Raw genomic sequence first — 72,089 nt, forward strand, 5'->3', positions numbered from 1 at the left:
TGAACTGACACGATAATTATAGGACATATATTCCTGTACCAGGAATAAGAAAATAATCATATGTTCTACATAGGAAAATAATTGAGAACCAGTTAGTAAACAATCAGGTGATTTGCCATAGCTGAGACCTTAAAGAACAAGATGCAAGTATCTTGATGGAAAATACAAAAGGGCAAATTGATTAAACTATTGATACTGAGATCTTGGATTTTGTGGCACTATTGACATCTAAATTTCATTCTACATGTACAGAAATAATAGAGTCACACTGGAAGACAATTAAAAGATTGACAGAAAAAAACCAGGTCTTTGCCTAAGATAACTTAATACCTACTTTCAGAGTCCAGTCAGGAATTTTGACATTCTAAACAAGCAAGAAGCAGGTCCTAAAATCAGAAGAATTTTTACTGGGCAATGAGTCAGAAGGAGAGGGAAGGAGGGAGTGGCAGAGGGAGGGAAGGAGGGAATGCATTCTGAGTATTGTAAATTCTTCCTCACTGGAGAGTTCCTGACTTTGACCTTGGGTTTCCAATTCCATTCAACTTTATAAATAGCCAAGACAAGTGGTTTGTTTTGAAGCTTTGGCAAGCTGGTCAACGGGAGGAGGATAACAAAAGGGAAAATATAGAGTAATAAGTAAGGAGGAACTTAAAATGTCTACACTCTTTAAAAGAATTGGATTATTTTCTTACACGTTTTTTTTCTTTTTGAGGTATAATCATTGTTTTGAAACTCGGAGTCATGTACCTTCTGGTGTTTACGTCAAAGTTTAGCAAATCCAGTAGCAATTAATGTCCTGTTTACTTTGTGTTGAAGAGTTATTTCTTTAAAAGCTTTATTATTTTTAGAGATGTTTGAGGTTTACAACAAAATTGAAAGAGGAATATAGAGATTTCCCATATACTCTCTGTCCCCACACATGCTCAGCCTCCCCCATTATCATAAACATCACTCACCAAAATGGTACATATATATTTTAATGAGTTTTCCCTTTTTCAGAATGTCATGTAGTTGGAGTCATACAGTCTGTAGCCTTTCCAGATTAGCTTGTTAGTCATATGCTTGTAAGTTTCCTCCATGTCTTTTCATAGCCTGATAGTTTATTTCTTTTTAGTGCTAAAAACATTTCATTGTCTGAATACATCACAGATTGTTTATTCATTAACCTACCGAAGGATATCTTTGTTGCTTCCAAGTTTTGGCAATATTGAATAAAGCTGCTATAAACATCCTCATGCAGGTTTATATGTGGACATAAGTTTTCAGCTTCTTTGGGTAAATATCAAGGTGTGTGACTGCTGGATTAGGTGGTAAAAGTATGTTTAGTTTTCCATGAAACCATCAAATTGTCAGCCAAAGTAACTGTACCATTTTTTATTTCATCTGGCAATGTATGAGAGTTCCTGTTGCTCCAAATCATCCTCAGCATTTGGTGTCGTCAGTGTTCCAGAGTTTGACCATTCTAACAGGTGTGTAGTGGTATTTTTTGTTACCTTAATTTGAATTTTCTAGTGCCATAAAATAAAACATGTTTTCATATGTTTATTTGCCATCTGTCTATCTTCTTTGATAAAATATCTAGTAACGTCTTTGCCTAATTTTTTTATTGCTTTTGTTAATTTTCTTATTGCTAAGTTATAAGGATTTTTTTGTATATTTTGGTTAACAATCCTTTATCAGTCATACCTTTTGCTAATATTTTCTCACAGTCTATGATTTTTCTTCTAATTCTCTTAATATTGTTCTTCACAAAGAAGAAGTTCTTAATTTTAATAAAGCCCAGCTTGTAATTTTTTTTCTTTCATGGATCTTGTCCTTGATGTTGTATATAAATAGGAATCACCATACACAGTGCCACCTAGGTTTTTTGATATGTAACTTCTAGAAGTTCTTTAAGTTTGTGTTTTATATTCAGGTTTATGATTCATTTTAAATTTATTTTTTATTTTTTAAAATACATTTTATTGATGATGTTAATACAGTTGTCCTAATGTTTCCTCCATTTACCCCCCTCTGCCCAGTACCCCCATTCCCTCCAGCAATTCCCTCCTTTAGTTCATGTCCATGGGTCATGCATATAAGTTCTTCGGCTACTCTACTTCCTACGCTGTTCTTAATATCCCCTGTCTATTTTGTACCTACCAATTTGTACTTCTTAATACCTGCACCTTTTTACCATTCCTCCTTTCCCCCTCCCAGCTGATAACCCTCCAAATGATCCCCATACCTATGATTCTGTTCCTATTCTGCTTGTCTGTTTAGTTTGTTTTCTAGGTTTAGTTGTTGGTAGTTGTGCACTTGCTGCCATTTTAATGTTCATAGTTTTCATCTTCTTTTTCTTAAATAAGTCCCTTTTACATTTCATATAGTAATGGCTTGGTGATGATGAACTCCTTTAGCTTTACCTTGTCTGGGAAGCACTTTATCTGCCCTTCCATTCTAATAGACAGCTCTTCTGGATAGAATAATCTTGGTCGTAGGTCCTTGCTTTTCATTACACTTAATACTTCTTGCCAGTCCCTTCTAGCCTATAGAATATGTTTTGACAAATCACTGACAGTCTTATAGGAACTCCTTTGTAGGTAACTGTTTTTCTCTTGCTTCTTTTAAGATTTTCTCTTTTTCTTTAATCATTGGTATTTTAATTATGATGTGTCTTTGTGTAATTCTCTTTGGGTCCAACTTATTTGGAACTCCATGTGCTTCTTGGACTTGTATGTCTATTTACTTTGCCAAATTAGGGAAATTTACTTTAATTATTTTTTCAAATAACTTTTCAATTTCTTGCTTTCTTCTTCTGTGAAAAGTGAGGGTTCTGTGTCCATATTTATTTATTTTTTGCATGTATATGTCCAGTTGTTTCAGCACCACTTACTGAAGAGCCTATCTTTGCTTCATTGTGTTGCCTTCACTCCCTTGCCAAAGATCATTTGACTATATTTATGAGTCTATTTATGACCTTTCTGTTCTATTCCATTAATCTATTTTTCTATTATTTCATCAATACCACACTGTATTAATAATTGTAACTTTACATTAGAACTTCAACTTTGTTTTCCTTCAATATTGTGTTGTCTATGATAGGCGTTTTGTCTCTCCAAATAAACTTAAAAATAAGTTTTTTGTCTAAATAATTTTCATAAAAATATTTATCTGAGTATATGGTTATTTATGCTGTGCAATGTCTTCAAGTATCTGATTACCTTTTACTAGAACAGTATATTTGTACAGTAATAAAAATTCTATTTGAGTGATCAATAATTCAAAAACTTTTACTAATTCTGAGAAGTCTTACTTTTTAGTTACCTGTAAGTGAAAACTCTCTTTAAATCAATAGCAAGGAATACTAGAAGATAAACCTATATTCCATTTCCCCCATGTCATTATCAAGAGGAACTAATAGTAGGTAATGTTTACTGAGTGACAATTGTGTCCAAGAAGTATAATTATTTAATACTAACAACAACCCAGTGAATTTGGTATTTTCAATTCCCAAATAAAGCTGAGGAAATTGAGGCTTAGAGAGGATTAATGACCTCACCAAAGTCACAAAGGTAGTAAGTAGAAAAGAAAAGCATGAAACTCTTTAGTGTCATTGTGAATTCCAGAACTGGTTAGAGAGTCAAGAAAGCTCAGGTCAAAGTAGGTGGCTCCACATTCTTGGAACTGTATCTGGCATCACTATTCATCAACACTGACAAGCCTTTCAAGTAATCTAGCTCTGATGTAAATTGTTCATGACAAAAGAGTCTCTCTTGGGAGGTTCTCAGATACCAGTGTCTCATTTATGTGATCTGTGAGCTGAATCATGGTTACAGAAATCCTGACAATGTCGCCCCACAACTTTGAAGCTGGGAGAGAAAGCAGGGTCCGATCTTGGACTTTAGAAATTATGACAGTTTTCCACTTTGTTAGGATCAAGACTGGCAGAGGCTCTGGAAAGTAGTCCTTTGGGGACATGACAGGGACAATTCTCTAGGGAAAAATGGAATATTACTTAATAATCTGCTGAATGATACTCCAGAGGGTAGAACTTCCTTGGGAGAAGTTTCTGAGTTAAGATATCTCTGCAGCCTTGCATTTCAGTGAGTTTCTTGCCTTTGTATGTAGTAGGAATGACCACTTGTCTAGGATATTGAAAAAATGTTTCAGTCTAGTCTAAATGGCACCATTTGTCATCTAGGATCCCATTCAGTTCTAGGTGGAAGAGAATTTCGAGCAATGAAAAAACACTGCTTTTTTCTTCACCATTTTGATTTCCATAAGTTCTCTTCCTGGTAGTCAGGTCCTCCTTGGAATTGTAGTACAAAGATGTAACAAAGCAGGGCATTCCATCTTTTATGCTACACCTGTGTCACCTCACAATAAGTATCTTAAAACAAAAATGTAATACTATATCTTATACAAAAAATGTGGAAAAACCAGAGATAAATAATTGCTACAGTTCTTTATTAAGAATCTATGAAATAAACTATTTGAGAGTGTTAAAGAAAAAGAAGAAAAGTTAATTTCTATATAATCAAAAAGTTATTGAACATCTGCTCTGGGCCAGACACAATTCTAGAAACCAAAATAAAGCAATGGACCAAACAGACAAAATTCTTCACTTTGATGGAGCTTACAATCCATTGGAGAAATGAAAGATAAGCACATAAACAAATAAGCATATAATATATAAGTTGGTAATAAGAATTATGAATACAAAGTATGTAAAGGGTTAGAGGGTGATGAGGGGCTGGGTTATATGTTATTTTATTTAGGTTGGTCAAAAAGGCTTTTGGACAAAGGAACAAGTGAACAAAAACCTGGGAACAATGAGGGACTAAACCATGTCGGGGAGGAGCTATCTAATCAGATGGTAAGGCAAATGCAAATGTCCTGAGTTGGGAGTATGCTTTTTGTATCTGAGGAATAGCATAGAGGTCATTGTGGTTAGCAAAGAATGACCAGGGAAAGGTCATAATATCAGAGAATTAATCAGGGGTCATATGACATATAGGGCCTTGTAGGTAACGGATCCAGGTATGAGATTTGAATTTTATTCTGAGTAAAATGTAAAAGCTTATGTTTTTAAGAAGAAAGTGACATGATAGAAATTGGGTTTTAAAATTATCATGCTGCAGTCTGGCAATTAATCTATGAATGCACAAGAATTGAAACCTAGTGACTAATGAGAAGGTCCAATAAAATATCCATAATTAAATGAGAGACCATGTGACTTGGAGTAAGATGATGAGAAGTATTTAGATTTGAGATAACTTTTGAACTACAGTTGAAAGAATCTGATAATTGGATGTACTGTTTGAGAGAAAGAAGGTAGCCAAGGATATTGCCAAGACTAGCCCAGAGCACTGAAGAAACAGAATTACAGTTAAACTGAAAAAAGAGAAATCTTCACAGGGTTTTTTCCCCACTTTGGTATTAAGAACTAGTTTTGCATTTGTCTAGTTTGAGATTTCTTTTACACATACTATTAGAGATGTTGAGTAAGTAGCTGTATACCAAGTCTGGAGTTCTTGGGACAGACTGAGCCTTGAGTTTTAAATTTGGCATGGTTTTTAGATGGGTTCCAGTTGAAAGGAAATTAAAAGCAAATCTTGAAGAAGGAACCAAGTGAGGGTGGTTTCCTGTCAGAAGTTATTCCAGTAAGGCATTTTTCAGCTAAGGAAGACTTTTAACTGAAAACACTACCCTCTAAGCTACTTACAGGCTCAAACCATATCTCATCGTTTTTATATAACTAATTTGCTGTGTCAAAAAGAATGTTGCTAGTATTAGGTTAGTGTTCAGAGCATACCATATATAGTTTATGTGCATTTAAATCATAATTTTGTTTGAAAAAAAGCTGATTGGTATAAAAAGTAAATGTTTTAATAGTTAAATACATGTACTACAAAAATTTCAATATAGGATGTAAATTAATTCAATATTTTTTACTTTCTGGATCATGCTTGCTTTTAATTTACTTTTTTAGAAAAGAGAATTTAAAAAGCCATTAATAAGAACAATAAGTTTCAATAAACCCAGTTGAAATTGGACAAATAAATAAGGTTCTTCAAGAGATAAAAAATGCCATTTTCATATAAATTATATATTTAATGAACATAACTCTTATCTCTTAATTAAAAAGAACTAATATCATCTGAAGAACAACATTCTTTAAGGTTATTTTGTCCCAACAACCAAGTAACTGGTTCTTACAGATTCAGGCTTTATTTACATTGTTCCTATCATATTAATTAGTTTAATATAAACCATAAAATACAACAAAATTAAAACAATTTAATTTTTACAAGCAATTTTTATTGCTTATAAAATTGGATTAAATATTTTTTCCAAAATATCTCTAAAACTTAATAAAAAAGTAATAAATATGAGGATTTAAATAAAGCGTATCACAAATTTTATGTTTTCTCCAGTAAAATCAAATATGATGTAAATACTGCACTTTTGAAGTTTTATTTTAATCATTTTCTAATAAATATTAAAAACTGAAATCCAGTTGAAGTGATTATCTCAGACCTTGAAAACTAGAAAAGCTTAAAAGTCTCCCCTATAAACTTTTGCAATGCTATAAGCAAGGCACATTCATGTTCGTATTTAAAGAACAGAAGTTTTAAAATACCCACTTTGTGCCAGGAACTGCTCTAGACATTTTCTTATTATTCTGACAGCCCCAAGAATGAGCTTATGGGGGTTGTCACGTCCACACTAGTGAACAGAAATAGTGCTTGGGGTACATTCATCAGGACTCAGGGAATTAAAAGATTTATGACGTGCAATAAGTCAGGAGGAAAAGGCATGAATCTTACAAGTTTCTGAGGAAAAACAAGTCTTTTATAAAAGGAATTTTCCTTTCCCTAGCAAATCTATAGCTTAAATTTGACTGAGAGGATTAACCCTGTTATTTTCTTTAGAGGATTTTTTTTCTCTTTTTTTCTGACTGGGGCTCCTGCACAGTGAGGTAGCAGTTTAAATTTTAAAAGATTAAATAACACAAGAGACTTCATCTCAACCTACTTAATTTCCTAGGATTCCTGGCCCTAATATTAGGTTGTTTTGTAAATGCACAGCAACCTGAGGTCATGGGAGGGTTTGAATCTATGTGTGCAGCCAGCTAAGCAATAGAGTGGGGAAAACAGACAAACCAACCAACAAACCAGAATTTGGTATCAGAAGATTCACTCTTAAATCTTAGCTCCATCATTAATTTTGATCAAGAGTTTGATCAAAACTCTTCCTTTTTCCAGATTTCAGTTTACATATTTCTATATGAAAAGATTGATAATTACATTAGTGAGGACTCAGAAATTCAAGTTAAAGTGAATTTTAAAAGCAAGAAATTTGTTGTTGCCCATAGCTGAAAAGTCCAGAGTCAGAACTAGCTCTAAGCATGGCTGGATCCAGGAGCTCGAATTTTTTTTATCAGGCTCTGTTCCTCTTCATCCCACAGCTGTGCTTTCCTTATAGAGTTAGCATTATTATTATTATTATTATTATTATTATTATTATTATTATTATTTTGGCTCTAGGCTTTTATCTCTTCATTTAGCAACTTCTAGAGAGAATTTTCTGTTTTTTTAAATATAAAATTATCTCATTTATTTAAATATTGAATATAATTTTATAATATACAGTAATTATAACATAAGAATTTTCTTATTGTTGGACATTTGTAAGTGTTTAGTTTCCAGTTTGAGAATTATAAGATAAGAAAGTTTTCTCCCTATACCTTATTAGTCCCAGAAATTATACATCTAAAATTATTATTGCTCCTTTTGGTTATTATTGTTGGTGGTGATCATTATTTCATTAAGATCTTTTGTCCTTAGTCATTGCTTTCACTACTTTTAAATTTATAATGTAGTTTTCTTCTAGCTTCTCAAATTGACTGCTAGCTAGTTTATTTTTATGTATTTTATTGTTGTTTAGGAACAAATGTTAACACAGATGGAACTGGAGAATATTATGTTAAGTAAAATAAGCCAGTTGGTGAAAGACAGAAACCATATGATCTCTACCTATAAGAGGAATCTAATGAACAAAATAAACTAACAAACAAAATAGAACCACAGGCATGGAAACATGGAACAGACTGGCAGTGACCAGAAAGGAGGAGGGAGGGGATAAGGGTGGGAAGAAGGGGAAGGAACTAGACAAAGAACATGTGTAAGTGACCCAAGGACATGGACAACAGTGTGGGGCTGACTGGAAATGGGGGGTGGGATGGACAGAGGAGGACAAAGGGGGGAAAATTGTAACAACTATAATAGAATACCAATTTTAAAAAGAAAGAAAGAAAGGAAAAAACTAAAATTAAAATATTAAACTATTTAGCAAATAAATGTCAAATACATCAGTGGAGCAAAATAGAACATCTGTTTAAATAGACTGACAATATATTTAAAACTTGTGGGACATGGCAAAGAATCTAATCATTGTACATGTTTTAGCATTTGTTCCTAAACATCAATAAAAGAAACAAAAATAAACTAGCTAGCAATCAACATGAGAAGCCAGAAAAATATTTTTTTTTCTTAATAATTATAATAGAAGAATAGAGTCTTCATGGCCCAACTTGGCTCATATACTCTTCATTAAATGAATCACTGTTTACTAGTTTATTAACTTATTTACTAATTATTTAAACTTGACTATGAGATAGGTACTGATTTAGGTATCTTTGATACAGTGATAAACTGACATAAAGAATGTATATAAATAACTAAATCCCCAGCTTTTAGAGAGCATTTAATCAGTGAGAAAATCCAGCAATACACTAACACAGGAAGAAATATATTTTCTTTTTCTATTTTCTTCATGTTATTAGAAAAAATAAAAATACAGCAGGACAAGGGAATAAAAAAATGATAAGGTCCTATTTTATATAGGGTGATCAGACAAGTCTTTTTTGGTAGAGTGATATTTGCGATTTTTCTGGGCCAAAAGAGATGCTGGGAGAAAAACAACACATTCAAGAAATTCGTGGGTATCACCGGAAAAGCAAGGAGACCAGAGTGGTTGGACAGGATTATTTAGGGGGACAGTGGTAAGGTATGGAGATGGGAAAGTAGCTAGTGTCATTTTTATTTTAAATTTGTTGGAGGCAGGTTTAGAACAGTAGAGACACAGAAGAATTATGTCTTCAAAGGATCACTACTGTTACTGTTGGAAGAATAAATAGACTGTAGAACACAGGACTAGAAGCACGGGATCTGTTGGGAAATTATTTCACTGGGCTAAGTACTAGATGGTTGTGGTTTGGATTATAGTAGCTGGTGGAGTGAAATGGTCAGACAGTAGGTTCTCGATCATCCTTGGATGATTCCTTTTCTACTAGACTTCTCAGAATTTTGGATGCTATTAACTGCTCTCTGCCTCTGGGTTCCCCATAGCACTTAATACCAATATTTTCTTTATTGTTACAAATATAGCACCATTACAGTAAACACTTGCATTACTTTCTCAAGGTTATATATAGCTATTTAACATTACTGGGTCACACTGAATGGATAAATTTTACCAGATATTTTGAATTGGCTCTGTAACAGTTTACTTTTATGCTTATAAATAAAGATGAGAACCCATTTTTTTCATATCTTAGCCAATCCTTGGTATTTTTGGATTTTAAGGTTTTTAACCAACCTGAAGAATAGAAAATTGATTGTTTTTCATTGATTATTAGTGGTCATTCAAGGTTTTCCTCACAAACCTAATTTGTTTCCTAACCTAATTTGATGTCCATTTAAATTTTTCTCAGAATTTGTTTCTGAGATCCCTATGTGTAGCCCTCTGGGTTGTTCACTGAAAAGCCTCTATGGGGCATTGTTCATATAGACCACAATGAAAAATGGTGCTACCGGGGTGCTGCAAAAAGGTGTCTCTGAGGCACAGACTGTCTTACCCACCTGTCTGTTTGGATCAGGATTTAGTATATAGTAAGCCCTAAATAAATGTTGACATGAAAGGTGGTAGTTTTATTGATATTTCAGTAATATTGTTTTGCTTCCAGTATCTCATGGAAAAATAAAATATAAAATGACTTCACTAGACATTATTTTTATTATATCTACCTTTTCAGTTTTATTATTTTTTGAAAGTCAGGAAATGTGCTTTTCTGGGTGATGTATTATGACCTCTGGCTTCTTAATTCTGTAACGTGGAATTTCAATGCTGAGTCCATATGAAGTTTGTCTGAAAAACTCCAGTCATTGTTAATATAATCAGAACGGTTATGCTATCACCTATTACAGGAGACTAATGAACAACACAAACAAACAAGCAAAACTGAATCAGAGGGCATAAGCCTATGATCTCATAACCTGAGTGATTGTCTATATGTATAGACCTCACTTAATCCTGTCTGCATCGCTGCCTCCTGAGACTCAATGGTTTGGCTGAACTAAGTGTCTGGGTTGGTAAAGAATGGGGTGGTCTGTGGGCTTCACTTTAAAACTGGTTTCTCTTTTCTATCCTAATGGCTTGGACAGAAAGGGCTCAGAGGTTTGAGAGGGGGAAAACCTAAAATATTCCTCTCAGCCCAAACTAAGTATAGTGGGCAAAAGGGTTTTGGACAAGTGTGATGTGCCTTGCACACCTTCCTCCAAAGAAGCGCTTTTTTTTCCCTGATATGAGACATGGAAAAATTAATACCTGCCTTTTGTCATCTAGTGGTTATGGATTGAATGATGCCTTTTAATCCTGTTGCCAAATCTGTTGCCCCCAGAATACAACAAGGATGCCAGCCTGTTAAACGAAGCACGCCATTGTCCAGGGACAGCCAACTGACCCGGAGTCTGCAAGATCCTTCCCCATGTGGTAAGGCTACCCTCCCCTCCACACCCCCACTCTTATTAGGGAATTCTGGACCCAAGGGTAGGTAGGACGACAACCATGTCCAGCTTGAATCAGCTATAGGAGCATGAGACCTTCACCCATTGTCCTTTATAAGATTATAAAGGGTCTTAAGTCTGAGACAAAGGGGTTGCTATTTTTATTGTTATTAAAAAATATTATAATTAATTAATTAATTAAAGAATAATATAGGAAGGGTGAAGCCGGAGGGCTGGTATGCACTACCCATGGGGATGGACTGAGGGTAGTGGAGTTGCTGGGGGAGGGGGGTGTTGGGAAGAGGGGAGCAAGGGGGAAAAGTTGTAACTATTGTAACAATATAGTCAATAAAATATACTTAAAAAAATATATATATATATATATAACCAGAACAGTTTGAGACATTGATGTAACCTGGCAGCCAAGGAGAGTGGACTGGAATGCACATGTATGAACAATGACAACTTCACTGTACTAATCAGTGAAAGCAATAGATGCTATTGAGTGAGCATGTGTACTGTGTGGCTATTGCATTCAAAATGAGCAAGTAGAGCAACAAATCTGCATCAAATTTTGTGTTAAGCTTGAACATCCTCCATGGAAACTATTCAGATGATTCAGAAGGTTGTAGCTATGGGCAACTGGTGATTGGCAGCTTCATCACGACAACACACTGCTCATGCATCACGTCTCATGCAGGTTTTTGGTGAAACATCAAGTCATCCAGGTGACTCAGCACTCGCTACAGCCCAGATTTGGCGCCCTGTGACTTCTGGCTTTTACCAAAACTAAAATTATCTTTGAAAGGGAATAGACTTCAGACCATCAATGAGATTCAGAAAAAAATATGACAAGACAGCTGGTGGCATTTGGGAGAACTGTGTGAGGTCCCAAGGTGTCTACTTTGAAGGAGACTGAAGCATCATTGTCCTATGTACAATGTTTATTGTTTTTTCTTCAATAAATGTCTCTTTTTCATATTTCATGGCTGGATACCTTCTGGAAAGACCTCGTATATTATAGTGGAAGACATGCATTGAGGTAGGTTGATATTTAAAACCAGGGGAAGTACCCTGTGCATTTGAAATTGCCAAGATAAAGGCTTTTTCTTTTAACACAACATATTATTCTTCTGAACCCTCATCTCTTATATTTGTGCAGTATTTTTGGTTTGCAAAGGATACACACATATTATGTCATTTGGCTTCCATCAAAACCCTGTGAGTTAAGTTGAACACATATTATTACCGAGCCTGAGAGATATTTGTAAGTTGGTCAAGGCCACAGCCAATGAGGCAAACCAAATCTAATTTTAATGGGCAGTAATGTGACCATTTATAAAACTAAATATCCATGCTTCATTTGCTGCTGAATGCAACCATGGGAAACTGTTCTATCCAATGAGACATAAACAGGGAAGTTGGCTGAGGATTTGTTTCATATCATATTTATTTTTTCTGTCATAGACATCAGCATTCCATCTCTTGTAATTCTCTGTTCTGGAGCCCTGCTTTCCAGGATAGCTAAACTGACACGTTTGGTTTAGGCTACATTAAATTATTAAAATGTAATAATTAAAAGGTAGAGCTAGTAAAGTGACAGATCAGACATAAATCCAGGGCGGGTCTATGACTAATATATCATACTTCTTTGAAAATACTCTTAAGGAGAATAATGGAATAAATAATTTGTAAGATTATAAAAGATTCAATAATAAGAAAATATATTTATTTCTTGGCTCTTATTGACCTTTTAGTCTAGTAATTTTAGCCATCAACTGAAATGTTCAAAGACTGAGGCACATTTTTCAACTTGATAAACCATATGAAACTGATGCTTGATTACTCTCTTTTCTTGAAAATTCTGTCTTCTTTCCAGTTCTCTATGTTCCTGTTTGTTTGTTTTTCCTACTGCCTACTGAACATCTCTACTTGGATATACAATTGGCATCTTAAAGTTAACATGGCCAAAGTGATACCTGCTCCCCTACAGTCTTCCCTCTCTTTGTTTTTGGTACCTCTTTCCCATCAGTTGCTCAGGTCCAAAATCTTGAGTCATTTTTTTACTTTTTAAAAAATTTCACACTTCATATCCAATTAAATAGCAAAAACCTGTTCACTTTAAAGTAATATTCAGATTTAACAATTTCTTATTACCCATTGCTATCACCAAGCCATCTCTTGTCAGGATTATTGTAATAACCTCTATCTGAATTCTCTGATTTTCTCCTTGTCTTCTTATAAGTCTATTCTCAACACAACAAATAAAAGTCATCCTATTACATCATAATTTAGATCTTGTGTTTCCTCTGCTCAAAATCTTACAATATCTTTCCCTTTTACTGAATGAAAATGAAGTCTTTACAACAGTCCACCATGCCCCGCACAGTTGAGATTCCTCTTCCTTGCATGTCTTCATCTTCTGTTCCTCTTTTCTAGCTTAATCCATTCCATCTGCACTGGTCCCTTTGGCCCAGGCCCCACCCCACTACCCCACCCCACACCACTCCACCCCACCCCACCCTCCAGAGATTTAAATCTGTAGAGTAAGGATTCTGCTGCTTCTACTTAATTTATGGAGAGTTCAAATCAATTCGAAAATAATCTTAGCCTCTCACTTACCATGCTAATGCCTGAGTTCATGCAGAGCTATAATTATTTGTTTACAAACTTGCCTCTTTAATATGAAAATTGCCCAGGGAGAGGTTAGGATTAAGGCTCTATCAATTATTGATATTTTTAGATACCCAGTGAATATCTTTCATCACTTGCTTCCCTAAGAGGTAGTTTTGACTGTAATCATTACAAGAACAGTCATGCATCTCTTTCACTCTTCCACCTTGTGAGGAACACAGCCACCTTAAGCTTTCAAAGTCCTTCACAGTTGGTTATTTTATCATTTAGTCCATCATTACAGTATGTCCCCTTTTTTATGGATGAGGAAAATTGAATAACTTCTCTTGGCATTCTCTATCACCAGCTTTGATGATGAAGGAGCTCCATTTGAGAGAAATAGGGCATTTTGGTAGGTGGAGTCACTCAAATATTTGACAGATGACCCAGAGGCACCATAGCTCTTTCTGAGGAACACAGTGAGTCAGATCCTGTCCCAAGTTACCTTGTCTTCCAAGCATGGCAATCTTGAAATAATAACTTGAAAAACAAGCCAAGGATCTATGTTTTTATTTAAAAAACCCTCCAGTTTATTGAAAAAGAATAATGCTTTATACAAATTCCCATTACAAAATCCCAAGATATCTATTGAGTCTTTTCCAGGTACATTAGGAGAATAGAAAAATATCAAACTTGACTAAATTCTGGTATTACAATTGTGTTGGTCATTTTGGAATATAGATTTCTTTGATGAATTTAGCAAGTAGTAAACCACATGTATTTACACTCATATATTGTTAGGATTTATGTATGTAGCAAAGGCTCTTTGAATTATACCTTCCAGAAGCATAGACTCAGGTTTGGAAGACACTAAAAATTACTAGGTTCACATCTCATATGATGCAATCCTTTAGATACCTTTCTCTTGTGGTTTCACTATGAATTACCATTACCAAACTATCCTAGCAGTTTCAGCTGCTGGTTAACAGCATCACTTCTAAAGGCATCATTTAACATATATCCATCTTGAATATCCTTGCAAGTTATTATAATTCAAGAATTTTTCCAGACTTCAGCTTTGCCAATACTTATACTTCTGTTTTACCCATTACATCTGCAGACTTGTCCTAGGTCAAGTCTGCATTCTTAAGAGGAGAAAAACTTAGCCAAAAAAGCATCAAGCCATACTGATGAAAAACACTGCCTTCCTTAGGATCCTCTTCAGTTACTAAGCTGAATTTCACTGTAGTGTGTCATCACTTGAGATATTGGTTATGGCAAGAAACCAATTCCTTAAAATTTCTCTCTTTTCTGTCATTTCAAAAGTAATCTTAAACCTATGCACTTAAATTCCTTAGTTCTTCATCCTATTACAGTAGTTTTCACCTTACAAACCACATTTGCATATATTCTGTCTCACATCTATCCCCACAAAAACCCTGTGAGGTAGGCAGGTCAGGAATTACAATCCCTTTTTGACAGGTGAAACAATAAATCTAGGCCAGCCAAGTGTCTTGCCCAAATTCAGACAGTAATTGATAGCACCAAGGCTCAAACCAGGCCTCCAGACACCAACAGTTACACCCTTGTCATTACATCATCTTGCTCAAGTAAAGTAGCGTTTTCCACAGACTGGAAAACTAAGAGCAATTATTAAAATAGAGCAGAGCACCAACAACATGACTGGCACACAAGTGAAAGAAAGGAAATAGACTGGGGGAGAAAGGAAGGTACTAGACCATGTGAGGTGTGTGTGTAGGTTTGGTCAATGAGTTCTAACAACCAATTGAGCAAATAAAAACACTACTTAGACATATTTCATATTCAAAGAATGAGCATAACACCAACTAATTAATACTCACAACACCTCCACCAGCTAGTTAAGTATCATTATCTCAATTTGACATATGGGAAAAGAGGAGAAAGAATAAGTGACTTGCTTACAGCTACAAAGAGAATATTTGTCACTAGCTTATAACTACAGAAAATCTAGCACTTCATGCAAACAGACCACACCTCTCTGGGAAGAGATAAACTATTGGGTTGGCCAAAAAGTTTGTTTAGTTTTTTTCTGTAAAATAAAAGACACATTTTTCATTTTCACCAATATCTTTATTGATTTTGATATTTTGAATATGTCAGCTATCTCCCATGTGGTATAACATTGATTATTCTTAATTAATGTCTCAATTTGATTGCTGTTAATTTCAACTGGTCTACCCGACCATGGAGCATCATCCAGCAGGAAATCTTCAGCACAAAACTTCGCAAACCAGTTTTGACATGTTTGCTCAGTCACTGAGCCTTCTCCATACTCTGCACAATTTTTTTTCTTCTCAGTTATTTTTACTTTTCTTGAAATAATAAAGCATAATATGCCAAAAACATTGTGTATTTTCTTCCATCTTCAATATTAAAATGGTTACACAAAAATTCACCAATTTTAGTAATTTTTTATAAATGCAAGCTAATATGACAGCTTTCACAATACAACCTACCAAATTGTTTCAAATAAAGTTAAAGACAACTAAGCGCTACTAGAGCCATCTTACAGAAAAAAAGGAATGAACTCTTTGGCCAACCCAGTATATGATAATTACATATGAGAAACCATATAGCTGAGGAGGGAAGGGAGAGAAAAAGGTAGTTTGGAGGGATACAACTATAAATAAGTAGCTTAAAAATGCAATCAATAAAATTGTTTTATAACACTTGGGAAAGCAGCACACAGATGCTCAATAAGGCAAATATTTTGAAAGCAAACAAGAGTGTTATAGGTCAGAGTACAGAGATGAGGCGGGAAGGTCAACAGGCATATGTCATCTGACCATGCTGAAAAGACTTGCCCCCAGAGCTCTAAGTTGTAAGAGATTCTTATTGATTCTAGAAATGAAATAGTATGCTTAGGAAATGTGTTATTAGATTTGAGTTAAACCCAACTTAATAAAAAACAAAGGCATGAAGAGTGACTTATGACAAAGCAAGTGTTATAAGATCATGGGAAAAAAAGTAAAATAAGTGTATGAAAAGGGCACATGTGAAGAACTGAAAGAATTTTTACTTGCTTTGGTAGGCTAGGTCTCATGTCAAAGACACTAAAGCTGATGAAGCAGGGTTAATGGTATCTGACCTATTATATATTTGTACATATAGAAAGAAGAGACATACAGCAAATAAACTGCTTAATCAATATAGACTTAAATATATATATTTTAGATATGTTTTAAGTATGTTGATACCAACACAAGAGGTTTTACTATCTAATTTTTTTATAGAAAAACATGTTTATATACATATCTATAATTAAGGAATACCCATCCCCATATTTGATATGACTACTCAGTGGGGAGCAGTAATACAAATGGAAAGGTCTTCTCTCCTGTACTAAGGAAAGGAGATAAAATAAGACTAAGTCATTTTAGCAATGGGTATTTTTAAAAATATGGTTTTTTATACACAGTTCAGACTGCAATAGTTCAAAGCCTAAGGTCTTAAAAGTCAATGATAGTATTTCAATGTTTGTTCCAGGGTTCTCTCCTTTTGCTACTGTGTCACACATAGTCTTTCCCACTGGAAGGTGCAGGTTTCGGATAGGGCCGTGGTGTTGGGTAAGATGTTGTTTTTCTGGGACAGGAACAGCAAAGGAGGCCACCTCCGAGAAGGCAGAAGCAAGCAGCAGCCCAGCCAGTGAAGAGAGCTGGACCAAATTCATACCTAAGAGGAAATGCATTTGCTTATTCAATGAATCTTTGGAAACTTTTCTAATATAATTAGAAATCTCATTATATATATATTTTTTTACTAAAAATAACCCTCCATGATCTCTAGGGGAAGTACTTTCAGGTTTGTGATCACATACACAATAATGTTTACACTGCAGTTGTTGACAATTTGCAATAGTAGATCAGGCAATACAGCATGCAACACCAGGTTAATTATGCAAATATTTTCAAAGACCTTTCCATGTGTAGGAGACTTGAAAAGCATGTTTATAAACTTTAGAAGTCAGGTTTGAATTCTGATTCCTAGGCTAAACTTAACAAGTCATGCCATTGCCAAGTAGCAACCAAAGCCTATAAAGAAACCGCTGGAGTGCTAGACCATTAGTTTTTAATAGTTGATCCTATATATACACTGAAATGTGAAATGTATGGTTTTATAAAAAAGACTTCTAAGTAGCCCATGGAGCATTCTAGATTAAGCTGATCTAAATAGATGTATTAAGCCAGAACCTTAGAGTGAGCATCTGTGATTGACCACTGAATGTGGACAATTAGAGTAGAGAAGGCTAGATCTAGAGTTATAAGACCTGGGTCTGAATCCAGAGCTCAACTCTCAACTGCTGCAATTGTGTGCTAATAATCCCACTTCTCTACCTCAGTTTCTGCTTCTCTTAAAGCAGGATAATCCCATCTGCCTTACTGGACTACTTTCGGGATCACCTGAGACAATGTAAATAATATGTATGGTGCCTAGCAATTTAAAGTGCTCTGACATGCATTACTGGTAAAATTTAAGCCAATTGACCTCCAGCAGTTTCCATCCCTACATTGTAAATCTTATGAGAAGGGCTCCAACACAACCACTGCAGTATCTGTTCTCCTGTACATGGGTGATTATATAAAAGGAATCATGCCTTATCTATCCAACCACTGGGATTTCTCATCTATTCATCCTAGAACTCAACAAACAATAATTACATCTTAACATCCTGACTCTGAATATAGTTATTAGGCTTTAAAGACATGAACACAGTGAGACAAAGGGCCTTGTCCCTGATCAAAGAGTGTCCACAGAATCAGCCTTTGAACATCCACAATTTGTAATATTAAGAAAGTTGACTTTGGGAAGTCAATTTTATAGTTGTGATAGAACATAAAATTTCAAGGTAGTATCACAACTTATTTTTTCATACATAAATTAAACTTTTTTCATAAAAGTAAACTACTGAGAATGAAGAATTATTCATTAAGCCATACAGTACCATTTTTAATCATAAACTATGTTTTAGTTACAAAAACCACAAGTGTTATATCAGAATACACTTCAAAAAAGAATATATTAAATATAATAGTATCTTTATTAATATTTAAAAAATAAGAGAAAAGGTTCACCACACAGTTGTAAATTATAAAGCTTGAAACTTTTCTATGTTAAATATTGTCTATCATCAATAAAGGCTGTTAAAGCAATTATCAAATTCATTTTAGCATGAGTCACAGGCCATTCAAATTATTTATAAATTTGACATAAAATTCTGGAAAGCAAATCTGGGAAGCTGTGGTGCTAGCTGGCCTTTGCAGAACATGAAAAGGGTATTTTCTCAGAAAGCAAGCTATTTTACACATGAATAGCATTACCTGGCATTGACTGGGGTCATGGGGTCATAGAATTCTTGAACAATTCTATGGCCATACCATGCTGTGGCAACTAAAATAGCCAGACCTAGGGAAATTCAAAACAAAAGACTGTTAATCACTATGGAACACTGAGCATAAGCATACAGTCCATTATATTTATAAGAATTTTACAAGGATGAAATCTCACCAATTGTGCTGACATTTTTTATTTAGACACTTCTAATTTAGAGAGATTAGAACTCCAGACAGGATTTATTCCAAGTATTCTGTTAAGATGCACAAAACTATTAGGTCAGAGTTAGGCATAGTTTATACTATGTCACCTTGTTCATTTATAGTTCACGGTCACTGGCACAAATAATGCATTTTTGGAAGCAGTGCAGCAAGTTCACTTCATTTAAGATCATCAAAAATATTGTTATACATTAATGTACTAGACTACTTTTGATAAACTTGATGTCTTTATTACTATAGATAGGTCATTTGAAAACTGGAAGATAAAAGCCCTTCTACACTCTTCTTGACCAAAGCTCAAAATTTACATTTCTGTAGGATCAAAAGGAAAGTAAGCAGCTACAGAGCAGGGAAGAGCAAGACCTGTCTCAGAATGGACCAGACCACCCAAATTCCAACTGCTCCACTGGCCAGACCCGTCAGGCATTGCCTTGAGATTTGCTGAGGTGTCACATCAGATAAATTTATGCAGCACACTCTCAATTTTCCATGCATTTCATATTCCAGTAATGCCAAATAAACTACTTAGTCAAAATCATTCATGCTATCATTTGACAGAAGTATAAAATATCTTGATTTTTTGAATCCAAATAAATTAAATAGCTTCCTTTTATAGTAATTCTAAGAAACTATCAATATAGACAGATTAAATCATTCAATGTTCTATCCTCATTTCCATAAAAAAAAAAAAAAAGAAAGGTGGTCTAAGCTAATTGCCCCTAATACTTGATAGAAAACACCAGTGCTTTTGGCTGCTCAGGTGCACCATGGGAATGCTCTGGAACTTTCAACCTTCACTCCCTAAGAAATCTTTTAAACTGAACTGGGAGTGAGGCAGTCACTTAGGGGAGTAATAAAAAGGTGAGCAAAGGAAGGACACTATGCAGTACATTTATTCATAGCCTTTGATGAATTTTGGGAATAAAGGACCATCCATTTTGGGGTGTGTGTTGTGTGGGAGGTAGGCAGCTAATTGGATAAACTGAAAGACTGGTGACTTTAAGCAAATCTTTAGCAAAGCCACAGGTACTCTTCATTGTTGGTTAAATCCACATATTATGGTGGGACAAATGCCCTGGCCAGATCTTTTGTCAAAGAGAAAATGAAAAAAGAAAGTATAATTTTAGTTTCTCCTTGTGGTAGGTTATATCACTGGTGTCATTTTCAAACACAATAAACTACTATATATATTTTGTGTATTATTTCAAAAATAGATTATATAGGTAAAATACTATTTTATACACACACATGCAATCTTATTTAAAAGAAGCATTATCATAACACTAAAGTGGAACTGCCATGTCTTTCTCTGGCTCTCATCCTCTCAAAGGTCATGTATCTAACTCACCAATCAACACTTCAACGAGGCAAATGCATACTGGTTTTCTCAAGTTCTTTCTGCATTGTTTTTGTATCAATTTATTTAACCTAATTTCTTACCTTTCCTCCACTCCAATTGGCCTTTCTCTTCACCAATCTATGGGTATATTCTGTTTATTTTAGAATCAGATCTGTCCACCTGAAATGATGTTCTCATTTTTCTTTAATAATCCTAATCCCATCCATTCATGATACATCTGTATGATTCACACATTCTTCATGTTCTCTATCACTACTCCCCTTCTTTATCACATATTGTCTGTGGGGACACCACAGAAATTTTCCATGTAATTAGAATTGTTCCTTAGTGTTTGCTAGTTAGGAGATACTTCTCTTCACCTGGGGAAACTGGTACTAATGAACCAGTTGGCACCTGAAACTTCAAAGAATAGACCTATCCACTGTGAGCACAGATCTCAGATTTTCCTGTGACTTTAAAAATGAGAAAGTTAGCTGCACTTAAGGTTTCCATGTCTTCAGATTTTAAAGTGACTGAAATAAATCAATTCAAGTGCAAGAAACCCAACATCATCTAAAAAAATGTAAAGCTAGATCTTACACCATGCCAGAGATAGTTTAGAAAGGGAGGGCAGGGCCTCTCTTACCTGCAATAAGAAATATCACACCCCCAATGACAGCCATTCGCATCTTCTGGACCTCATCATCTTCCAGGCACTTCATACACTTCATGCCAACAGTAGCCACCAAGATAGCTATTAGTCCCAGCAGGATGCCAACTACCATCAAGGCACGGGTTGCTTGCAGAGTGCCTGGTAGGAAATATTTTAGAACATGTAAGAATAATCATGTCTAGACTAAGAAGAAAAGAGTGGTAGAAAACCAAGTATATGTATATGTTGTATGAAAGAAAATTTAACCAGGAGTCAGGAGACCCTACTTCTAGTGGTGTTTCTGTAGGTAACCAACATAGTTTCTTCTTCAGAACAACAAACAACTGGCTGGATACTTAATAAGAAGCCCTTTGGCTCTAACATTTTATGTGTTCAATGTCAAATTCAAATTCCTCTGGAAAAAATAATTAATGATCTGGTTGAATAGGTTTAGTTGACCTAATACATCTTTAATCCTTACTAATGGAGTATTTTCATTTTGAAATGCAATCACATGTATTATCCTTAATGTTAAACCATTTATAATTAAAATTATTTATAATATATCTTGGTAATCATTAACAGCTTTATAGCCCAATCTATGAAGCTTCAGGGGAAAAAAATATAAAGACGAATTTGCAAGGTAAGAAATTAATTTCTCATAGATTATAATGTGGAATAAACAGCATTTTTATCTCCAGTGATGGGGGTGAGGGTGGGGGATGTGAGCGCCATTTTATTAGAATAAGACTAAATAACCTTTGCAATGTTATTTTAGAGCACAGTAGATTAATATTCAGAGATATCAGCAGTTTTATTTTAAGACTATATTAATTGTCATGTCAAATAGCAGACAATAATTCAATGTAGTATTTCTAAGGATTCCACTAATTTTCTTATTTTCTGTTACTGTAATTCTATAATCAAATAGGGGCAGGTTTCAGAGATGATGCCAATTATGTCTCTTAAGGAGTAAACACATGACACCATCATTGTGGTATAAAAGGACAGACTTAAAGAAAATAAGCTGAAACTATGTTGGTGAGGTGACTTTGATTAATCCTAGATTTATTTCCTCCTTCACATAAAGATCGTTATCTCATTGACAGTGCTAACATGTGACAAGTATTTCTACATATATAAATATTATTTACATTGTAACAAACCATGCTATCTTCAGTAAGCTGCTTATTATTCTTTGGGACCATGCTTCTATTATTGAAGTGTGAATGATGGTATCTCTAACCGGGGAGTTAACAACTGACTTCTTGATGCTCTTCAAAATGGTTGATGTGATAGAAAGGTCTTATATTACACGGTTTAATTTAGACCTAGGTTCAATCTTAGTATACTCAGGGTTGAGAACTTAAGTTACCGATCCTAACTAACACTAAGATACCTAAAACATCAAATTTTAATTTTTAAATATTTCCATCCCTGGCATAACCAATCTATGGTAAAATCATAGTAACCTCTATCTACAAAGCAGCAAAGTTTCTTTCTTTCTTTCTTCTTTTTTTTTCCCCATATTTGAGAGATATTTTGGAAGCCAAGATACATTTTTACTTGATTTAATTAAAAAGCAAATCAGAGACACTCCTCTCCTCCCCTCATATATCTACCTCCTTATAATTACCTACCTACACACTTATGATAATATTCCAGGGTAGTGTAAGAGCTGCTGAATCAAAACATGGAACATGGGTTTACCAGGAACTGAAGGTGCTTACACTGTGGTATGAAGAGGAAAGTACCAAGGACTCCATCATTAGGGTGTGTCCTTCCTTCTGATTTACCAACAGTTTTTGCAAAGACAATCATTACTGAGAAGGAGAAGGAAAATAAAATAACAATGCTCCTATACACAACACCAATTTCAAATTCCACTTAGAAGGAAATTATTTCAAGCAAAGGAATCCTGAAAGAGGAGGTACTGAAAGTTACAAAGATGATTTATGTGCCTGGAGGACAGGATGACCTCTGGTCCATTTGCCTGGGGCCATCTTGGTTTTAAAACCATCTGTCTGGTATCCAGAGAAGACTCTCAATCCCAGGCCCACCAGGACAGTTGGTCACTCAACTGGTGTATTATAGGATGAGGAAAGTAAAACAAGGTGGTTTTAGCAAGGTGGACAGAAAGTATAAATCAGGCAGGGCTTTGCAAGCTAGAGTAAAGGGTTTAGAATTTATCCTACGTGCAATCATGAGTCATTGGAGGGTCTTAAAGAGTAGGTGATAAAATTTGTATCCTCAGTATTGAGAGTACAATCAGTCAACATTCTTCCTACACTAAAAATATGCACAACCTCCTACATCCCTCAGCCACTTCCACTTTGCTTTCTCATAAATACCCAGGTTCCTGCCTCTTTATTCATCACCTTTGTTTCTTTCTCTGATCTCTCTCCAAGTTTTCCACTTTGTTGGAGTTGGAGGGCCTCAAACCAAACCCAGCTTCCCTAATAATCATTCTGGCGTGCACTTCATGTAAAAACAGCAGGCCGCCAGCCCAGCAGGTCTGAGCACTTGGATCACAAGGTGTTCTTCACAAGGAGTCCACTGGGCCTCAGTCTCATGAGTCAGGTTTGTATAAAGCCACCCAGGCAAGGAACACACATGGGTGAACTACTTCAAAGCTCCCTTTGCACTCACCTGGAATTATCTAAGACTCATAGTTTTCATTGCTAAGTTTTGTCTCCTTTAAGTTCTCAAAAAAAAAGCACATTTGATTCATGCCATACCCATTTTCCTCTTCCACTTCTTTTACAAAGTTTCTGTGAGGGAGGGGACAAAGCCTAGTATGTTTTATTTCTTTATCAAATGATGTCTTGCTTGTATAATGCACAAAAATAATGGAAAAAAATTTTTTTGAAAACTATTGTTAGGTGTCATATAAACCCTATAGAGAAAGGGAATCATGGTTCAGTTTTTTTAAATCTGATAAAGCAATTGTTTTATTTTGCAAAGCAATATTTTTTTCATGTATGTCTTTGGCATCCATTGACTTAGGACATTTCTTTGTACTTTACAATACTAGATAGGCATCAAACACAAAAATCTCATTTTGCCGCATTGGAGACATTTGTATTAATTCTTAACTAGAGTGATGTGTGTGGGGAAATGTATAAATACAAAGGAAAATAGGCTGAGAATCAACAGCATAAAAACTTACTAGCTGGCCATATGTAATAATGAATTAAAATCAAAGTAAGCAGGTGTGTTAGAAGTTATGAGGGTTTTATGTGCAGATAGAATCTAAATTGCACAGTTGTAAGCTGGAACGGGATGAATCCTTCAAATTAAGGTCCATGGAAGCCTTTTAAGTCAGAAGTCTAAAATATATAATTGTGAGCTTCTTGATGACCTGGGAAAGATATTTGTTCATGTTTTCCACCCAAAGCACTAAAAATGGTGCCTGACAAGCTACATAGATCATACAATCTGTGTTCAACAAATTTAAATTAGAACATGTCTGTATCCTTTACAATTCTACTAATATGATAATTAAAAATATTCTCTTGGCTTAAGCCTAACCTTTGGAAAAAAAAAAAAATACTGAAAAAGGCCTCCCTAGAGAGTCTGGGGAGGCTAAAATCTTACTACAGAAAGCCAGACTTAGTTTAGAGCTTTAAAAGCTAGTAACTCTAGGGTTAGGGTTCAAGTTAGTGTTATGGAGGAAAATAATTAATAATTTTTGCTTACTCTGACCTATATTTTTTAATTTTTAAAATTTTAAATTATACATTTAATGAGCTTCCAAGGAACATTTTTTGTAGTGGAATGATGATCAGCAGGGCAGAGAAGTTGAGAAATGTTTAAAATCTACAAAATAATAGTTTAGACTAGAGAGGCACAGTATAGCCTTAGACTATAAAATCTGGGCTGGTCTAATTAAATGAAATCTAGAAGCAAATATGTTTCTTTCCTGGCCCTTTAAATTTGCAGATACCTCTATAATACTATTATTACTGACTAAAGTTGTCCGCGGAGAAAATGGTTAGTTAACATTCAAGAAGCTACACTATTGTTTCTCATCATTATTCAGCAATACATGGAGAAGACAGTCTTTTAATTATACTTAGCTTGACTGATCATCTTGAGATTAAAGACTGCCTAAAAAGTTATTACTACTTGCAACCTGAAAGTATAATTTGAAAAATATACTTAACAAAGATCTCTTCTTACAAGACAAGAAATGTTAGAAGTTACTGATCTACCACAGTTAGGTTAATCAACATAATCGCAGAAAGACAAGCACAAACAAGTAAGTGGGATTTTTTCTAAAGTTTGGCTACAGTCTTACTATGTAAGAAATAGAGTCTTCTTTGAACACCTGATGTTTTCATGCTATATACTGGCCATATTATTATATTATTACCCTGTCTACTATATGTCATAAACAAAATATTTGAAGTATACCTGCATCCTCACGTAGTTCCTCTTTGCATCAGGCATTGCTTAATAAGTAATAGACAAATCAATGAACTGAACATTAGGTCACTAGAACAAAACTGCTCTCTTCTCCTTTGCAATTAAATGAACTCATCACTGAACTATACACCCGTGGCGTTTCCACTGGTTAAATCTTGCTTTTACTCAAGTTCAAAGTTTCTCAACAGTCTTCATTGTTAGCATTTCCCTTTTATTGATGCATGAGCTGGTGGCCACTGGGTGTGAACTCAGGACTCCAGCACAGGCAGAAAGCAAAGTCATCTGGGATGAGACAGGACTCACCACTTTTCAAAATGTCCTTAGCAGTCAGTTTTTTCCCTCCTTCCTTCCTTCCCTTCTCCCTCCCTTCCTCCCTTCCTTCCTTGCTTCCTCCCTCCCTTTCCTTTCTGTAACGGCCTCATGATTAAATTTATGTTTCTATATTTCCTCTGTGCCAACTCAGCACTCCAAACAAGGAAACCTAGACTATCCCACTTAACTTTTTCCCTCCAATCACTTTAGTAAGTAACAAAGAATGCTGGCACTGGAAGAAATCAACTTTAACACCTTATATATCATCTTAGCTGTATCCCTAGGAGCTCACATTTGTTGAAGGGATGAATGAATCATGGATTCATCTCCCCATTCCCCTCAACTCTCCCCTATTTCATAAGCAGGGAGACTATAGCCCAGAGACATCAAGCGGCTCACCATTGTACACATGATTAGCTAGTGCAAAACCAGGGTAAGAATTAAGAACTTCTAATGTCAAGCCTGAATTTTTGTTTTGATGTCCATCATTCCAGGGGTTAGAACTAATTATTGAAACAGATCTAAACACCAATGGCTCCTTGAACACCCTTGGTTCAGCAGGCTTCATGAAGTCTGGGGAAGTGTAAATGGTTCCCTCCTCTCTGCCTCCGCTTCTAAAGTCCGTCCCATCCAAGTTAGAGATTTTGTCTCTTTGATTGAGCCTGACATCATGGTGAGAGTGCTGGGAAACCTCACTGACAACCAATACTCATTAAGCACTCCTACACACATGTGGATTCATGCAAAGCAAGTTGAACAGGCTAGAGGAGCTTATAAACAAATTACAGAATCTGAAGGTTGGAGGTGTCTAACCTCCCATTTGTCTGGTGCTTGGATTTTCTCTACAACATTCCTACAAAATGCTTACTTATTTCTCTGCTTATACACCTCCTGCCATGCAGCCTCCTGGGGAAGTCCAGTCTTTGGACAGCCCTCGCTATTAAAGTCAAGCAAGAAGAAACAATTAACTAAGCACATAAAATAGACACTTGCTTGCCAAAAGCTTGAGAATGAGATCAAAACAAGGCAAGACGTACAGCTTAATCCCAAAAAGTCTACTGTAACTCTGTCTGACACTCTCTGTACAGCCAACTTTCAGTGGCAGGAACCATCAATGTCAATAAACATCACATACTTCGGATGGAATTGAAATGGTCTCAGCCAGTGCAAAACCACAATGCACAGTGCAACATTTGTTTCCCCACCAAGCCTCACAGTTACATTTTCATATACTGCTTTGCAAGAACTACCAAAACAAAAAACAAAAACAAAAACCAAAACCAAAACCCTGCTGTGTCTCATTTCCTGTATTTCCTATATTGGTTTAAACACACTGTATTTCTTTAGACACTTACGGAATTGTTCTATTTACAGTTGACACTATTTAGAGCAGGGAAACAAGGGTTCTTAACGTTTTTAGCACTACAACCTTAATAAATCTCTGTATCTTGACCCTACAAGGCCAAGTGTGCTCCATTGGCAAAGAGAACACGGTTCAGTTTCAGGAGATTCTAGACAAGCTTTTCACCTAAAAGCACTAGAAGGGATTCAATTTTTCTCAAGGAAGACTACTTATATATACAGATGACCCTGTTCAAATTTAGAGGTGACAGACCTATACCAAAACCAGCCAGCGAATCAGCGCCCTGGGTCTCTACATCAGGTGGGTGTGAAACCCACTGCCCAGGTGGAGAAATGGACACAGGTTCTCTGGCCTCTATCCAAAGGCATCCAATGAGTCATTAGCAGGTTGGGGAGAACACAGTGAGTCAAAGCTCCCTCTTTTGGGAATTGGTTTTGAGAGAAAGGCCTCAGCCCCACCTTGAGTAATCTCTGGCTTTAACCAAATGAAAAGAGAGATCTGACTTTATTCATCAGCTAGAAATCTCCAAAATGTGTATTGGAGAGAGGAGGAGGACATTGTTTAATTCTACCACAACGTCAAAAACTGTAATAACTATCGTAACTAAGAATATATGAAAATAAAACATGTTATCATAGGTAGGAATAACCTGTTTGAGTGTTTATAATATGAATCAATCTGATTCCATTGATCATTTAAGGAAGTTAAAGCGACACCTATTTAAACATGTTGAAAACGAACTACTTTGACCAAAAGAACCAGAGACTTCTCTCCGTCTGTCAATTTCTCAATATGGTGCCACAAATTCCTGACACCATTTCCTTACGTGTATTTATCTTTCCATGTGGAGAAAAGAGCATACCTAATACAGACGACAACACCGCTCACCCTCAGCCCATAAAGTGGCTGGTGGGCAGGTTTGTTTATCTAGCCAAAGACGAAGGGAGCTTTTCTTCAGGTTTGTACAAAGGCATAACAGACACATGCTACATGACAACTAATGTAATATATCAAGGCAGATACTCCAGCCATAAATTGTTATTACCTAGGTAAGTGGAAATTGAATAAGTTTCAGACAAGGCACTCAAAAGCTTTTATTAAAAAATAAGAAGAAGAAGAAAAGGGAAAAAAGCCATCCTGTCATCCTTCTCCACACTATCCTTAGTAATATGTCTCTCTACATAATCCTTTCCAACTTGACAGCAGTAAGAAGTAGACATCCATTACACAGAAAATCCTTTGTGGAGGATGGAAACTTGGAGAGAGGACTCAACCCCGTCTCTCACTGCCTTCCTCCCAGGGCCAACCTCTGCTTTCATCAGCTGTGTCTGTCTTATGGCATTTTGCTTCACTATCATATTCCCTCCTCCCTTCATATTATGATCAGAGGTTATTTAGAACTTCTCTTTCTTATTGTCCTTTTCCCACCAGCCACCAACTTTCACTTTCCAAAATAACAAGGCAAAATCTGCCTCCTCTGAAGACCCCTGACTTGAAAACCTTCAGGGGCATCTCAAGAGGCTTCTTTATCAAGTCATGAAAAGGGGTGCCCAGGGGGTTCCCTGCACTTACTAAATCTTAAATATCAAAAGAATCAAACTTCAATGTGAGTAGAAGCACTATGTTGGGGCATTCCATGTAAGCACGTGACTTTTTCTATGAGAAGTCATAAATAGTAAAAATAGTTTGGAATAAAAAAAATACCAAAGACTTTGAGATTATCTATTTAACTTTATGAACTTGAGAAGCTACCAGGCTACAAACTTTTCAAGGCACACCATTTTCTTGTCCAAACCTGACCATTCTTCAATATACACAGAATCTTAGACTGTCCAGGAGAGATCTAAGAATTCAAGTTCGGGTTTGGCATTTGCTTTTCAATCTCCACACCACTCTTACTGAAATTTATGGTGAAACCACACCTAGAGGAATAGAAAATGTGTTACCCAGGGAACTAGAAGTAAAACTAGAGCTTAGTCCTAGACGTCCCTTTACCCAAACCACAGTTCTACTTCTCCACAACGCACAGGATCAGAAGACGTGTCCAACTGAGGACTGGTAACCATGGAATCACATAACAAAATGAGCTGATAGCACTACCCTTAAACGGAGCCACGGCGGGGGGTAGGCGGTGGCGGGGCGGTGGCGGTTAGGGGCTTGGGTCACAGCTGTAGAGGAGGGGAATGCACTCACTGTGCAGACTCAGCAAGGAGTCGAAGACTTTGCACTGGATCTGCCCGGTACTCTGTGACACGCAGGACATCCACAGCCCCTCGTATATGGACTGGGCCGTCACGATGTTGTCGTTCGCATGGGAGTGAATCTTCCACTGGGACATCGCTGTGCTGGCGATGGCTCCGATCCAGCCCAGGAAGGCCAGGATGAAACCCAGGAGTTGCAGCCCCGCGTTGGCCATGGTTCACTCGGGCGATCTGGCTGGCGCAAGGGTGGCAGGTGCACCAAGCGAAGTTTGCAGAGGCTCACTCGGGGCTCCTGGGGTGGCAGAGCCGCGCGGAGGAAGTTATTGCGGGGACTCCGGCTCCTTGAGCCGGCGCTGGAGAGCCTCTATCTAGGTCCAGGTCCAGGTCCGGATTGGCGCTGGAGTCAGTGTGAGAGAAGCTGCCACTGCCTCCAAGTTGTGGGACTGAGACGCCAATCTGCTGGGCGCCGCAATTTAAAGCAGCTCCGCCCCTCGGCCCGGCCCGGCCGTCGCGCAGCGCCCCCTGGCGGTTTCAGGGCGACTCGCTGGTGAAGCGGAACGCAGCGCGCAGCCCATCAGGGCCACCGGGCGCAAGGCGGAAAGGTCCCGCTGCGATGTGGGGACAACCTGAGTGGGATCAGTTGGCAGAGTGCTGTCGTGCTGGCTCCCTCACATTTCTCCCCTCACACTTTTTTCTCTAGTTATCCGTCTGAGGTTCTCCATTCATGCAACCTTGATTTTCCCCCAAATTACTAAGTATGTGTAAACACTAAAAATGCAAAATATGAAAGAATAGCCTTCATGAGACCCACAATTTCATTTCCAACTCTTTTCACTGTCTTCTTAAGTGGCATTTCCGATCTCCCTTCTCCTCCCTCCTTTCCCCCACATGCTTCTCCCTTTCTTTCTGCTTCCTCCCCATTTCCTTTCTTCCCTCTGTCCCCCTCTTCTCTTCATGGGCTCTCCTAGAATCACATATTTCTGCAAGGATGGTAAGAAATCGTTATACTTTATAGAATAGAAAACTGAGACACAGAAAGGGAACGTCATTTCCAAAAAAATTACATCAAATTAGTAGCATATTCAGTACTTGGTTTTCAGCCCACTCTTCTTTCTACTACATCTCAACTTGCGGGAAATATATGAAACATGTGTCCTTTAATCTATCGTCATAGCTATGAAAATACAGTCCACCCTCCCCCACCCTCACACACACACACTCTGAAACACACACTCAAACACATGCCCACCTCTATCCTACAGCAGTTCGTCTTCGGGCAGTAATTCATTATAGGAGGAACCAGGACAATGCTGCCTGCCCATGGGTGTCTCGGTTAACCAATTATCAGACACAATTCAGCAAAGGCCAGAGCATCTAAAAAGTCTTTCCCCAGTAGAAAGAGGACTGAGCTTGGGAAGTGTGAGTTCTGGCTCAGGGTTTTGCAGTGACTGACCATGGCCACCTCCTCAGGTTTTACTCTAAGTGAGCCTTTTTTACAACACCCCCCCCCCAATGGGTCTGTAAAGCTTCCTTCTCTATAGTTAAGTGGTGTTGTGGTTTGGAATAATTAAAATGTTTCCCCACCTGTTTTTGTATGTGACGTGAGTGTAGTGGGAAGAGACACTTCTATAGTTTTATTAAAAACATAAGCATCTTGGAGGCAGAAATAAACACGGTAAGGAGAAAATAATATATACCCCTATATTTACTATGGGAGCTCCCTGTTTGTGACAAGGAGGAAATAGGAAAGAAGGGCAGTTCAGGGTGTGAAAAAGAAGGAATGAAAAACTGCCACTTGGGGGATATTGATAATGAGAGAGGCCATGCATGTGCAGGGCCAGAGAATACATAGGAATCTCTGTTCCTTCTACTGAATTTTGCTGTGATCCTAACTAAAACTGTCCTTTAAAAAAGTCAATGTCTATAAATGAAAGTGAACAAGCAAAAAACCCAAACCCCACCACCCTCACCATCTCCAGAAAGCTTCTGAAGGTTTAAGTCTGAAGAGCAGGTCTGCAGAGAGGTCTGCAGACTAGCAAGGAAGAGGGTAATACATGAGCTGGTGAAGAGATTTCATTAGGGGTAAGCAAGGGTGAAACGAGGGAATACTGTCCTTCCGAAAGCCTCCCCAGACCCTAAGGAAGGTTCTAAGTCTGCTCTGTAGGGCAAGGCTGCATTCAAGTTGAGTCCCCTGAATTTAGGCCCAAAGTCAGTAATTCTTTTTAGGTCCTTCATGGATGTTCTGTGGGCACTTGTGGGGGTGAGTGAAAAAAATATCAATCACATTTGATTTATTTATTCCCCAGGATCACTGAACTCAGAGGAGGCTCTCAGAATTTGCTCTCCAGCCCAATAGCTACCATGTGAGTCATATAATCTTATCTTTTTTGTACCAGTCAATTCAAAATTAAAAGTATTAAAAGTGTTTTTCTTTGTTGTTCAGATTTAATTAATGAAGACAAGATTTGAGTTTAATGAATATACTTGTGCACAGGCCCTTTTAATCTACATGAGGACCTATTTCTATCAACCTACAGCTGGCAGGGAATTGGAGGGATGAATTCTGTGGTAAGGCCAAATGTTTTTGTTTTTTTATTCCAGGTCTCCCTGAGGCTGATTACTTCATTGCCCACAGCTGTGTTTGTGAGGCTGCGGTGGATGCTGTTTACCCTGATGTGACCCATGCCCATCTCTGGCATCCCTAATCCTGTCTAGTTGTGTGTGTTTTCCTAAGAGCAGATAGGTGAGAGAATGGCTCAGCACAAATCTATCAACTGAAGAGGAAAAACAACTTATAAACAGCCTTTCATATATGAAACACAAACAATAGAAGCAACACTGTGACCAAGAAGTTTCTAGAAAGACTGACTATGGTATTGCAAATGTCCTGTGGAATAGGAAAATCTGCTACGTACCCTTAAATTATTTCCTTTCTCTTTCTCAGTTTTCCTATCCATAACAATTAGAAATTGACTTCTCAAAGGTCACCTGAGTCTAAAGCTTTATGGCTCTAAGTAATAATAGATGACACTTGTGGGTAACACACTGTCCTCACCAAGTGTTTAGCTAAGAGTTTTATATGCTCTACCTACTATGTGAAGGTGACAGAGACATAGAGAGGTCAGATCACTTAGCCAGGCTTATATTTGGTCATTGGCAGCACTGGTGTTCCAAAGTGCACACTTTGACCCTGGCCCATGCCTTTACGCACTGCCCTATAGGAGTTCCCTGTGTGAACAAAATCAATGGAGGACCATTAGCTTTTAGGGTTCAGCCATCCTTACCATGCGTTTCTACCTCAAGGCAGTGGTGAGATGTTCTACTCTGTGACTGCCCTTCTGCTCCTCCTGTCACTTCTTGGTTTCTACAGCTGCCCACTAAGATTCTACACCATGAGAATCCAGAGTCACATGGAGTGGCGTTCCTGCTGAGGAAGGAAGTATGGTTGAGAACAGCACAGAGCCCACTGGTTTACCCCATGTCCATGTGATGCTTGGGCTCAGCCATGATCCTGAGAACCAGGAATAAGTAGAAGAGACACCCAGAGGCAAGAAAGCACAAGTGAGAATCAGGGTGATAGAAGAAAGTGTAGACAAAAAAAAAAAAAAAAAAGAGCAATTCCAAGAACCAGTACCACAGATTCTAAGATACAGCTAAGGCTAAAAGTGAGAAAATCTTTACGATGTAAAATTTTCATTTAGAGACAATGCATATCATCATTGACTTTTCAGGGCTTCTCTGGTGTTAAAAACTGAATGAATGGACACATTTCCTGGTAAACAATCTGCAATCTGCCATGTAGTTATTTAGAGCTTGAAAGAGGGATGAAAGTACAAAGGTGAATATTTAACCTGAATTTTAGTATTAGAAGAGGATAGTGAGGTATGTATGAGCAAGTAGTTAAAAGAAAAAGCGTTTTGAACCCTAGTTCTATCATTTACTAGTAAAGTAACCTTGCAAAGTTTGTACAACGTACTTGTGTCTTAGGTTTTTCCTCTTTCAGGTGAGTAAAACTCTACTTCACAGTGTTGTGGTTATTAAGCAAGTTGATACCTGCATATTACTTAGAATAATAGTTGGCACATGCTTGCACATGAAATGATAGTTATTGTTTCAAGCAGAACGGATGCATTTAGTTTGCTAACCCTGCCATTTAACTGCCATTTACAAATGATACTCACATTTATTCAGAAAGACTCTTGCCTTAATTCTATTGCAATCTCACTTAATGCTCTAATTAAATCACAGAGACAGAATCTGCAGTGTTTTAGCAAGCAGGTACAATTTTGTGTTCAGAAATCAAAAAGGCAGCGATGAGAGGGATGGGGGCTTTAGATGAGGTTTCTAGGCCTCTCGTGCAGTTCCTAGACAGGTGTCCCCTCCAAGTCCTGCGCAGTCTCTACCCCTCTAATTTGATTCTCAAGAATCAAGGTCAAATTACTAAAATAGTTCAATTTTAATCTACTTAATATAACACTAACTATATTAGTCAGCATTCTCCAGAGAAACAGAACCAATAAGAGACTAGATAGATATATAGATGATAGATAAATACCTGCATGAGACATGACCTTATATTGGGGGGGGGGGGGCGGATTTTAAGGAACTGGCTCATGCAGTTGTGGGAGCTGCCAAGTCTAAAATTTATAGATCAAGTCAATAGGCTGGAGTCTCAGGTGTAAGTTAATCTTGTTGTCTTGAGTCACACATCTTGCAGTTTTAAGGAGAATTTCTTTTTTTTTTCCCTCACTGCTAGAAACTTTAGTCTTTATTCTTAAGTCCTTCAACTGATTGGATGAGGCCCATCCACATTATAGAGGGTAATCTGCTTAATCAGAGTCTACTGACTTAAATGATAATTATATCTAAAAAATACCCTCACAGCAACATCTAGACTGGTACCTGATCAAACAACTGGTCCTGATAGCCTAGCCATGTAGAGACATGAAATTAATCATCATACCAACTAATACTTACTGATTATTTAAAATCTAATGGCTTTATTTATATAAACTCACTTACATCTCAGAAAAAGCCAGTGACTTAGCTAACAATCACTATAGATGAGAAAACTGAGTTCCAAATAGGTAAAGCAGTTTGCCCAAGTTACACAGCCAGGAAAGGACAGAGTTGGCATCCAAACTCAGCAGATCCGGCTCCTGAGGCAGAGAGCTCTATGCAGGGCACATACTAACCTGAAGCACATGCCCATGTTCCACCTCCTTTCTGACTCTTCAAGACACCCAGCACAGAGATTATATCCACCAGCTGAGCTTCAACATGTGCCCAAATCAGTCATATCAGTGTGAGTAGTAAGTGCTCAGTAAGTGTTGGGTAATTAGGTGGATGACTGAACAGATGGATGGACTGGTGAAAAATGAGTTTCCAGTCTTTATCACGGGGAATCAGAGGCATTAGAACACATTGGTGAGTTTTGACTCTCAGGGAGATCCTGGTGTTTTCGGTGGTGGGTTGGGGTAAGATAAAAACAGACAAACAAACAGAAAAAGGTGGCAATGTGATAAAGACTGTAATTTTTAATACCTTGGTCTTTGGGATAAGACAGAATTGAAGATATAATGATGCTTTCTCCCTGCATTAGACATGATGCTAGGCAGATGAGTTAATCTCTCCATGCCTCTTTTTCTCCAACTGTAAACTAAAAGAAATATATGTAGCTTCATGCTGTGAGAAGTAAACAAAATTGATTGTAAACTGTTGAACCCTGCATTGGGAACATGGAGAGTGTTTGATAAGTGATAGCTGTACTGTAAGAACTGGGTCAGTGTCCCATGGTCATAGATCAGAGGCAGGTAGGCAGGCTGTGATTTCATCATTTTGAAGTAAATATTTGAACTAAACTCCCAGCTACGTAAGGAAGATAACGTTTTAGGCAAAGAAATTATTCTAAAATGTGGAGCAGTTACAGATAAGTGAACTGTATCTCATATATAACCTAAATATGCATTTTTTACCTGCCCAGTAATTTCCAAAAAGTAAATTAGCTTTAACTTTAAAAAACTGTATGATTTTACTTAAAAATGTAGCTTCCAATCAAAAAAGAGGTGGCCGTAATGTGCAACTTTAGATAGATTCTCTGGTTTCCTATTTCTCCACAGCATCTGCTGTTTCTATTTTATTCATTTCTGTCACTCCTCTGGATCCTACAGGCTATTGGTGTTGATGTATGCATAGGAAGTGCATGAAGCATGTAGCTGAGTTGGCCGGGCTTGCATACTATGCGCAGGTGTGTGAACCGTGTCATGCACTTGGTAATTAGGAATGATCACAGATTTCTTAGCAGGGACTTGAGCAGACTTGTGTTTTAGAGGATTTGGGTGGGCAGTCAGAGACAGAGATTGAGGTCAGTTTAATGAAAAGGCTGTGGAAATCATGTAGAAATGGGTTGGTGAGTGGGTTTGAACAACATTAAAGGCATAGCCTTCAGAGACACAGCAAAGAGTGCACCTGTCTGAGATGTGTGGAGATGAGTCTTGTATGCCTTAGTGCCATTTTTAATATTTTTTCTGGAACAAAGATGATAATATTTTTTAATGCTGGGTGTTTTTTGTCATCAACACAGGAGAGAGACATCTATGTCCCTGAAAAAGAGTATTGGAGGGGAAATAGGACTCTGCTTTCCTCTCTCAGTTTTAACCATTTTAAAGATGGAAGACAAGCTGGACCTTTTGGATTCGTAAAGTGTGTCAGTCTTGGATGTGGCTTCTTCCTCAGAGACTTCCAAGGACAAGTATATTATGCATAATTTTAGCCTATAAAATGAAATTCTACTATATTGTATAAGATTTGGGACAGGGAGGATTGGTGAGGAATAATGGACATTGAGGTTATTTCTAATTAATGTGTAGATGTAAATGATTAGCTCTAACTTTAGTTATTTGAATTTTTTCTTGAGGGAAGTACAAGGACATGAAAAGCTTTCAAATAGGAGCAAGACCTAATCAGGTTTGTTTGATAATGTTTTTAACATCACTCTGAAGAATGGAGAATGGATTACAGAGATGGACCATGGAGGAGTTCAACAGTGCATTCAGGTTAGAAGGAATGACTATATTTGGGCTGGGAAGGAGCTGGAGGCCAGGACTAAAGCGTTGAAACTGAGAGAAAAGTGGGAATAACCTATTGAAAAAGTATTGTGGGGTTAGATTAACTGTATGCTGGAGATCAGTTAACTGCCTAATTAAGGGACTATTGTCCTGTTGTAGAACAGAGATCTCAACCTTTCCCCCTCGCTTTTATCATATATATGGGAGGATGCATAGTTGCATGTAATTCAGGTGCACTGGCCATAAATATTTCCCAATTCAAGAATGCGAATATAATACCCATATGCATTTGACTCCTAACTGCGTACTCCCTCCTTTAGGTCTTCAGCCTGAAACTTTTGGAAATATAAACTTGACTTCCCTCTATGTTACTGAAAAGGTATTATTTTATGGCCAAATGATAGCTCTGAAGAATAAACTAATTAGCCATTAAATTATTAGATGAACTACACTGTTTTATAATATTAATTAATTAATTATGATTCATCTCCTAACTAATGTTCATTGGCTATGTGTCATAATGAAGCTGGTGAAGTCAGTGAGGCAAAAATGGCCAACAGAGGGGTTGTAGCTCCAGGCAGCTTGCATTGCAGTCCTGGTTTTGCTGCTTGCTAGCTGTGTTACATTAGGCCACATTAGTTACTAATTATCCTTCCAATGCCTCATTTCTTCTTGGGCAAAAAAGGGTACTAGTATTACCACCATCACTGGGTAATGGTAAGGAGAGAGTTATTACATAAAACATTTAGAAGAAGGCCTGGCACATATTAACTGTTCAGTAAGTCTTATCTCTTAAAATAACTGGTGTAGGAGGAAGATGGTGAGGATCTGAACCAGTATGTAAGAGTAAGGATAAAGAATGGGGTGGAGGTGAAAGATTTTGCAATAGGGGAAACTGCCTTGTCATGCCATAAATAAAGTATAAGAAAATTTAAATCCAGTAACCCACAAAAAACTAACTGAAATTAATTTTCCAAAGGCGTGTGTACATATGTACTTTCTACCTTCAAATAAAAACTAAATGCTCAGAAGATCTGCCCTCCCTCCCATCCCATTTTCCCCCCACATGAGGAAACCCTAGAAAAGACTACTTTTCTTATGAAAGTTGCACAAGGTAAAGGTTAAACCGGAGAGAATCAGAATCAATAAGTAAACATGAGAAACTAGAAGAGGACAGAGAACGCAACATTGCAAAATTCCCACAGTTAGGAGTGAATTTAAAATTGATTTTCTGTTACACTGACCTGTAATACCACACATTTGTGGGGTCAGGGCCACTAGGTGCCAGAGGTTTGCTGGTTGGATACCTTTGACCTTACTGCTGCAGAGATCAAGCTGGCTTGCATCTGGGTTCACAGTTATCTTCCCCTAGTAACTCTCTTGCTCTGCCTCCTTGATGTTGATGGTTGCTGCCACCACAAACTTCATTAAATATTTACTAAATACATAGTTTACTAAACATGGCTCTAGTGCTGAGAACATGCAAAGACTTATTTCTGATTTGCTACATTATTCTTTTATGAGAACTGTCTTTCAATTCTATGGTAGGATATAGGGGAGAAGCATTAATTATAATCCAGGTGCTGACTGTGCAGCCCAGTTTAGTAGCCACTAGTCACATGTGACTATTTAAATTTTAATTAATTAAAATTAAAATTAAAAATTTACTTTGCTGTTCTTGTCTCACTTCATGGGATCAATATAGCGAGTGGCTTCATACTGGACAAGGCAGATGTGCAGCATCCTATCATCTCAGATTCTTCTAGTGGTCAGCATCGTACTAGAGCGTTCTATATTTTTGAACTTTTCTATCCTTTTAAAAATGAGTGTATTAGTTTCCTATGGATGTTGTAACAAATTACCACAAATTCAGCACTTAAAAAACCAAATGTATCATCTTACAGTTCTGTTGTTCAGACGATCAAAATGGCTATTTCTGGGCTAAAATTAGTTTGTCGGCAGAGCTTGGTACCTTTCTGGAGGCTCTGTTCCTTGTCCTTGAAGATTCTACAGGTCACCTGCCTTCCTTGGCTCTTGACTCTCTTCATCCATTGTCAGTCAGCAATTTTGGGATAAGTCCTTTTATCCTTGCCATCTCTTTAGTTCTCTTTTTTGCCTCCCTCTTCTGTTTATAAGGACACTTGTAATAACATTGGTCCTGCTGGGGTAATCCCCAATAATCTCCACATCTCAAGGTCAGTTGATTAGCAACATCAATTCCATCTGCAACCTTCATCCCCCACCTTTGCCACAAATGTACATATTCCCAGGTTTGCAAAACTAAGGCACAGACATCTTTGGATGGAGCTATTATTCTACCTATCTTGATAAGTAAGTATTTTAGAAAGAACAATAATTTTCCTTATAGAGAGATTCAGGGTAAGTATATTCATGTGTTTCTGATTTAACAAAAATTTTGACTATAGCATTAAATAATTTAAATTAGTTAATTGCAAGAAAAATTAGATAATGATAGCTTATACCTAATAGGCACCAGACACTGAGGTCTAAGATCCTAAGAGCTTACATGTATGAAATCATGAATGAGTGAGTGACTAGAGAGAGACATTAATAGCACTTTAAATAGTGGTGTGCAATAAGCGAAGGATATGTATGGGATGATAATCAGAAAAGTGGGATTCTCTTTCCATCATAGATACCTACTCACATGTGAAATTTCTCTATGTAAGTAAAAGGAGAGTAGATAAAATTATCTCCATGGTCCCTTTCCAATCTTAATTTTTTTCTTTATAAATTAAAGTTGAAGAAAAGATAAGATTTTTTAAAAAGCACGATATTGAGCAGTATGGTATTGCTCCATAGTGCACCCAAATAAAGCAAAATATAAGTACAAGAAAACTGCAGAGAGATGATCTAATCAGAGGCAGCAGAGTGTGTTTTTATTTTTATTAAAATTAAGATACACTATGATTGAAGAGGTTTTAAAAATGGATAAAAATAGTCAGCCTAAGTTTGGAAACTATGATTACATACATTGCTTTATTAAGAATAAAAAGTAGAAGGAGGAATGCCCAGAGAACACTTGTATTTCCAGTTGAGTTAGACTGAGTGTAATTACTAGTCCAAAATATGTTTAAACAACTTTTTATCTCCCTGCTTTATTTTAACCAGGTGTTTAGAAAAAGCACAGAAATATTATTGCCATTAGAAGGGCTACAGTTTTTTTCAAAAGCTATTTGACTTTTCACAAATAAACCTTTGTACTCAGAAAAGTTCATAAACAACGAAAACTACTCTCTGCTGTAGGTATTTATGTGTATGTCAGGCAGGAGCTCAGTGAAAGTTCATCCCAAGGAATGAAATAAAGGCTTTTGCTCCATACATTCTACAAGGAGAAGTTTTTTAAAGGATTTTATTTAGTTAGATTTAGAGAGAGGATAAGGGAGAAAGAGAGAGAAGGAGAGAAATTTTGATGTGCTAGAGAAACATTGATAGGTTGCCTCTTGCATGCCTCCAACTGGGGACCTGGCTGGAAACCCAGACATGTGCCCTGACTGAGAATCAAACCAGTGACCTTTTGGTTTGTGGGACATCACCCAACCCACTGAGCCATACCAGTGAGGGCAGGAGAAGCTTTTTGAATGAAATACACCTTCAGTTTGAAAACTCTGAAGAACCATAGCTCTTAGATCAAGGTATTTTAAAACTATTTTGTCTAAAGGATACTATTCTAGAAATCACAGATTCTTAGAACTCTTTGGGCCAATGATACTCTAAGTAGATTAACAAATTATCAGTGATGAGTACCTTAAAAACACCCTAACTTAAATATAGCCTTACTCAAAAACCACAGATAAAGTTACATATATTATTAATTTAAAATCTTCCTATATATAAATTGAAAACTAAATACATAAAACTACTAGATCTCTCTCTATTTGTACCTCTGTCCCTACTTGTAGTATGTATCTATCTACTGACCTATCTGTAATATTCTGTCAACTACTGTATAGCCCATTGAACAAGCCACACATATTAAAATCCCATAACAATTTCAAATTCTTCCTCTTAGCTGGAAAAAAAATAAAGTATGATCTCTCCTGGAGATTATATGGTTTTTCACTCTCTATTACTCACATTCACTCATTGCATCATTTATTCATCTCACATATTCTTAAAGAACCTATTATTTTCCAGGCACTGGAGATACAATAATGAAAGGCTCCTATTCCAGGGATGGGGGTGTCAGGCACCTAAACAAGTCATTATAATGCCATATGGTAAGTTCTATGAAAAATGTAGGTGAAGGGTTATGGAAAGAGAGTGGTGAAGCACCTAAAATTTGAGACAGGAAGGAAAGGCCAGAAGTGGCATTAAAAAAATGTTACTTAAAAGTGAATCTTGACAAATATTAATGAGTCATTTATTACTTTTTCCATCCATTCATTCACTACTGTGTATCAAAGCAATGCAAAAACAAGGCCATCCCTTTTATCAAATAATTCAAAATCTGTTTAAGTAGCCCTGTCAAGAACACAGAGTGTTTGTTGTTAGGCTAAAACTGTGTGTGCTTGGCACACAAGGGTGAAGTTGTGGTAGGGTGGCAGGAGGAGGTACAGAGATTGGGAAGTGAAACACCTGGGAAGAAGAAAAGTATGTAAAAATTGGAAGTGTGAGAAATTTTGGCCTGAGTATATGTTATATCTGCTAGGGAGCCATGAAATATGAAGCCTCTAGGCACACAAGAAAGAGTGGCTGTGAAGGGCCTTCCATGCTGAGGACTTCGGGCTTTATCTTTTAGGTTATGTGGAAGCCCTGATGCTTTTACACAGAAGCACTGGATATTTTCTGTGTGCTTCTCCACATCCATTCTGCAATATTCTCTATCCTTCTGTGTTTCAGGAGGTAAATTTTTATAGTTGCACCTGGGGTCTCCCTTGCCTTCTGACTTCGACCAAAGAAAAACACCTTTAGGAAATCAGAGGGCTGGTGGAGAGCAATGTGGCAGATACTAGTGGTACCTACCTTATTTTGTTTTTGTGTTTTTGTCAGGATGGTACACTCATTGTACAGGAGCGGCAGCTTTTTACTAACAACTTATATTTTAGCACCAATAAATATAGCCCTTGGCCAGTGAGGGCCATCTCACCAGGAGGTATCTAGGAAGTTACATTACCTTCCACTTACCCAGTGACCAGTAACCAGTAGTTGACCAATACAAGGGTGTAAAATCCCAGCCCCCTTGGATCTAGACTGTACAACCTCTGTAAACAATTGAGACTCCAGAGTTCCTTGTGGGTTCAGGTAGAGGATGAATTTCTTCTGAAACCACACGTATGTTTAGCTTCTTCCTTAGCCCTATCCTCCTTCCCTTACCCCTTTAACGGCTTATCCTAATAGCACTCTCTGAATAAAACATTTGCATAAGATTGTCTGCCCAAACTTATCTTTCAGGAAGCCTGATTTAAGATCATTGATATACCAGAAATAATCCTGTAAACCCAACTCTAAAGATTTAATTCTGGAGTTGGATCGCACATCAGCTGGATGACAATGAAGATTGTTTCTTGCAGTAAGAGGAGTGTTGATAGTTTTTTGGATGTTGTAGCAGTGCAGTTGCTAAGGTGATGGTGATGCATGATCTCCTACACTATCTCTGGCACTCAAGAGGTACAGAGAAAATAATAAAATTAAGGAATGGGTGGTTACCAATGTATGCCTGCTGAAGCATTCAGAAGAGAAAATGATTGATCATCAATTCAAAGCTAAGTGTGAAAGTCAGAGGTCCTTTAGAAAAATCCTTGTCACCTGCAACTGGAGGGCACACTGAGCTGCTTAACAGCCATAGGACAATGAAAAGAATAGCAGAACTTCGGAGAAGTTCTCTACATCCATTCTGCAATATTCTCCACCCTGCTCTGTGTTTCAGGAGGTAAATTTTTATAGTGGCATCTGGGGTCTCTCTTGCCTTCTGACTTTGACCAAAGAAAAACACCTTTAGGAAATCAGAGAAGGCTCAATTCACAGCCCAGGTACAACTCAGGGTGCCATGATAAGATATATGCTTCAGAGAGTAGGAGAGATAAGCCATGGAAAGATTCAGTGGCTTATTACATCTGTGACTCTTTTAGGGATCCAGTGGTCTGGGGCATACTGAGGCATCCCCTCTAACGTAAAGGGGAAAGTATTGTACCTTGTGTATCCTATAATTTAAAAAGCAGCAAAGTGCAGCAAATTGACCCATCCCGCAGGTCCAGCAACGAGGACCCTAGAGGGGGAGTGAGGATGAAGAAGGGGCAACAGACACAAAGAGAGGAGACAAGACAGTGCTTTGATTAAGTCTTATTTATTCTTAGTCAAAACAGCATTCTTATAGCTCAGGAGAAGAGGAATTTTTTATTCGGGGGAAATGCAGCTGCAGCTTGGGCGTTATTTGGTAGATATGAGTTAAACCGCAGGACAGCAGTCCCAGGAAAAGAAAGAGGGACGTTGCCCTAGTAAGGAGTAAACAACTATTATGGGATGGTGAGGCCATGTCAAGCAGAACTTTAGGATGTAGGTTAGTAAGGCTTCAGCTGAGGAACTTTTTAGTTCCCCACAGCAAATGCTTCACTTACAAATGCTGCACTAAATAATTTAGCAAGTTATGTGGAAAACTGCCAGTGTTCAGTGAGGGCCTTGAGCAAGAAAGGGCATGTCCAGGCTATATTACAAGCAGTCCTACAACTTGGGTTAATGGTGCAAGAGTTATATGTAGGAGATAAAGATATTGTGGAGTCTCCGACAAGTCCCAGCAAAAGTTTCAAAGCAGAGAGTTGAGATTCTGGAGCAAGATCCTGCCACCTGCAGTTGCTGGAATGATATCAGGCATGGTATATTGGTCAGAGTTCTCTAGAGGAACAGAACCAATTATGTAGATTAAGTATATATATTATATATATAAGATATAAATATAAGTAATATATAACATATTACATTAACATATATAATTGTTATATATAATTAATATAAAAGATACTCTCTACAAATTATACATAAATATGAAGAAGTTTATTATAGGGATTGGCTTGCACAGTTATGGAGGCTGAGAAGTCCCTTGGCTGCAGTGTGCAAGCTGGAGAACCAGGAGAGTTGCTGGTAGAATTCAGTGTAGGCTGGAGAACCAGAAGCACCATATCTGAGGGCAAGAGAAGATGAATGTTTCATGTGAGGCACAGAGCACGTTCACTCTTCTCCAGCTTTTGTGTTTTATTTAACCCTCAGTGAATTAGATGATGGCCACCTGCGTTGGTGAGAGAGCTCTTCTTTACTCAGAGCACTGATTCAAATGCTAATTTCTTCCCAAGATATCCTCACAGACACACTCATAAGTAATGTTTACCAGCTCTCTGAGCATCTCTTAGCTCAGGTTAATTGACACATAAAGTTAACCATCAAAGTCCACTCTTTGTCAACTTGACATCTAACCATACTTAATCTCAAAATAAAGACAATAACAAGGTCGTAATTCCAATTTACATGATACAACTATCCAGTGTACCACTGAAAATACACTAATCCCTTCTTCAGAAAAAGAGGTAACGTCTTTGAATGAAGGTTACTTTGCTCCTGATATCCCAAACTTGAATACTATGATGTAAAAATTAACACTGATATGACGTCACTATATCTTATGTTACATGATAAGAAATAAGGGAAGAAAACAAGGATATGTGCTTAATGTATTTGTTTTTATACACAAACATATTCCCAATAAAATGAGGAGGAAATACTCATGACAATTACAGTCCTTGTATCTGTAGCTGGTTACCAGTCTGTATTCCCTTTGCCCTCAGCAAGCACCTCAGCTGGTCATGGTTCTTCACCTAGCAGGGAGCCCCACACCTTCATTCCTAAAGGGTCTGCACCGTTAGTAATCCTGCTGGATTGGCCTGTATTTTTTCATTGACCTTAATTGTAGGGCATGGTGATACTAAGAGGTGTCCTAAAGGATCTCTTGTATTCCAGACACACTCTTATTTGCTTTCATTGTGGAATAGTAGTCTAATTTCCTCTTGGTAGTCAAGATCACAGGGAGGGTAAACATCTGACCAAGTGACATCAAGCAGCCATGAAAACAGAGCTGCTTATTGTGAACTAGTTACTGCCAGACCCACCAAGTCGTAAATGTTAGCAGCCCCAGCAGCAATTATTTATAAAATGGAAAGGTTATATTTTGATAAACCTTAAGTAGGTCCAAGGGGCGTAAGTGAGCTGAATGAACAAGTGTCCCAGACTTTCATGTCACACAGCTCAGTCTCAACAGCTCACACTGTAACCTCATGGGAGACTCCTTTTTACCAGCTTACTAGAGAATAAAAACAACTCAGTCTTGGCTCATGGATGGTTCAGCTTAGTATTTTAGTGTGGGCTAAAAATGGGCTATTATTACAATGAAGTTCCTCCTAAGGGCAGCCTTGAAAGACAGTAGTAATGAAAAACTCTAAATAGTAGGTAGGGCTTTGGTCAGTATTATTCATCTAATTTTGTTGAGAGACAGGTGACTAAAAATAAGGCTATATGTGAAGGTGTACGTAGTGGTGATAGCTTGGCTCGTTACTTAGAGCCCTGCATGAAGCAAAATTGGCAGACTAGGGACAGGCGGGCCAGAGAATAAGAATGTGGACGGACATATGGAAATGGGAATAAAATAAAAGGAATGTACCATCTAATATTGGCACCATCAGAGAGCATCACTGTCAAAAGAGACACAAAACAACCAGGTGTGGGTGATGACTTGTCCAATAAATTATCAGCAAACCTCTGTGTTTGCTCAATGGACTCATGGTGACAGAGGTGGAGACTATCTATGGACCCAATAGCGTGGGATCCCTCTCACCAAAACTGTTCGAGCTAATATGCTACAGCTAAGTGTCCAACCAACCTAGAAACAGATTTTAATGCTGAGCACCTGATATACCTCCTTTAAGGAAACCAACTAGACACTTGGAGGCAAGTTGCTAACACTGGATCCCTGTCATCTTGACAAGGGCAACAATTTGTTCTGAGCAGTAATGACACATATTTCAAATATGTATTTACCTTTCTAACCAGCAGTATTAGTCAGTATCACTTACAGGGACTCACAGAATGATCTTATTGAATGGGATTCTTCATAATATCACCCCAAATCAAGACAGCCCATTTAATGGCAAATAGACATGGTGGTGGGAGCATAGCAAAACAATCTGCTGGTCCTCCTCTGTATTGAATCATACAGATATTCCTGACCTGAGAGAGCCTGAAAATGCTCATTTTCAGGCACAGTTGTAGTGCCAGCTTGGAGATGACATCCCCTATTGGGGACACTATTCTTCAGAAGGCAATGGCCATTTTATGGTGCTGTGTCCCCAATAGATGTAGCAAGTAGCAGTTCTAAGTCACCATTCTAGGGACCTTCTGGGAGAATTTGTGTTTCCAGTCTCCTCAACTTTAGACCCTATATGTCTAGAGCTCCTATTTTCCAGAGGAGGGATGCCTCCACTCAGAGACACAGCAAGAATCCCATTAAACATAAGCCGTGGCTGACACCTGATCCCTTGCAGTTCTTCAGCAAGCATGTAAAGGAATCACCAAACTGGCACCACCATATACACTTGGGTATATTAACCTGATTATCCTCAGGAAGTAGGGTTGCTAAATAGGGGCATGGAAAAATACGTTTGATACTCAGATGAACTACAGGTATCCTTGGCCTTACTTTATAAATGAACAAGTATAGTAATCATTGCCTGGAAGGGTATGTATGGTAACTGGGGTGTCAAGTTTCTCAGAGGTGAGAGTCCGAGTCATCTCACCAAACAAGCTACCCAGGCTGTCTGAAGTTCTAGGTAAGAATAAAGGGAATGTTGAAGGGTAGGAGCAAGAGATGATGAGTATCACTTACAAAATTGAAGCCAATTGCAGCAAAGAAGGCTATAATTTATCCTATTAATGCTCCACTTACAAGTTTTCCTGGAAATTGAGATCAACCTAAATTCTGAAGAAGCTGAGAACAGATGGGAAGAGCTTATCGCAAGAGCAAATGGATCTGAGAAGTGCAAGTGGTGGACTGTGGCAGAAGCTATGAGGACCTCTCCAGCTCCCCTTTGCTGGACTGGTGCATCCATCCCCTGCTGGCTGCAGGTCTTGGCTGATAACTGCTCAAACTGACCTACTTCTCTGGGAGATTGTCCTAGGCTGATTGAAGCTGCCACAGCCAGAGATTTCTGGGAAGTTAAACTCTCTCCCCCCGCAGGAGTCAGCTGATAGTCATTGACTGACTAATGTACAGACATGACACTGCAGCCCTCCTTTCTCCAAGCAGAAAATTTTCTGTAGACTATTTAGGTTCCAGAGCATTCTACGGGATTAGATAGAGTTTAAACCTCTCCTGAAATCACATTTTTGCCTAACTCTATCCTTTGCCTTTTCTTGATCTCCTTTCTCCCTAACAGATTTCATAAATCACTTGGCACAAGACTTCCTCCTATGTTCTGCTTCTAGGTTACCAGGTCTAAGTCAATTAACTGTGTAATGGCTGCCTTCCTCTGCCGAGGACCACAGTCTCCTCTAGTGGACGTGTTCTGTAGCTACAGTTCTCTACAGACTCTTGCCCCCTTTCCCTTTTAGGACACCTTGTCATAATGGCTTTCTCCTGTTGAGAGTACTTGGTTACCGTTCATTGAATCTTGCTCACATCTTTGAAAATAGTCCCTTTATTTAATTATTCTCAGTGCCTCTGTTTTTGTGTAACATTGATTTCTTATCACAGTCCTGGTAATAAAGTAGGGACAAGCAGGAAGTGATCTGATCAGATTTACATTAGAAAGAGCAATCTGATATCAGTGAAAAGGAGAGATTGCAAGAAAGACAACTTCAGCTGCAAAGATAATTTCATATATAATAATCTAGAAAATAATTCAATACCCATTAAGATGCCTATTGCGGCTAAATTTGAGGTAAGCAGTAAAATTACTTTAAGGGTTAAAGCGTCCTAAGTTCTGGAGAGAACCACATATGTTGTCTTACGACTCCATGAAACAGTGATTGTGTTCCCATATATCGAATACATTTATACTTAGACTCCAGAGCTGTATTCTTAATGGAGAAGCATGCTTATGTGGATAGTTGTTTTAAAGGGAAAAACAAAGTAAATGTTATACTAGAGTTATAAGCAAAAGACAGTGAAAGTACAGAGAATAGTCATACCTCTAAAGTTATGAAGTACAGAATTGCCTAATTTTTATAACTAAACATGTCTTCAATGAAATAGCTACATTATCTGAATACCTCTGAGTACTTAAAATTTTCCAAAAAGCCATACATGGATTTTTAGGCACTCATATACCAGGGACTATGTTTAATTATGTTTAATCATATTTGCTACTACTATTTAAAAAAGTTACAAAAAATTATTATTAAATATTATTTTAAAAGTCATTAACATTTGATGGGTTCAATATGCATATAAATTGCTAACTCTGAATTTTCCTATAAGTATAGTGGAGTAATGAATGGTGTGTATTTTATTTATATAGACTTTATAATTGTACATGCTGCATACTTTATTATGTAGTATATATTTATACATACAAGTATTTAAATACATAAAAATTATATAATATATTAAAATTATTTATGAATATATAATTTTAACCCAAGTTTTTCTTTAGGCAGAACATTCAGAATTAAATTACTAGGTATAGCTTGCTCTTTTAAAAATGAATAATAAGCAAAAATGTAAAAACATAAAAATTACCTAAAGTTTTCAGAGAACACTGTGGCTAAAGTATAGGGTATAAGTGTCTGGAGAGATTGTTGTAAAATTTAGTTGAGGTCAAGTTATGAAAGGTCTTCTTGTTCATGCTCAGAATGGTTGGGATTTAGGGATAGACTGGATACAAACAGAGAGTCAGATAACTGATTTTTTCTGGTTGACTGACAGAGTGGATACAATTTGATTTACAGGCATACATCAAAGATACTGCAAGTTCCATTCCAGACCACTGCAATAAAGTTAGTTATCATACTAAAACGAGTCATAATCCTTTTGCTGGTGGAGGGTGTTACCTTCAGTTTGTAAAAAACACAGCATCTGTGAAGCACAATAAAGTGAGATATGCCCATACTCAGAAGAGTAAGTGGAGGGAATAGGAAGACTGGGCTTTTACTCATAGGAAAAATAAGCAGACTTCTGGGACAGTGGAAGAGTTAGCCTAACATCAATGGTGATTGACACTGTAGACTTAGGAGGCAAAGGAATTTGACTAAAGACATCTGTCCCCACCCTGACATATACACAGTACCGTTGTGTTATCTGTGTTAAACTGCATTGTTAGGCCCTGGTTCTTGTTATCTTACCAGCTCTGATGGCAACTAGGGAGACAGACAGATGACAAGAGCTTTTAGGGGAAAGTTGGCAGTCAGGGTTTTGGCTTGGCTGAACACTACTAGATAACAGGTCTTTCATAATATCTTTGTTCCTTCTGTGGTTTCTCTCACTTTAGGGGATTTCTCTTCTCCTCCCAGATGACACTCGCTACACCTCAGGAATTTAATTTCCCCTCCCTTAGTTACACATTCTCTCACTGCACTTGAGGAATTTGAGTTGCTTCCTATCAGTTTTGAATCACCTTATTAGGCAATCCTGGAATCATTTAAAATGTCCTCATCTTATCGCTATTATTTTCACCCTCTGTAAAAATAATCCAGCGTTTTCCCAGGTCCGTTCCTTCAGTTGCAATATCCATCTCATTCATTTATTTCTTAAAGGTCCTGGCTCCACCTCTCTTTAGTGTAAGGAGCATGATGCTATGGAAAAACTCTTTGAAGAGGAACAGGAATTCTGGTTCTAGTTTGGCCATTCATTGATGACTATAAAGCATCTGAGTAAATGCTTTATCCCCCTGGGCTTCTGGTTACTCATTCTGACTAATGAAATACAGGAAAAGACTGAAATAAATGCACTTTAGTGACTTTCCTATCCATGAAATTCTGTCTCTTAGCTTGTCCTAAGTGACCTGAGTGCCTATCCCTTTGTTCTCCTGTGAAGTCATAATTGTATGTTTGTTATTGTATTTAAGTCATTTCATTCACTTATTTATGCAAGATACATTTATTGGGCTAGTGGATGACTATATGCCAGGATCTCTCCTAATCAGGAAAGCCTCCCTTAACGGACTTACACAGAAACCTAAGGGATGAGAGTATCCTGGGAAAGAAAGGGGAAGAATGCCCCAGACAGAGGAAATAACATGTTAGATTGTCTGCAGATGGGGAAGAACATGATTTGAAATAAGGTCTGTATAGCTGGAGAAGAGAAAATGAAGGAAAAAGAAGTATATAGATGTGAGTCTGGCCAGATTATGCATTTTGAACTATCTTAAGATTTTGGACTCAATCATATGGACGATAAAAAACCTCTGGAAAGTTTTATGTAGGAATGTGCCCTGATCATATTTACATTTTAAGAGTTTCAGTCTGGATTTATAATGATAATGAAAATAAAATAACTTTCATGGCATGTTTACTATAGGCACAGCTCTAAGTTCTTTGCATAAATTGTCCTACAACGGTATTTGTTTCTTAGGGCTGCTACAACAAATTGCTACAAACTGAGTGGCTTAGAATAATAGAAATGTGTTCTTCCATAGTTCTGAATTCTAAAAGTCTGAAATCAAGGTGTCGGCAAGGTGATTGCTGGCAATCTGTGGCATTCTTTACGTATAGATTCCTCACTCCATCTCTGTCCTAATTTCATATGGTATTCTGTCCTGTCTCACATCTTCTTTCATCTGTCTGTGTCTTTATGTACAAATTTCCCTCATTGGATTTGGCTCACCCTAATTCCATATGACCTCATTTTAACTTGATTACATCTAAAAAGACCTTATTTCCAAATGATCGTATTCTGAGGTTCCATATAGACATGAATTTTGGAGGGGACATTATTTAACCTACTACGATAACCTTAAGAAGTTAACTCAATTTGAGAGGTGAGGAAACTGAGGCATTATGAGGTTAAGAAGTATGGCTAAACTGCTAGTATAGTACATATAAGCAAGTCTAGCCTAGATTAGCCTAAATCAGCCTTATCAATTTATAAGCATCAAAGTCAGAAAAGTGAAGATTTGTCATTAAAACCACTGCACTTTGGAGTGGTTTGGTGCACGGAAACACAAATGGATTTGCCAATCTTTTAAGAAGGTGACCGAGTTGAACAAGCTGTAGGATAATGAGGTATTGATACGTGAGTCAGGAAAGGGCATGGAAGAAAAGCAATTAGTCATATCCAACATTTCACTCCATCCCAATATTTCATGCACATTCTGAGTTCAGTAGAAATATCTATGAGTTTGGTTTAGAAAGAAACATATTTTTGATACTACTCTTGATATTAGCCAAAAGGACAGGAAGCAATGAAGGAACATGTTTTTGAGACATGTTTTATTTTATTTCTTGTATAAAGACTGCTAAATTGATCCAAAGTCTGAGGTAAAATGATATATTTTTTTATACATGAGAGTGGGTTTAAGAATCCTCATTTATGATGACATCTAAGCTTCATTGTGGATGTTGGATTGCATTATTAAATTATTTACCTTCGTAAAGATATTGAAAATAATTTACTTAATGTTAAAAAAGAAAAATGGCAAAGCCTATTTTTAAAAAAACTAAAAATTTTTAATTCTGATTTTTAAATGTTGAATAAATTAGTACCAAAGTCAAGAAGACATGCAAACAAAGGTCATGAAAATATAATAACCTTAACTGTAAAGGGATGTTGTCTGGAGTCAGGGCTGAATACAGGGCTGAATTTCAGCTTCACCACTGAACTGGCTGTGGTAGCTATGAGAACACACCTCCCAGAACTACAGGGAATATAAATGACTGATGGTTTTCACTGCTGGCTTTAAAATCCTTTACTGTGTTTGGGTTGAAGCCATGCCTTCCACAAGTTGCTCTGGCCAAAGACTGAAAGTGACAGAGATGCTAGGCTGACCCATTTTCTTTTTGTCAATAACTTTGGCTCATGAGCTTCCCAAAATTTTGCCAAAACTTCCTTAGACTACAGTCAATCTAGGATGCTTTCACCCAATCTCCTCTTCCACTCTTCTTCATTTGGGTCAAACTTGTATTATGGTCTGGTTTTTCTCCCCTACTCTTACAGCGCCCTGCATATTTTCTTAAAAAATGTTTCCTCTAATCAAATTTTTGCACATTTAGCTCCATGTTGACAGGTGCTTCTTGAGGACCCAGACTTACACACTAGCCTCCCTGAATCTCAGGTCCCTCATGTGTAAATAGAACCTATTCCATAGAATTGTGATAAGGTTTAAATAAGCCAATGAATTTAAAGCAAAACTGTACAATGACTGGCATTTATAATGTTTGAATTAGTTAATGAAAACTTCTTGTTATTATATTACTTAAGCTTCTTTCTCTCCTCACCCCCCCCCCCACCGCCCCCACCCCCACACCCCCGGTCAGAAACACCCAACACTAGCAGATCCTGGGCTGAGAACTATTTGTAGCTAAGGAAAAATTGGTGTAAAATAAGATAGTGAAATAGTAAATAAAGAGCACACTATATACACAATTAATGAAAATATAAGTAGCCAAAAAGATCACAAAGACTTAAGGTTATTTAACCTAACAGCTATCTAAAGTGAAAGGTGATATTTGAGCCCAGTGTAAAGTAACCTGGCCTTGGTATTAGAGAGACACTGGGGACTAAGCTCTTTTTTGACTATGGAAAGATTCAACAATATTCAAGTTGAATTGTGCCATCCCAAATATAAATCAAAATGTCAGGAGGAGATCTAGCAAGTGCAGGGAAACATTTTTTTCTGGACTGACTTATCCCAGTAATGACATACGTTTGCTTAGGCTGAGGACACATGGGTAATTAATGGGCTTAATTTGGTAGTGATTACAGTTTGAATCACGCTTTACTCAACATTATTTGTCTGAAACTAAAACTGGAGGGCAACTGAGAGAATGAGTTTATTATTTTTGTAAAAGAAAAATTTCTTAATAAAACATATTAAAAGAAGAAGGGAGTTTAGAATTGCTTCTTTCCAATGTCAAACATAATAATAATTTTTTTAATAAGGAAGGACTACCAAGGGAATTTAGTTTTCTTTTTTTAGACCTTGTGCCTAGCATATAAATTCTCAATAAATGTGTTGTATTTATTATACCAGAATATTTCAAAACTAGGACACAGGACTGGAGCCATTTCTATGTAGATCTGACTTACAGGTCTTCTGAAAAAGGATGAAAGTAGAAGGACGAACAAGGTGAACATTCAAGGTCATTTCCAACTTTAGAAATGTTTATGACACTATTTTGGAATGTTTAATCCAAAAGTAAATTCTGCTTTCTGTAGCAAAGTGCTGTTAATATCTATCTAATCATATAATTAAAAATCAAATTAGCTATGGTGGAAAAAAGTTGCACAGGAAACAACTGTATTTGAAGTAAGGCTCTCTTTTTCTTAGTCTTTCAATTGTATAAGCCCAAGTTACAATCCCAGGACATCAAGAGGACCTTGAAATGCTGCTATTTATTGGGGCTCTTTTGCTTTTCTCATATCAACTGCCCCCAGACGATGGGTAGATCATGGTTTTAAGCAATCCTACTAATGCTAAGTTATTTCATGTTCTACCCTCTTTCTTCTGCCTTTCCTTTTGTCCTTTGGACATAGGTGTCAGATAGACCTTAATGTGGTACCAGCCATTATAAAGAAGTTGCGTTATCTTGGGAAGGACCTTGACCTCAACTTAATTTTAATTTCTTCCTCAATCCCTAATAAAGCACTAAACCCATAATAAATGCTCAATAATATTTGTTGGATATAAGATTTTGTAAAATGGGACTAACATAAGATCTACCCCCAAAGATTATTATGAAGAGAAATATAAAGTCACAGATACTGTCACATACTTGACATTGATTATTATTGCATTATTAACTATATTAACTATAAGACTGTGCTACCTTCATCCATAATTCAGTCTGAGTGATCAAGTGTGTGTACTCTACTCCAAGAACCTCTTAAGTGGTCTGTCCACTTCAACCCCAACTTCTCGTGCTACTATCAAAGTTGTTTTCTAAATTTTAGCATGACAAGTCCTCAACTTCGAGTCTCCAATAGCTTTCCTTTTTTTATGGATATGGCCTTCAGACTCTTAACAGTAAAAACAAAACATGTGGTTTCCGTACAGACACCAGGGAGCAAACACTATGGAGAAAACCAGTGGCAGCCAAAAGAAAGGCCTGAAACTCAAAGGCGCTACCCAAGAACCTCAAGAGGTGGCAGTTGTTGAGGATGGGGTGACGGAAGGTGGGGTCAAACCCCCAAAAGCATCTGCCTTTCCTCCAGGCTTCAGCATTTCGGAGATCAAGAACAAACAGCGACGACACATAATGTTCACGTGGTGGAAACAGCAGCAGTGGAAGGAAAAGTTGGCAGCTAAGAAAAAACTTAAAAAAGAGAGAGGCTCTTGGTGATAAGGCTCCACCTATACCCAAGACCATTAACGACCAGCGAGTATATGATGAAACCACAGTAGATCCCACTGATGAAGAGGTTGCTTATGATGAAGCTACAGATGAATTTGCTTCTTACTTCAACAGACTTCTCCTAAGGTTCTCATTACAACATCAGATAGACCTCATGGGAGAACAGTACATGACTCTGTGAACAGCTCTCCACAGTTATACCAAACTCCCATGTTTATTACAGAAGAGGACTGGCTCTGAAAAAAATTATTCCACAGTGCATCTCAAGAGATTTCACGGATCTGATAATTATTAATAAAGATCGTAAAACACCAAGTGGATTAATTCTGAGTCACTTGCCAAATGAACCAACTGCTCATTTTAAAGTGAGCAGTGTTCGTCTGCATAAAGAAATTAAGAGAAAAGGCAAGGACCCCACAAAACACTTACCAGAAGTAATTCTGAATAATTTTACAACACGCCTGGGTCATTCTATTGGACGGATGTTTGCATCTCTCTTTCCCATAAACCTCAGTTTATTGGAAGGCAGGTTGCCACATTCCACAATCAGCGGGATTATATCTTCTTCAGATTTCATAGATACATATTCAAGAGTGAAAAGAAAGTGGGAATTCAGGAACTAGGACCACATTTTACCATATAATTAAGATCTCTTCAGAAAGGAACTTTTGATTCTAAATATGGAGAATATGAATGGGTACATAAGCACCGGGAAATGGATACAAGTAGAAGAAAATTCCATTTATAAAGTACTAAAGGAATTGTATTGGATTGTGCTGAGAAGGTCTATTTTGAATTTATGAGAGAAGATGCTTCAAAAAGGCATTTACAGAACATATCTTTCATGTCTGGGCAAATTACCTAGTGCCATGAATTACCACTCACTCTCTCTGTAAGAAATACAAATAAAAGTCATTTTGGTAAGAGTTTAAAAAAGAAAAACAAAACAAAACATGTACTCCAGAAATATATACACACACACACACACATACACACACACACACACACACACATATATATATATTTATTTATTTATTATAGCCACGGACCACTAAGTTGTTATATACCTACAAACTACTAACATTGAAAATACCTAAAAATAAACCTTAAAAAAGTTGTGATCAAGATTAAATAAACACTAGTTTGAAAGATTTTGCTAATCACAGTGGCTCTACTTTAATATTCAGGCCACCATATTATACACATAGGGTAGGGTTTTATAACAGTTGAGATATCAAATAATTCTCCTGACTTTACTAGACTGCTTGAAATCATCATTTTTGTTCATAAAGTTGCTGACAAAGTTCGTTCTAGTATTAACAATGACAGCTCAGCTGTTTTTGTGGTTTCCCTCTTATCTTCAGTCTGTGGTTTTGTGGTACTGTTCTATGGCTGGCTGCTATAACAAATTACCACCAACTTGGTGGTTCCTGACCCATAGAAACTGGGGGATGATAAATAGATGTCATTTTGAGTCAGTTTGTTTGCAGTACATTGTTAGCAACAGAAAATAGTACTAGGATAGCAATACAAAGCTATTTAACCCTTTGCTACCACTTAACGGTAGCTAAAACTAGATAAAATTGTCCACTGACAGGATTACATGTGAGCTGCATCATGTGGCTCCCCTCTCAATGAGAACGAATGAGAGAAAGTGTCACTCTCCGTCCCTCAGGAGACCTCCCAATTTATTAATTTTAGGATACTTTTCTTACCATAAGTTTGACATGTGAGTAATTGACCAGTTCAACATCTGGCTGGTCTGACAGTATCTGAAATCATTGCCATGACATTTAAGAACCTCTGCACAGGAATGTCAACCCAGTTTTTTGATTCCTCTTCCTTTATCTACTTTCTATTCTCATGGCCCATTTGTTAAAACAATGCTGGGACACTAACTGATCTCCAAGAGCACAGTTCTGTTTTCTACATTTTAAAAAACTCTGTTTCGACAGCTTTACTAAAAATGCCCTTGTTTCCTTTCACTTGCAAAATTCCCTTTCATTATTCAAGACCTAGTTCAAATATGAACTGGGCTCAGTGGATTGAGCGTCGGCCTGCGAGCTAAGTGTCGCTGGTTCGATCTTCCAGTCAGGGCACATCAGAGAAGGAAAACTCTGATTCCAAAAAACCTCCGCTGCCTTGTGGCATACCTCCTCAGGGGAAAGGCTAAGGGAGTAAACCCCGACAGAAAATCCGGAGCCGGAGTCCCTAAGGCGGTTTGACGTTGTAGTCAACACCGGCAACTCCTGCGGCGCACCTGAAGCCAAGCTGTATTGACTCCGTCTTTCCCTTGGACCCTTCAGCTGCGAAGAGAGGGGGGGGTCTGCTGCATGGGCAACAGCAGACCCTCCATATCACCCTGCCCAGGCTCTGTAGCTTCAGCTTCACTGGAGAGGACACTCCAGCGTCATCGCAAGATGTCGATTCAACACAGGAGGAGACAGATACCGTGTCACTCCCGAGTCGGACTGCACAGCCATTCTCGGCGGTGCAGATAGACTCTTAAGAAGCTACACCATCGTCTCTCGAGACGGACGGCTGCCGAACGAACGAACGATTTTCTGATAACTCCTCCCTTTCTTTGTATAACTTCGTATTCCTTCTCCATGTGTTTTGGGTTGACCATCACAACCTTCTTGTCCCCGTCATGGCAAGACAGATGAACCAATAATTGTACCAATTCTTGGGCTGCATAAATTCTAGGATGGCAGGTGACCTAAACTGGGAAAATAAGAGCCCTTCCTGTTTTTTAAAAGTGATGTCAACAGGGAAGAATTCTGTTCCCTTTGGGAGAATGTAGAGAATGCAAGTTGAGGACTGCTTGAAACTATGGGTCAGGCCTTACTTAGCTTCTGTCATTTCAGAATGAAGGCAGAGATAGGGAGAAGGAGAAAAAAGAGAAGAAAAATCTTATAAGGTTTAATACCCTAGGTTTGGATATCTCTGATACTAGATCTATCCCCTGATCCTTCTGATATCCCTAACTTTCTTTACATGTGAGTCATCAAATCTCTTCTGCTTGGGCTACTTGGATATCTATAGACTTTATTTATAGACGTGGCCAATTGGATTCGATAATGTCATCTGCCGCCATTCCCTCGCCGAGTGCATCTTCCATCCTGTTGATGAATTGCTGGGTCTTAACTGGGTTGCTGGCACAACTGGTGTTGATGCGTGGGCGACCCTTCATCTTGGAGTGGTGCAACCTCTTCGGCATTATGCGCACCTTGCTTACCACGAGGGCATGGTCCGTGTCACAGTCTGCACTGTGGTAGCTGCGGGTGAGGAGGGTGCTGCCAATATCCGTTCTTCTGGTGATGACGAGGTCAAGCTGGTGCCAATGGCGGGAGCGGGGGTGCCTCCATGACACCTGGTGGATCTCTTTGCACTTGAAGAATGTGTTTGTCACGCACAGGCCGTGGTGACACAAGAGCTCAAGCAGTCGCTGACCATTCTCATTGATCTTTCCTCTCTCAAAGTTTCCAAGGCAGGTGGGCCAGGCCATGTGGTCGGCTCCTACTCTTGCGTTGAAGTCTCCAAGGAGATAGAGAGCGTTACTTCTGGGAATCTTGGATAACGCTTCGTCCAGTGCATGGTAGAACTGTTCTTTCTCTTCGGTGGTGGCGCAGAGGGTTGGGGCATACGCGCTAAGAATGCTGACTGGGCCAAAAGTTGTTGACAATCGGAGGGTAAGTAATCTCTCTGTGCCTCCTGTGGGTGGCTCTATGGAGTTAACAAGCGTGTTCTTCACAGCGAACCCAACACCGTGCTGTCTTGGTTGGTCCGGAGACTTCCCTTGCCAACATTATCACCATGTACAAGAACAAAGGAGACCACAGCGACTGCAACAACTACCGGGGCATCTCTCTCCTCAGCGTCGTCGGCAAAGTATTCGCCCGGGTCGCTCTTGCCCGCCTGCAGACCCTTGCTTCCCGCGTCTACCCAGAGTCCCAGTGTGGCTTCAGAGCTGGCCGATCAACAGTGGACATGATCTTCTCCCTACGCCAGCTGCAGGAGAAGTGTCACGAGCAGCATAAACCACTCTACCTCGCCTTTATTGACCTCACGAAGGCGTTTGATCTGGTCAGTCGAAGCGGACTCTTCAGCTTGCTACGGAAGATTGGCTGTCCACCACATCTGCTTGCTGTGGTCATGTCCTTTCACGACAACATGCACAGCACGGTGTCCTACAACGGCGCAACCTCTGAGGCCTTCCCAGTCAGCAGCGGAGTAAAGCAGGGCTGCGTCCTCGCGCCTACGCTGTTCGGAATCTTCTTCTCCATGCTCCTCCAATACGCCTTTAAGGACTGCAGCGAGGGTGTCTTCATTCACACCAGATCCGATGGCAAGCTCTACAACCTGGCCCGTCTACGAGCCAAGACCAAAGTCAAAGAGGTGCTCATCCGTGAGATGCTCTTCGCCGACGACGCAGCTTTGACATCACACTCCGAAGAGGGACTCCAGCAGCTAGTCACTTGCCTTTCCCACGCATGCAAGGAGTTCGGACTAGCCATCAGCCTGACGAAGACGAACGTTATGGCTCAAGGCACGGGGACTCCCCCATGCATCACCATCGACGGATACACCCTGGAGGTTGTCAACGACTTCACTTACCTCGGGTCCACCATCTCGAGCTCTCTGTCAGTCGACTTGGAGGTCAACCGGAGAATCGCCAGGGCAGCCACAGTTATGACCAGACTGAACCAGCGAGCGTGGAACAATTCCAGCCTCACTGAGAAAACCAGACTGCGCATCTACCAAGCCTGCGTACTCAGCACTCTCCTCTATGGCAGCGAGACGTGGACCACCTACGCAAGGCACGAAAGGAAACTCAACAGCTTCCACATGAGGTGCCTGCGACGTGTCCTGCATGTCGCCTGGCAGGATAAGGTCCCCAACACCGAGGTGCTGAAGTGAGCCAATATGAGCAGTTTGCATGCAGTTCTTAGCGAGAGACGCCTCAGGTGGCTCAGCCATGTCAAAAGAATGGATGCAGGCCGTATTCCCAAAGACCTCCTCTACGGCGAGCTAGCAGAAGGCCAGAGGATGACAGGGCGCCCAAAACTGCGGTTCAAAGACATCTGCAAAAAGGACATGACACAATGCTCCATCAATCTCAACACATGGGAAGTTCAAGCAGACGACCTCCTAGCCTGGAGGCTCGCGGTCAGGCAAGGTACGTCACACGCAGAGGCTGCGTGCAACGAGGAGGCGGTCCAGAAAAGATCGAGGCGGAAGCAGTGTCAGCAGCAGCAACAACAGCCATCTGCCTTCACCTGTACCAAGTGCGGCAGGGATTGTCACTCCCGAATCGGACTGCACAGCCATTCTCGGCGGTGCAGATAGACTCTCAGGAAGCTACGCCATCGTCTCTCGAGACGGACGGCTGCCGACGACGACGAGACTTTACAAATTCTGTTTAATACATCTAGAGTACCTAACAAGTAAGTGGACTGGCTGACAGAATGTGTTTAGAGTAGTAGCTTAGAGAATAAACATTATCAAAGATCTTTTTTTGGTGGGGAGGCACTATTATACTTACCTGAAAAAAGGAAACTAGAACCTCAAACATATACAAAACATTACAAAGTTATTTTGAAAACTCCTTTGTCTTAGACTTACTCTTATACACAGCAAACCCTCCTAGTAATCTGACCTCTCTTTCTCACACCATCATTACATACTATCGGAGGTAATTAAATGTTTATGATAAAGAGGGATTGCCATGGCTAGACTTAGACTCATTTGCTTTTGACTTGTTGAACCTTTAATTTTGCTGTTTTTATGTTTTCATGCCTACCAACATACTGATTTCTGTGATTTTTCCTTACCCCACTTTAGCCAAATATTTAAACAAGTACTGACTTGTGGAAAATCCCCAAATCCTAACCCTTTCTCTTTAAACTTTTCATTTAAGACAATAAGAGCTATGTGCTTCTGTTTATATATGCTTTTTTTCAAATTCTAATAAAAACTTCTGGAGTAATAATTTTATAGAAAACTCCACCTTTTCTCTGGGATGATTTAAAAATAATAAAAATTTATTTTTTATTTTTAAATTATAGTTGACATACAATATTATATTAGTATCAGGTGTACAACATAGTGATGAAACATTTATATAGTTTATAGAGTAATCACCCCAATTAGTCTAGCACCCATCTCACACCGTACATAACTTATTACTTATTGACTATGTTTCTTATGCTGTGCTTTACATCCCCATGACTGTTTTTATAACTTCAGTTTGTGCTGCTTAATCTTGTCACCTTTTACACATATCTGTCAAACCCCCCTCCCATCTGGCAATTATCAATTAGTTCTATGTATCTGTGAGTTCATTTCTGTTTTGTTAGTTTACTTTATTAGAATCCACATGTAGGTGAAGTCATGTTATTTGTCTTTCTCTAACTTACTTCACTCAGCATAATACACTTTTGGTCTATCCATGTTCTCACACATGGCAAGATTTCTTTCTTTTTATGGCTGAGTAACATTTCATTGTATATGTGTACCACTTCTTCACCAACAATGCACAAGGGTTCCCTTTTCTCCACATCCTTCCTAACACTTGTTTGATGGTTTAATGGATATAGTCATTTTCACAGGTGTGAGGGGATATCTCATTGTGGTTTTAATTTGCATTTCTCTCGTGATTAACAACATTGAGCATCTTTTCATATGTGTATCGGCCATCTATATGTCCTCTTTTGAGAAATATCTATTCATATCCTCTGCCCACTAAAATTAACAAGAATTTAAAAGAAAACACATCTCATATTATTAGAAAATGGGTGATTTATGGGTTTTACATACCATTCTGTAGTAACACTAGTAATAACTATTTATATTGTTATAATATTTTTTAAATAAAAATTTCCACAATTCTTTGAGGCCCAATATAGGGCATCGGAATGAAGTGTTCACATTCACTGATATCCCAGTGACATGCACAGAATCAATACTAGGAGATCACTCATATAAAAGGAAAATAGTGATATAACTAATTATTGTTGCAGCTTAGGTATGCAAACAAAAAAACTGGAGTTAAATTTCTAATCTGTGGATTTTAAAAAATCTGTTTGAGAGACATTTACAATCCACAGTTTTTACATTTTAGGATCTTTCACATGAAGATCTTCAAAGTCGTTAAAAATTAAAATGAGCCTAAAACATATCAGGAGGAAAACCAATATGATTTTTGCAAAAAATAGTAAAAACCATCATTTTAGTGAATTGGGCATGTGGAATATTTTTTCTTTACAGGTTCTTATGTCAAACATGTCCAAGAAATTTATTAATAATTGCATTTTTAGATTATTTTTTATAACTGCATTTTATAAGATTAACAAACAACAAGCTTGACTATATCTCTTCACATTGTTCTGATTTAATTGCTGATAAAATTCTGCTATAGTAGGCATAATATGATCATAAAACTATAATAGCATTCAAATTTAGATGCTTTTTGGTAACAAACTGTTTGTATACAGAGAGAATAGATACATCATGTCTGGACTAATCTGTATATTGCAGGCTAATGTGCCTGTTGATGGAAAATTTCTGAGCTGCCAGGCACAAACAACACTGTGGTAAACCAAAGCCATGTTTATCCAAAATGATTAGATAACCCTTCCCCAGTCTCACTTAAAACCAAATGTTATTCATACTCAAACATGTAAAGTAATTCGCTTTGTTACAAAGCTGGCATTTAAAAGCAATAGGGATATGATATTTAATAAGTGGTATTGAGATATTTCTCCATTTTGAAGAAAATAAAGTTATATCTTTCTCTTACACCAAAGTCTTGCTAAAATATATATTCAGTGCTACAAAAAAGCAAGAATTATCATTACAATCAAATCATTTATATAATTTTTAATTTTAATGATTGCAAATAACATTTATCTTTTAGGTTAAAAATAACTATTCAGTTATTAATCATGTTATACAGTATTGCACTCAATTTGAGAATTTATTTTATGTGACTAATACACAATAATTTTAGAGTGGTTGGTATATGATTGACTCTCTGTAGCTAATTTATACAGTCTTGCTTTTTATATTCTCATAAGATAAAAATTAATGCTTCATATTATGAAAATTACTAATTATTATCTAATATTTGAAAGTATTTTTAATATAGCTGCATTAAAGGTACTCAGTTTAATTATAATCCTCATTTTATAACTTAAGAAATTACCTCAATTTCTGCAGAGGATGTTTACATGCAGTGACTTTTCTCCCATGGAATATGTTCTGATACCAAATTTTGGCAGAATTCTTGAGACACGCTTCTAAGACATAAATCTTCTCCAAGACTGTGCAACTAGTCAATAGCAGAGTTGGGATTAGAAGCAAGATATATAATCTTCATTCTATCCAGTCTAAGTTATACTCTTTCGTGAGAACTTTGAATTTTGTCTCTAAAGAACTCTTCACATTCATTGCCTCTTTTTATCCTCACAGACAACACTTTGGTTCACATGCTGCTTATTTTATTTTTATTGATTAATTGATTATTAGAGAAAAAAATGAGAGGAGGGAAGGTAGGAGTGAGGGAAAGAGAGAGAAAGAGAGAAACATTGATTTGTTGTTCCACTTATGTATGCATTCATTGGGTGATTCTTGTATGTGCCCTAACCAGGGATTGAACCCACAGCCTTGGCATATCAGAATAATGCTCCAACTAATTGAGCTACTGGACCAGGGATTCCAAGTGGTCTTTATTTAAAAATATATTCTTTTATTCTTGTAAGGTACATGCAACATAAAATTTGACATTGTAACTGTTTTCATAATGCATTCATAATGTTGTGTAACCATCACCATAATCCATCTTTGTAACTCTTTTCATCTTCTAAAACTAACACTCTATACCCATTAAACAATAACTCTCTATTTTCCCCTCCTCCAGTTCATGGCAGCCAACACTGTACTTTCTGTCTCTATGATTTTAACCATTCTAAATACTTCATGTAAGTGAAATCATAAGTGTAAAGGTTCTAAGACCCAATTAAATGTGTGCACAAGTGTCTCCACACAACCATCAAGCAATTCTCTGTGACACAATCTGGTTGTCCTACAAATTAACTCAATTCTGACACTATCTGCCTGGAGATAGCATCAGATCCCACAGGGTAAAGGCTCAGACTTGCCAGATGTCTCCCCACCCCTACCCACACACACTTCCGATGCTGTTGCAAATCTCAGTTATCACTTGTGCTTCTGACCAACTGCCTATAAATCAGAGATTCCAATGATCCCATCTTTTGGTTTGATTAAATTGCTACAGAAGCTCTTAGGAGTGGCTCACAGAACTCAGGGAAACATTTACTTATATTAAAAGTTAATTAGATATGATAAAGGATACAGATGGACATCCAGATAAAGAGATACCTCAGGGCAAGGTCTGGGAGGGTCCCCACCACAAAAGTTTCTGTCCCTGTGAAGTTGGGGTACCTCACCCTGCTGTTGGGGATGTGTTCACCTACCTGGAAGTTCCCCGAACTCCATATTATTGGGATATTATGAGAAGCTTTCTCACATAGGTATAATTAATTATTAACTCCATTTCCATATCCTCTCCCCTCTCTGGAGAAGGTGAGGAGGAGCTGAAAACTTGAAGCTTCTAATCATGCCTTTGTTTTTCTGGTGGCCAGCCGCCATCCAGTAGCCCAACCAGAGTCACCTTATTGGAACAACAGAAGTTCCTAGTGTTCTTATCACTTAGGAAATTAGAGGGATTTTGGAGCTCTGTGTCAGAAACTGGGGACAGAAACATATATATGCTTCATATATACAAAAATATATAATATATATTTATTTTTTAATTTAATCTTTATTGTATTTTTTCCATTACCATTTAGTCCCCTTCTACCCCGCTCCCCTCAGCAATCACCACACTGTTGCCCATGTCCGTGAGTTCTTTTTTCTTTTTTGCTCAATATTATCACACATACGGTATTTGTGTTTTGTGACTGTCTTGTCCTCAAGATTTACCCATGTTGTAGCATATGTCAGAATTTCCTTTTCTTTTAAGGATGAATAACATTCCTTGTACATGTATTACATTTTGTTTACCCACCATCCCTTGATGGGCACTTGGACAGTTTCCATTAACATGGTATAAAATATTCTTTGAAACCATTTTCAATTCTTTTGGGCACTTAGGCAGAACCTAGATCATAGGGTAATATTATCTTTAATTCTTTGAGGAGCCACCATAATCTTTTCCATAGTGGCTGTATAGTTTTATATTCCTACTATGAGTATTCTAGGGTTTTAATTTCTTTTACATCCTTGCTAACACTTGCTTTTTTTTTTTTTTTTTTTTTACAGTAGCCATCTTAATGGGAATAGTTGGTGTCTTGTGGTTTTGATTTGCATTTCCCTAATGATTAGTGATATGATTATAGTTTTGTAAGCTTATTGGTTATTCGTATATCTTATATAGAGTAATGTCTATTCAAATTTTTTGCCCAATTTTAAATTGGTCTGTTTGTCTCTTTTGTTGTTGTTGTTATTGAGTTTTAGGAGTTATCTCTATATTCTGGATGTATATCGAGCTATAGGAGTTGCAAATACTTTCTCCTGTGGGTTGCCACTTTATTCTGTTGTTATTGGTTTTTGATGCACAAATTTTTAAATATTCATGAGGTCCAATTTTTCTATTTTTTTCTTTTGTTACCTATGCCTTTGGTGTCATATCCAAAAAATCATTGCCAAATACAGAGACATGAAGACTTTTTCTTATGTTTTCTTCTAAGAAATTTATTGGTTTTAGCCTTATATTTAGAAGTTTCATATCTTTTGAGTTAATTTTTGTATATGATATTAAGTAAGGGCCCAAATTCATTCTTCTGCATGTGGATAACCAGTATTCTCAGCACCATTTGTTGAAAAGACTGTCTTTTTCTCCTTAAATGGTCTTGGCACCCTTGTCAAAAATTATTTGACTGTATGTATAAATGAGAGTTTATTTCTGGGCTCTATATTTTATTCCAGTGGTCTATATATCTGTCTTTATGCTCATATTGCATTGTTTGATCACTGTAACCTTGTAGTAAGTTTTGAAACCATGTGTGAATCTTCCAGTTTTTATTTTAAAAGATTATTTTGGCTATTTAGGGTTCCTTGAGATTCCATATCAATTTAAGGGTGCGTTTTTCTATTTTTGTCCCCCCCAAAAGCCATTGATATTTTGATAGAGGTTGTATTGAATCTGTAGATTGCTTGGGGTAGTATTGATATTTTAACAATATTAAATCCTCCAATCCATGAACATGGAAGGTGTTTTCATTTATTTATGTGTTCTTTAATTTGTTTTAGCAATGTTTTGTAGTTTTCATTATATAAGTCTTTTATCTCAAGTTAATGTGTAAACATTTTATTCTTTTTGATGCTATTATAAATAGATTTGTTTTTGTCATTTCTTTTAAGATTGTTCATTGTTGGCATATAGAATCACAGTTGCATTTGTGGATGTGTGTGTGTGCCTTTGTGCCTTGCCACTTTTCTTTGATCATTCATTAGTTCTCACAGTTTTGTATGTGTGTGTATGTGTATGTGTGTGTGTGTACTCTTTAGGGTTTCCTATGTATTAAATCTACTAATAGGGATGATTTTACTTCTTTTTTCCCAACTTGGTTGCCTTTTATTTCTTTTTCTTTCCTAATCTCTTTGGCTAGAACTTCTAGTACTATTTAAGTGGTCTTTATCTTTGCCTGGACTAAAACAACAAGCCTTATTTTCTTTCCTTATTCCAGTTATTCTTCCATATTTTATCCTATTCTAATGGGATCTTTCTAAATTCTAAACATGACCTTTAAGGGTCTGTTATTTCCCAAAGACTACAAAGTCCAAGTTCTAGCATAATACTCAAATTTCTTTATAGACAGGATCTGAACCTACCTTTCTGTTATCTTTATAAACAGGATCTGAACCTACCTTTTTGTTACATCATACCCTGCACTCTCTGTATGTGGACAATACCATATATATTTTTATTTTTACTGATTCTTTACTTATGATTTTTCATCAGTGTAGATTCCAGATCTCCTTCTTTCTTGTCCTTCATACATGTTTCCTCTTATTTACAATCTCGTTCAAACAACTCAGCTTCTTTAAAGCCATCATTGAGTCTCCCTTTCACCTATGTTTCTTTCTTCATGATCTCACAGCACCTTATAATAGCCTTATCCTTATTACAGTTCAATTCATATTAGCATTAGTTTCTCTCTCTACCATAATTTTCAAATTCCTTCAAAGGAGGGATTGTTTAATTTACTTCTATATTCTTATCTTCTCTGGGTAATAGAGATTAACACAGAAGCCTCTAAGTAGTAAATGTTCAATACATAGTTGCTATTGACTGGAATTATAGACATGAAATTTAACATATTAAGGAATAAGAAGCATTATAAAGTAGTAGGAGTCTGAGATTTTGAACTCTGTTTCTTAGTCTCTCTCCTTTTTACATTTTTTCCACAAAAATATAATTTCCTTTGAATATGAGGGAACATTTTTTTTTCTTGCCTGAAATTCTTGTTTTGTAAGTCCTGAGTATGGCTCTGTGAATTTTATATCATAGAAAGGGCCACTGAGAAGTGCTATAAGGATAAATCAGAAATAAAGTATAATTTATAGAGCATGTGTTCTTTACAGTGTAAGAAAAATATCTAACCATTAATCCACTAATTTCCCCAATACAGAAACTTTCAAAGTAGAAATGCCACATAAGACTGAATATGTAAAGCAAAAAAAAAAAAAAAAAAAAAAAAAAAAATTCCAATGAGTCCCTCCTGAGTACAAACAAATGGATCAATCATATAGAAAAATTCTATACGTGCCCCCCTCCCCCCAAACACACACAAAATGTGGGCTGGAAAGGAAGAATATCTCTAGGAGCAGCAGTACTTGTAAGATTGTTGTAAATTCTGTGGGGTTTTGAGATGAAAGCTAGCTGCTTATTCTCAGGATGTTATAATTAGTCTCCACAGTGAATTGTTCATAGAAATTTCAAACATGAGTCTGTTTCTCAATACTTCAACAAGCCAAGATTGTATCAGAAAACAGTGATGTTCTGAACCATTGTATTGGCCTACCTAAATTGAAATTCAGTGGACATAGTTTTTTAATTAAGTCTAGTTCTGCTGCAGTTCATGATTCTTTCTTCCAGTTGTCATTCTAAGAAGGACTTCTGTGATTGTTGAAATTTATAGTTCAATTTAGTAGGTAAATTTACCTAAATTAGAGACCTTATGGTCCTTCCTTTGAAAACTACAGATGGCCCTGGCTGGTGTGGCTCAGCAGATTGAGCACTGACCTCTGAACCAAAAGGTCACTGGTTTGATTCCCAGTCAAAGTACATGCTTGGCCTGTGGGCCAGGTCCCCATTTGGGGATGTGAGAGGCAACTGCATATCGATGTTTCTCTCCCTCTCTTCTTCCTCCCTTCCCCTCTCTCTAAAAAAAGAAAAAGGTAAAAAAAAAAAAAAAAAAAAAAAAAGAGAAGAAAATTGCAAATGGTCTTATTCTAGGCTAACGTTTGTAGCTATTTTCTTCAATTAATAAACTGTTGTTGACCTTTTGCAACTTTTCTTAAAGCATAGTATCATTTGTAATCAGGGTATCAATTTTATGCAAATAAACATTTAAAGTGGTAGAATTTGGTCATTGAAGTGTTTTAAATACTTTCTGTCAATTTTTAAAAATCTTTGCCTGAGGACATACTTATTGATTTTAGAGAGAGGGGAAGGGAGGAAGAGAAGGAGGGAGAGAAACATCTATTTAAGTGAGAAAAATTGTTTGGCTGCCTCTTGGACATGCCGTAACCAGGGACCAAACCCACAACCTATGCTTGAGCCCCTACTAGGAATCAAACCCGCGACACCTCAGTTTATGAGGTGATGCTCCAACCAACTGAGCCACACAATGCAATCTTGTTTGTATTATAATTTACCTTAATTCTGCAAAAAGGTTTGCTGAATAAAGATTATCATTGGTTTTGCTCCTGAATAAACCACCCTAGCCTATAAATTCAGACTTTATATGCCTTGCATTAAGGACTTCTAAATATGATTCTTTCTCTACTTAATATTATTAACTCTAAGTTCTTCCCACATACACCTGAGCTCTAACACCATGCAAGTTCTTAGTAAGTTCTTGTTGAATTAAATGAGTGAGTTCTATTCAGTTTATTATAATTCTATAGTTGTTTCTAATCAGTTAATGGGTATAACTCTACATACTTTTTTTTTGATAGGTTTCTTGTTCTAGATTATAATGAATTATATATTCAACCAACTATCACTCAGTAAAAGAAAAAAATTTAATATCAGCTTTAGTACTACAGGATACTATGATAAAATTGTATTCTTCTCAGTTTAATGGCTGGAGCAGGCAGATATTATTTATAATTTAATGTGGCCTGTGCTAGTTCAAAGTAGCATGAGGAACTTGAGGAAGAGGAGGTGAACTAACTCTGCTTGGAAAACATTTCTCACAGTGTGTATGATATTTGAGGCAGGTCTTAGAGGATAAGTAAGAACTCCCAAAACAGAGAAAATGTTAGAGTATTTCAGAAAGAGGAAGCATAAAGATGCAAACAAATGACAGAAGAAGGCATGCCCATGGAATTTCTGAAATTTTGGTATAGCTATAAACTATGGCTGAAGAAGGAAGTGTGGGGCTTGATAGAAAGGAAACTTGTTAATACTGTGATTTATAAAAAATATATATGTTTCATCATTCAGATGACCAAAATATAGTTCTCATATACATTTGGTCTTCAACCACAGTTTCAGGACTACAGATCCCCAAATCCTTGGAATTTCCTGAGCAATGGAAGCATCTTTTCTCATCATATAATATTTGGTCTCTTGCCCTAAGTTCCTGAAAACACTTCAGAGCCATAAAGGCAAAAAGGGTGTCTTGGTAGTCATGAAAAGGCCCTTCTCACACCACTAGGTTTATCTTAATGAAGGTGACTTTTGGAAAGCACCTAAGGATGAGAGTTGCTTGCCAGGGGAACCAAAATGAATAGAAGGTTAGAACCTCCAGTTCCATCAACTGATTTCTGGAGAGCAAGAGAGGAAATAGAGATTGAATCAATCACCAATGGCCAATTCATTAATCATAGCTATGTAATGATGCCCCCTAAAAACACAAAAGGAGGGAGTTTGCAGGGCTTCCACATTGGGCAACCAAAATGATTCTACCTGCCACTGTGCTGGGTCCCAGGTTCCACAGAAACAGCTCCTTTGTTTGGCACTTGCCCTATCTCTCTCTTCATCTGACTGTTGATTTATACCTTTTAATACCCTTTGTAATAAATCAGTAATTTAGTGCATAAACTCGTTTCCTAAGCTCAGTGAGCCTTTCTAGCAAATTAATTACACTCAACAGGGGGTCCTGGGGAACCTAAGACTTATAGCCAGTCAGTCAGAGTATAGGTAACAATTTGGACTTCAGTTGGCATTCTGAGTTGGAGGGAGGTCTTTGGAATCTTTACTTAGTAGCCCATCTGTCAGAAGCACAGGTAATAGTCTTGGCTTGCAATTAGTGTCTTCATTAGGGGGTGATCTTAAGGGACTAAGCCCTTTACATGTGGAATCTGATGCTACCTCTGGGTAGATAGTATCAGAATTAAGTTGAATTCTTGGACACACTACTGTCCTATAAGTACTTGCTGGTGTGGGGAAATCTCAACACACACATTGGAACTAAGTCCAAGAACTGCCCCCCCCCCCCCAAAAAAAAACTATATGCTTGATTTTTATCACTGTAAAGTATTTTAACAATCTTGCTGGCCAGGCTGGTGACACTCTGACAAAAGCTGGGATTTTTCACTAGACTGGGCTGATCTATGTTGAGATGGGATGAGCTGTGATTGAGGCATGACTAGCCCTAACCTCTAAATTGTGGATCAAAGAAGACACTGACTGATATATTTAGGGCAAAATAGACACAAAACCAAGGAATTTTGCAAACTAAGTATATATGTCCAAAGTACAGAAATCTAGTTCAAGAAAAAGGGTCTGAAAAATTCTCTAAAAGAGAGATGGCAACTTGGAAGTTGTGTTACTTAGAAATGCTCCTTGGAACACATCTATAAGAGGATGAGGGAACAAAAATGGACAGAGGGAGAAGTTTAACTATGATACGGTTGCAACAAGGATTTGGCCGACCCTATAGGGAGCTCTTCATGTGGAATAACCCTTCAGAATTGTCCCAAATTGAGGAAGGGTACCATGAATTTGTTCCCCTAGATCCTGGGGTTTAGGCTACATCCTAGGATATGGGAGTTTATGCTTGGATGAGAAGTGCCCTATAACTTGGAGCAAGACCTGTAAGAGAGTCTCATCTGTGATCCACCAGCATTCAACACTCTCGGAAAGCCCTGGGGAATAAGTACCTTATGTTTTAAAAAGGTTTGGGCAACATGCCACAGCTTCTATTATATTTGATATAATGTGAGCTGAGGCCTCCAAAAATAAGAATGTCTGAAGAATGCAAAGGCCTTATAATTGCTCCAGGGCAGGAACGGGGAGTGCTCAAGGAACAAAATCAATATAAATATTCGACGTTATCATTTGAACACAAAATTTAAAGCCATGGGTTATTTTAAAATGCTTCAGTGAAGCCTATATTTCATATCTTGATTCCTTTTAAATAGGGAGTATAAACAAAATTCAACAAAAGGCACTGGGGTGAAAAGGAGAGACTTTATTCAGAATAACAGTTTGCAAACCAGGAAGAAATAGCCTCAGGTAGAGACCAAAAGTAGCTCTGCCCAGACAAAGGAGATGCTGTTTTTTAGAGAAAATTTTCTACCCATAGCTCCCATATCAGTTAGTTTCTTATAAATGAGGTTTCCAAGTTGTACAGTTTGGATTGGTTGGTATAAATGCAAATGAGGGTACATTTTGGTCAAAGGGGATCACAATCTATTACTTGGTTGCTGGTATGTCCATGGGGGAGCAAGGAACTTTCTCACAGTCATGGACTTGGACACTGTAAGTGGCAGGCATAGCATGAGGAAACTAGAGTTCAGCTTGTGCTTCTCAGCATACAATATGTAAGAAGACCCTGTCAGTGACCTGCTGCTAGACTCTGGTTTTGAATTTAGGCCTGGTTAACCATAAGCAGCCTGAGTCTATCTCACTAGATAAACTCCCTCTTGGGGTTCACATTAAATCATTTTCTTCCCTAGGTCCCCAGGAAATTTATTTTTCATTCTGAAAGAACAGGTTTCTTACTTCCTTATTTTAGGAAATGACAATATATTCTGTCCTGGTAACTACAAAGGTTTGTATTTGATGTGGATATAAAAGTGCATAGTGAAACTGTAGAGTGTGATAGAGATCAAGATAATATATATCATTAGTACTTCCAGGAAAAACTGATGATGCTTAACATTTGAACTTACTGGCATAAATTATCGTCCCTTAGGAACTTACTCACACACCAGAGAAAATCTATCGAATAGTGAAATTTGGTCTGTGAACTAGAAATTCAAAACTGCTACTCTAGTGACAATTTCTCCAATGGGAACGTTAAAAATATGTTTTTTGATGAAACAAGGAGTGTATAATATATTAGAATTAAAAAGAAGGATCAAGGTGAAAATTTTCTCCAAATGTCTAATTATTTGTCGAAGAGTATTCCATAGAAAAACAGAGCTACAGACTGCTTTGTTTTGAAAGAGATTCGTTCTCTAAAGATTAGTTTCTTAGTTTGGATTTGTTGCCTGAATTTTTAAGGCCACAAAGCCCACTTGGTTGTGGAACTCCTTGTAACTCATGAGATTTTTAGTGTTCCATGGAAACACTGTGGCTTTAATTTATTTTGAATTCCTGTGTGGTATTAGAAAAGCTGATAGTGTTCCTGGCAGCAGAGTGGTGTAGGTGCCTGTGGTAATCAGCTTCCATATACACCCCAATAATCTCCCCCCTCCTGGTATTCACATCCTGTATCGTCCCCATTCACATTATACTGGTGTTGATTTTGTGATCAGTAGAATTTGGCAGAATTGATGGTATGTTACTTGTAAGATCGAGTGATCATGTGTGGCTTACTTCTTGGAAGCACACTCTCTTTGGCACTCTCTGACTGCTCAGTCTGTGGGAAGCCAGCTACATTGTCACGAGCACACTCAGGCAGGCAGTGGAGGGGT

At 37.6% G+C, this 72,089-nt stretch overlaps 1 protein-coding gene, 1 long non-coding RNA gene and 1 pseudogene across 2 annotated transcripts; 2 read left to right on the forward strand and 1 right to left on the reverse strand.

Annotated features, from left to right (window-relative positions):
- The first annotated feature begins 1,346 nt into the window (after window positions 1-1,346).
- On the forward strand, window positions 1,347-11,750 carry LOC150021077 (uncharacterized). The gene is made up of 3 exons (XR_016511884.1): window positions 1,347-1,469; window positions 10,727-10,818; window positions 11,417-11,750. It is a non-coding gene; the product is annotated as an uncharacterized LOC150021077 (long non-coding RNA).
- A 2,249-nt stretch (window positions 11,751-13,999) lies between these two features.
- Window positions 14,000-29,789, reverse strand: CLDN1 (claudin 1). The gene is made up of 4 exons (XM_090275342.1): window positions 29,327-29,789; window positions 21,025-21,189; window positions 18,806-18,890; window positions 14,000-17,159 (listed from the first exon to the last, which is right to left on the reverse strand). The coding sequence occupies exons 1-4, from the start codon at window positions 29,547-29,549 to the stop codon at window positions 16,997-16,999; spliced, it is 636 nt and encodes a 211-aa protein (XP_090131468.1). The 5' UTR covers window positions 29,550-29,789; the 3' UTR covers window positions 14,000-16,996.
- Window positions 29,790-53,630: 23,841 nt separating this feature from the next.
- LOC150021079 (ribosome production factor 1 pseudogene) lies at window positions 53,631-54,725 on the forward strand (annotated as a pseudogene).
- Window positions 54,726-72,089: the final 17,364 nt, after the last annotated feature.

The sequence above is a fragment of the Furipterus horrens genome, unplaced genomic scaffold (assembly GCF_987537825.1).
Source record: "Furipterus horrens unplaced genomic scaffold, mFurHor1.1.pri manual_scaffold_1, whole genome shotgun sequence".
Taxonomy (NCBI): Eukaryota; Metazoa; Chordata; class Mammalia; order Chiroptera; family Furipteridae; genus Furipterus; species Furipterus horrens.

Bases quoted from the DNA above. Each gene is read 5' to 3' on its own strand.
- CLDN1 (XM_090275342.1), bottom strand. From the start codon at position 29,549: ATGGCCAACGCGGGGCTGCAACTCCTGGGTTTCATCCTGGCCTTCCTG. The intron at 18,891-21,024 runs GTAAGAGAGGCC...GAATTTCCCTAG, and splicing joins TGTGATATTTCTTATTGCAG to GTCTGGCTATTTTAGTTGCC. The intron at 17,160-18,805 runs GTAATGCTATTC...ATTTCCTCTTAG, and splicing joins ATGACCCCAGTCAATGCCAG to GTATGAATTTGGTCCAGCTC.